At 41.8% G+C, this 62,171-nt stretch overlaps 4 protein-coding genes and 1 pseudogene across 4 annotated transcripts in view; 1 reads left to right on the top strand and 4 right to left on the bottom strand.

The window, feature by feature from the left end:
• Positions 1–3,815, bottom strand: part of LOC148341820 (uncharacterized) — a 7,547-nt gene extending 3,732 nt beyond the window's left edge. The window contains exon 1 of the mRNA XM_088287960.1: positions 2,784–3,815. Within this exon, the coding sequence (XP_088144086.1) occupies positions 2,784–3,815 (1,032 nt within the window). The remainder of the gene's footprint in view (positions 1–2,783) is intronic.
• A 27,436-nt stretch (positions 3,816–31,251) lies between these two features.
• Positions 31,252–32,726, bottom strand: LOC148341821 (uncharacterized). The gene has a single exon (XM_088288513.1). It carries the CDS (start codon positions 32,684–32,686, stop codon positions 31,304–31,306), a length of 1,383 nt encoding a protein of 460 aa, XP_088144639.1. The 5' UTR covers positions 32,687–32,726; the 3' UTR covers positions 31,252–31,303.
• A 3,746-nt stretch (positions 32,727–36,472) lies between these two features.
• On the bottom strand, positions 36,473–43,323 carry LOC148341822 (uncharacterized). Its single transcript, XM_088287961.1, has 2 exons — positions 43,313–43,323; positions 36,473–38,627 (listed from the first exon to the last, which is right to left on the bottom strand). The coding sequence occupies exons 1-2, from the start codon at positions 43,321–43,323 to the stop codon at positions 37,922–37,924; spliced, it is 717 nt and encodes a 238-aa protein (XP_088144087.1). The 3' UTR covers positions 36,473–37,921.
• Positions 43,324–44,452: 1,129 nt separating this feature from the next.
• On the top strand, positions 44,453–47,061 carry LOC148341823 (uncharacterized; annotated as a pseudogene).
• A 1,853-nt stretch (positions 47,062–48,914) lies between these two features.
• On the bottom strand, positions 48,915–60,647 carry LOC148341824 (uncharacterized). The gene is made up of 4 exons (XM_088287962.1): positions 60,623–60,647; positions 50,719–51,298; positions 50,147–50,652; positions 48,915–49,099 (listed from the first exon to the last, which is right to left on the bottom strand). Exons 1-4 carry the CDS (start codon positions 60,645–60,647, stop codon positions 48,915–48,917), a joined length of 1,296 nt encoding a protein of 431 aa, XP_088144088.1.
• Positions 60,648–62,171: the final 1,524 nt, after the last annotated feature.

The raw sequence follows: 62,171 nt of genomic DNA on the forward strand, positions 1-62,171 counted from the left end.
GACGTGTACAAACCTGCTTTGAGTGGCACAACACGAGGCTGGTTGCAAACTTCGTCCAGCAGTTGAAGATGTTGCTCGTTCTCTTCTTTTATTCCACAAAGATCCACTTTGTACATGGGTGTCGTTCTTTCACACATATTCAAATGATAATTCCCAAAAATCCGCACTTGATCTCTGCTTGGCGATGAGTCATGTGCCTCTTGGCTGCCAGGATGGCCGAGTGGTCTAAGGCGCCGCGTTCAGGACCCAGTCTCCCCAGGAGGCCTGGGTTCGAATCTCGAATTTCCCCATTGTGAGACTAATAAAGGCATTATTATTTATTATTATTATTATTTTTGTTAGCAGCTAGCTAGCTAACAAGCTAAGCTAACTACGCCGAAAAGCATCAACGCGCGAAGATGAGGTTATCGGGACACAAAGACTTAATGAATTATGTCGTAGTCCTTTAGAGTAGCACTGGACATCCTTTGAGAAAATTACAGTCAGTTCCACACTAAATCAGAAGAATTTAGCGGTGAACTGCTTTTGTTCCGGTGTGGATGTGGTCGAGGTCCTTCGGAAGCTGCGCGCTTGCTTATGACGTCATGCTTTAAGCGCGTATTTTCCATATATATTTCTTTGCCTCAGTGGGTTTTATTTACACCTGGATGTTCTATTTTAATATTTATTTTATATAATATTTTAATTCGGTTGATAAAAAAAAATTAACCAAATAATTAAATTAACGCCACATTGGCGAGTCATCTCTCGCGTCACTTCCGCTTATGCCCCGAGAAGCCGCTGCTGGAACAGCAGTGGGACGTTTACGTTTCTCCGACCGAACTTATACTCGCAGTGCTTCTCAATTATTTCACGCCCGCCCCTACCAAGAAGAAAAAGATTCGCGCCACCCCACCACCAATTGTTTTTCTATCTTTGTAGATTGATATTAGATTGTCAATAAAATATCCCTTAACTAACCTAAATTGATAAGAAATATAATTTTGAGAACTATTATAGTGAGGATCTCGAAACTCAGTACTCTGTTGTGCAAATATTGATGAGATGACAAATATTTGTCATGTCATGTCATTATCCACACGGCTTATCCTGAACAGGGTCGCGGGAGAGTGCTGGAGCCAATTCCAGCTGACAACGGGCGAAAGGCGCACTACACCCTGAACTGGTCGCCAGCCAGTCACAGGGCAGACATAGACATCGTCACTGAGTGGGAACTGAACCCACGTTGCCTGCACACAACTCAGGCGAGTGTACCACTCCACCATCAGTGACATGATAAATATTTACGAATACGTTTTTTGTCAAAAACTTTATTAACATTAACTATCACTCCCGTCAGATAATCATCACAAGTCTCGAATCTTCTTACACAGCTGACATTTATTAATTTGTCACCGTCAAACTCGATGACTGCACAATAATTCTGAGGGGAATGAGCTTCAAATGCTGGCAGAAAAGTCACTTCAGAAACTTCTTATTCAGCCAACCAAAAGACTCAGCTTGTCAATCATGTCCGACGGCACTTGCCTTGCCACGTAAAGAACGCATGAGTATGAACAGTGCAACTCTCAAACACGTCCCCGGAGCAACAAACAATATAATTACTTTCCTATTGTTCCATGTACAAACGATTCACAAATAGGAAAAGAAAACTTGCATGACAACTATACACAAATTATCAATAAAGTCAACTTGCCAATTGTTTGATGAATAATAAATTATAATAAATTAAATGACAAATAATATTTTGGCAGTTAAACTCCCACCAAATCACAACAGCTATGTGATTTACTTTTCTTTCAACACTTAACAGAGTGTTTTATGAAACAACTAATTACTCCTCTGCCTCAAGCAAAAGTACTGTCTTCTGTACAGGCCTATCTAGATAGATTGGCTTCTTAATGCGTTTGCCTTGGCTGTCTAATGAAGAGTCACTGAGCTGAAGTTTTACCTATCTGACTCTTCCATCTAAACTTGGATAAATATCTGCTACTCTGGCAATCTTCCCCTTATCCTATGATGCTAGCGTCTGAGAAGTGGTGAAGCTCGTACTTGGATCCTTCTGAGAAATGCAATGGAACGAAGCACCTTCTGATCTTTACTTGGGACAGGTTTTGTAGATCTTGTAGCCACGCTTCCCATTGTGTTCTGAGGCCTTCTGTGAGTGGCTCGTCCCAACTGATGTTCTCTCGGCACATTTGTTGTAAGATCTGTTTCCCTAACAGAATGAAAGGGGCAACGAACCCTAAGGGGTCATAGATGGATGCCACTGTGGATAAAACTCCTCTTCTAGTCAGTGGGTGTTCCTTGACTGTAACTCTGAACTGGAAATCATCAGAAAAAACACACCATTGAACTCCGAGCGCTCTTTCCATAAGCGGTTCTCCTAAAGTCATGTCCTGTTCTTTGACACTTTCTGAACGCTCTTCAACTGGTATTGTATCCATCACCTTCCTGCTATTACAGACAAACTTGTGCAGTCTGAGCTTGCCTGAGCTACAAAGCTGTCGAGCCTCCTTGATGAGCTGAACTGCCTCAGTGTCGGATGTGACACTTACCAATCCATCATCCACATAAAAATTTCGCTGGATGAATTTCACTGTCTCATGGCTAAATTCCTCCTGCCCTTCAGTGGCTAGATGTTTAAGACCAAAATTGGCGCAACCAGGGGAAGAAGCTGCACCGAACAGATGCACTCGCATACGAAAGACTGATGGTGGTGACTCTAGATCCCCATTCTCCCACCAAAAGAATCTCAGATAATCTTGGTCTTCAAGTCTTACATGGAACTGATGAAACATTCGTTCCACGTCGCACATGATAGCGACTGGACCTTTGCGAAATCTACAAAGTACTCCCACCAAAGTGTTTGTGAGTTCTGGTCCGGTGAGAAGGTGGTCATTCAACGCTGTGTTCTGGAACCTCGCTGAGCAATCGAAGACCACACGTATTTTGCCAGGTTTTTGTCGGTGATAGACTCCATGGTGGGGAATATACCACGCTGGCCGGTTTTCCAGTGCTTCTACTGGAACCTTCTCTGCATCACCACGAGTGATAATGTCTTGCATGAAATTCACATAGTCTGAGCAGTACTTCTGATCTCTCTTAAGCCTCTTCTCTAGACTCTTTAAACGCTGCACAGCATATGACTTGTTATTAGGAAGATTTGGTCTTTCTTGTTTGAACGGGAGGGGCATCTCATAATGACCATCCTGCTTATGTTTGATGCCTTCCTTTAGCTGGGTAAGAAAATTGAGATCCTCTTGAGAGACAAGTGTCTCTTCTTCTACTCTTTCACTAAAGTCGGACTCCAGTACTCTTAGGAAATCTACTGGAGTGAAAACTTCCTTGATCCGAGTATTGCAGACAAAGTGCACTTCACTTTTGAGCTTAACTGCTGGTTTGGGCTTGGGTGTCACTTGCCGTACAATGATGCGGTGACTCAATCCTATAGCATCATCTTCATACTCGCCAAGCTCACCATAACTCACTATGCTCCAGCCTAAGTCAGTCTTCTGTGCGAATGGCTGGTTCTTTTCTCCACACACAACCTCTCTGGGCATGAGTGCTTGTGGGCAGTTGTAGCCGATCAGTAGACCAATCTCACAATCCATTGGTGGAGCGATACTCTCTGTAAGATGCTCCAAATGAGACCATGCCTTCGCAGTCTCAAAGGTAGGAATGTGTTTCTTATTTGCAGGGATGAACTCACGCGTGTATGTGGTGGGAACTGTTATTCTGTCCATGGAGAATATCCCTCTGATTTGCAGGTCTCTGATTCTTTTACAGTGCACAATCTTCCTTTTCGATGACATTGTTGATAATTTAAGCTTTACTTGTTCTTTGTTGACATCTAGTGTACAAAAGACTCATATTTCCTTATTTTATGCAGGCAGTGTTCGGGCAGCTAGGCGGGGTCCTTCATCGCTCCGGCGCCGCGGTCGAGAGAGAGAGAGAGAGGGGGACAGGGCGAGAGCGCGAGAGTGCGACCAGTCGGAGCAGTTACGGCGAAGTTAAAGTGTGCCGCCGATAGAAGTTCGTGATTTGATCCGTGTGTTTTCCTCTGAGCTGAAAATGTGCCAATCTCGAGTGTGCGTCCATGTGAGAGACCACACATACACATCTCCAGGCCATATATAATCCTTATTGCCAGCCCTGTTTGACATATATCCATAACTACGGACACCCAAACACACAAGACTCATCCAACCACTCGACGTTTCACCTAGTGGCCTCCACGGCAGGAAACCAAACCAAAGGGACACATTGTAATGGACTTTAATGGACACTGTTGTGAATTTGGATGTTAATTGCCAAACTGTTGGATAAATTGCTTAAAGCAGCCACCTGCCTCTTCCTTATTCCGCCATCCTGCACCATTTGCCTTTCCAAACAACCCGGCCGCGAAGTGGCGCTCTGGCCGGCGCCCCAGGCTCCGGTAAGATAAAAAATCTGAACCACCTGATTAACAGTCAAGACTGACACACACTGCTATCGACATAGCCTCCACAACATCTAGATTATCTGCTATGTCTTCTAAAATGAAAGAAGAGTCACTTTGTGAATCTAAAAGAGCATAAACAAGCACTTCATTACTGGAGTCAGTAGGCGTTGACACATAGACTGGTATTATTGCTGATGTCTGGGTGTTATTGCCATCTTGAACAACTCTGTGGCTGTGCGCTGTCGCTTCAGCAACGTCATCAGTTTTCTGTGTTAATTGTGATTTTGTTTCTTCGCTTGCTTCCTTGTGCTCTTGCGTTGATTCTTGGTCTTCTTGAGGGTCTTGGTCTTTCTTTGAGCGATCTGCGTGTAAGCATGTAGGGTGTCGCTTAGAACAGGTTTCGCAAACCATTCGTTTTTTACAGTTCTTAGATAAATGGCCAGGTTTCAAGCAGCCAAAACATAGTTTTTCACTCTTGACATATTTTACTCTGTTTTCAACCGGTTCCTTTATGAATTTGCGACACTTGAATATACAATGTCCTGCTTTCTTACAAAACATGCATGTTAATATGATCTTTTCACTAGCGTTTGTTCTGAGCGCATTAGCACCTGCGGAACACTTCTTGTATCCTTCTTCAGTCTGACTCTTGACCTTTCCCTTTCCATGTCCGCCTTGATGTATAGCTTGGTATGATGTAATTGGATTACATGCAATGCTTGCTTCCATTGTCAGAAATGTAACAAAGTAGCTGAAGTTAGGGAACTTGTCATGCTCAAGTTGATATTGAGTAGCTTTACGATTCCACCTGGTGCATAACCAGTCCGGTAGCTTAGTGCTGAGCTTCTGATTTTCGATCCCATCGTTCAGTATACTTAGACTGTCATTTATCGTCATAGCAGAGTCGCAACTAGGGCTGGGCGATAAACCGAAAATTTACCATTACCGAAATGTATTACAGTGACCGACATAATTGTGCCCTTGTTGGTAAATTCGGTGTCTAAAAAAAAAAAAAGAAAAAGTATTTTCTGTCTGCGGCGATGTTCATGCCTCTTTAAGACGGACGGCTACAGCGCTTCTAGTCACGTGACTCATGCGCTGTAGAAGAATGGAAACAGAAGACGCGTTCGTTGCTGGCGATTCAAATCCTAAAGCGGCTGACACGGCTGCAGACGAAGTAACGTTAGTTGAAATTGTTCCTGTCGCGCTTGTCCCGAAAAGAAATTCGACATCTGTCGTTTGGAAATGTTTTGGATTCCATAAAGACGATGTCTGAGCAAAAGAACACGAACTACAAAGTGCGTCGTAAGCACCTGAAACAGCGCGTCCAACCTTTTCTTTTTCACCTCTCACAACACAACCATGCTGTTGACTTGGAGCTTGTGCTAAAAGTTCAAAGTGAGAAGCAAGGTTGGACAAGTGACAACAGCCCACTAACGGAGGTGACACCATACGAGAGAACGTCTCAGAGGTGGACGCGATAGCCGAGCACATAGCGAAAGATAGAGCTCCTCTAGTTACAGTGGAGCGCACAGGATTTAAACGCCTCATGAACATAGACGACAAAAGGTACGAAAATATTTACACACACATACAGCACTTCCCGATATGGACAAAATCGGGACGGGAGCGGAGACATGTCGAGCATTTTGCATCCACATCCGACTTGTGGTCGAGTCGCAACATGGATCCCTGTTTGAGCCTGACTGTGCGGTACATAGACGACAAGTGGCGACTGCGCACCAGACGGCACATTTTCCTGATGAAGCACACTTTATTTGGCATTGACATTCCATTGACATTTTTTTCATTCTATTTAGCATTTTGTTTACAGGCGACTAACTCCTTTGCAGATGGCATTATTTATATTGTTTACAAGATACCTTTACACAAATCTAGGCCATTGCAAATGGCATTACAGCATCTCGGCACAATATATTTGCAGAAAAAGATTTTGTGAGAGGTACCCTTTTTCTCCTGTTCTTTGTGACATTGTTCAAGTCATGCAAAGCAAGCTATTTTGAATGTTTATTCAATATGATTTTTGCACTTTTATTTTTCATTGAAAGGAATGTGTACCAGTTGGTCAATAAAAAAGCAGTTAATATGCATTTCCTGCATTTATTTTGATTTTGGTCCTCAGGGGGAATTTATCGCACATTTATCGTTATCGAGGTAAAAGTGCCCAATTTATCGCGATATTGATTTTAGGTCATATCGCCCAACCCTAGTCGCAACTACGCAAAAAGTCGACAAATTTCCTCAACTCCCCAGTCTCCTTTGAAGCAATCCTAGGCCAGGAATGTCGTTTGTCTCGGAACGCTTTGGCAATTACAAAAGGTTTACCATATCGTTCATGGAGCAAATCCCATGCTGCTTGATATGCATCATCAGAGTCACTCATGAAGTAGCCTTCTATGCCTTCTTTAGCTTCGCCTCCAACATATTTTTCAAGGAAAAAGAGTTTCTCAGTATTTGGGATATTCATCCTCTCAATGAGTGTCTGAAAGGATGACTTCCAGTGTCTAAACTTGAGTGGGTCCCCAGTGAAGACAGTGGGCTCTGGGATTGGAAGCCGGTTAGCTGATATGGCCTCAGCCAAAACCTTCACATGGTCCTTTGTGTCATCTTGTGGAGAGTTACTTTGAGATATCGCTGAAGTTATATATGGATGTTGGGTATAATAATGCACGGGGTTTGCGTGCTTGACTTCTTGCTCCACGTTGGGCGATTCAGAGTGCTTAGATTTGAATCCTTGGTCTGAAATTAACTCAGTTTCATCGTAAACTTGAAGCTTTGCTTTAGCAGCATTTAGTCGTTTTAGCTCTTCTAAACGCTCTAGTTGTCTTTTTAAGTCATCAACCGACTTCTGCCTTGATGCATTTTCTTCTTGCTGTTTCTTTAGGAGAACAGCTTCACGGTTCTGTTCTTCTAGTTTACGTTCTGCGTCTTCCTTCTCAACTTGGAGCCGGCGGGATAGTGCGTCTGCTTCTTGTGCTGCAACTATCGACTTATTTTCAGCTTCAAGTGCTAGCAATCTCTCTCGATGTTGTTCTTGCTCAGACATTATTTGTAACACAGCTTTAGTTGCTGCATACTCAGCAGCAGCTTCCTTTCTTTTGGCTTCAGACTGAGTTGAGTGAACACTATCGCCCTTTGTGAATGACTTTATAGTATCGCAGATTGTGGTTGCAAAAACAGAGGGTGCATCAGGCCACATTAGTTCTTCCTTATTTCCTGAAATTTGAGATTGCGCATTTCCTACTACTTGATTGGATATGGACACACAGTTGTCCATCCTGCGGCGTACTTCATGTGGGGGGCTGTCTAGCTTTCGGTATTCATCATACACTTGATTCAATTCAGAGAGTTCTGTTTGAATATTGCTGATATGCTTCTGAAGCACATCACTAGAATCCTGATGAATCACAGATTTTTTTGCTACCTTAATTAAAGCCTTCCAGTACTCATAACTTCTATCAAAGCGACGTAGTATATCTTCCGTTTTTACACGGTGAAGTTCTTTACCCTTCTCCGTAAGAGTACGCTCTCTTTCACTTCTACGTGGTAGATCTGCAAACGTGCTCAATAACATTCTTAGGCTGCTTTACCTCTTCTAAATCATCAAGCTCAGATTCTTCTTTTGAGTCAAGTGGCTGCTTAGACCCTTCTATATCTAAAGGCTGTTCTGTCTGTTCTACTTGTGACATTTTTACACTTGATTGGTGCTTATTCTTTAACACACAAATTACATAAACTTTATCCACGCGTATTCTTATTTCTTATGGAAAACAATAATGCACGCTACACACAGTCCCTTATTGTTATCTGCTCGTTTGTGTCACCTTTCAGAGCACAAACTAAAGTGCTTTGTCTTATGGACTCAAATTGAGCGAGCAACAGGTGAACTGATGTGTCCAGGCTTATCTGAGTTCCAAGCTTTGCTCTGTCGCCGTCCTCCTTCGTTGAGCACGTGCAAGCAGAATGCGCAGACGATCGCTTCTTCATCCAACGCAGACGAGTTTCACTTCTTCATCCAACGCAGACGAGTTGACTTCTCCATCCAACGCAGACGAGTTTGACTTTTCCATCCAACGCAGACGAGTTTGACTTTTCCATCCAACGCAGACGAGTTTGACTTTCACTCCCGTCAGAAAATCATAACAGTCTCGAATCTTCTTACACAGCTGACATTTATTAATTTGTCACCGTCAAACTATAAAACATACAAAAATATAAATATACAACTGCAATATACAATATTTACAAAGATAATGAAAAGAAAAGCACAGCAACACCATCAAGTGTAAACATATTTGCTAACAGCAAAACATACCTCGATGACTGCACAATAATCCTGAGGGGAATGAGCTTCAAATGCTGGCAGAAAAGTTACTTCAGAAACTTCCTATTGAGCCGACAACAGACTCAGCTTGTCAATAATGTCCGACGGCACTTGTCTTGCCACGTAGAGAGCGCATGAGTATGAACAGTGCAACTCTCAAACACATCCCCGGATCAACAAACAATATAATTACTTTCCTATTGTTCCATGTACAAACGATTCACAAATAGGAAAAGAAAACTTGCATGACAACTATGCACAAGTTATCAATAAGGTCAACTTGCAAATTGTTCGATGAATAATAAAATTATAATAAATTAAATGACAAATAATATTTTGGCAGTTAAACTGGGGAACATGCTTTTTTCCGCCGTAGTCCAGCTGAACGATGCAAAAAAGGCGATCTCAGACAACGCGAGTTTGAGCTCGGCAAAGCTGTTTGTGCCCCTCGTTCACGCAGTACTGATTTAAAAAAAAAAAAAAAAAGCGTTGCCCTGCCCTGTTTCTTCCGCCGCTACTTAAATGCCCTGCGCCAAGCTATCTTGCGCCGCAACAGAACAGACTTTATTTGAACTATATCTAGGTCCATGCACCGCAGCAGCAACAAGCTACGTGATGGCAAATAAACGACTCCACTAACAAGTAGCGTGCTAAACGAGGAGGCGAGCAAGGAGGTGCTAAGCGTGCTCATTGCTAAAATTAATTGCTTTGATGTGCGCTCAACTTTTAACATAAGTCTGACTTAAACTGCGTTTGGGTGGAGAGCCAGCAGCAATGAACAGAAATGTTGTATTGCAACCATTAAGTATCTAAACATAAAATAAAAGGAACACCGAAATCGTACACTGTATCGTAACCCATCCATCCATCCATCCATCCATCTGCTGTACCGCTGCTCCTCACTAGGGTCGCGGGGGGTGCTGGAGCCTATCCCAGCTATCTTTGGGCAGTAGGCGGGGGACACCCTGAACTGGTTGCCAGCCAATTGCAGGGCACACAGAGGCGAACAACCATCCGCGCTCACACTCATACCTAGGGGCAATTTAGAGTGGCCTGCCATGCATGTTTTTGGGGGAGAACATGCAAACTCCACACAGGATGGCCGGAGCCGGGGATTGAACCCACGCCCGATGCTGTTTCTCACTCTGAGGCCATCGTGCTAACCAGTCGGTCACCGTACCGCCCGTATCGTCACCATTTAAAAAAAATAAAAATAAATGAATAAATAAAAATAAAAAGTATAGTAACCATTTTTTCAAAAAAAAAAAAGAGTCGTAAACATACTCAAGCTGTTGCTTTGTTATTGAAATTGAATATTTGTTTTAAATCCCCCAGGCTCTTCTTTTTGTCTTTTCTATATTATGTTCGTATTAATGTCTGTGTTTGGTTTGTTAATGTTAATAAAGCTTTTTATACAAAAAACGTATTTGTAATATTTATCATTTTATCAATATTCGCACAACAGAGTACTGAGTTTCGAGATCCTCACTATATTTCTCAAAATTATATTTCTTATCAATTTAGCTTAGTTAAGGGATATTTTATTGACAATCTAATATCAATCTACAAAGACAGAAAAAAAATGGTGGTGGGGAGGCGCGAATCTTTTTCTTCTTGGTAGTGGTGGGTGTGAAATAATTGAGAGCCAATGCTAGTATATGCAGACATTATATTCATACAATCTTGCAGCCCGAGTGAACCACAGCATTGTTGCAAGTTCGGTCGGAGAAACGCAAACGTCCCACTGCTGTTGCAGCAGTGATTTCTCGGGGCATAGGAGGAAGTGACGTCAGAGCTGACTCGCCAATGTGGCGTTAATTTAGTCATGTCATGTCATTATCCACACCGCTTATCCGGGTCACGGGAGGGTGCTGGAGCCTATCCCAGCTGACTTCGGGCGAACGGCGCACTACACCCTGAACTGGTCGCCAGCCAATCACAGAGCAGACATAGACACCATCACTGAGTGGGAACTGAACCCACGCTGCCCCGCACACAACTCGAGCGAGTGTACCACTACACCATCAGTGACACCGTTAATTTAGTTATTTTGTTAAAAGAAATTCACAACCGAATTATAATATTATATAAAATATATATTAAAATAGAAGAGCCTGGGGTAAAAATAAACACAGAGGCAAAGAAATATATTTGAAAAATACGTGCTCAAAGCATGACGTCATTAGCAAGCGCGCAGCTTCCGAAGGACCTCGACCACATCCACCGACCTGTCCACACCGGAACAAAAACACCCACCGCTAAATTCTTCTGATTTAGTGTGGAACTGACTGTAATTTTCTCACAGAATGTCCAGTGCTACTCTAAAGGACTACGACATAATTCATTAAGTCTTCGTGTCCCGATAACCTCATCTTCGCGCGTTGATGCTTTTCGGCGTAGTTAGCTTAGCTTGTTAGCTAGCTAGCCGCTAACGAAAAGAGGCACATGACTCATCGCCAAGCAGAGATCAAGTGCGGATTTTTTGGAATTATCATTTGAAAATGTGTGCAAGAACGACACCCAAGTACGAAGAGGAACTTTGTGGAATAAAAGAAGAGAACGAGCAACATCTTCCACTGCTGGACGAAGTTTGCAACCAGTCTCGTGTTGTGCCACACAAAGCAGGTTTGTAGACGTCTTACTCTCATTTGCTTTGTATAGAACGACTTTCTATCGTTAGAAATATGCATCGCAACCTTAAGTTGTTTGGGGAAATGCGTTCAAGGTTATTGCCGTTTTATTTTTAATTTTTGCTTTTGACTTGCCGGTTTGCTGAACATTTGTTTATGCCAAATGAAATCAGTGCATAAAATAAATGCCAAAGAATAACCAGTAGTGGGGGGTCAACTCCATGTTTTTTCCAGTATAAAATTTGAACTGATTATTTAACATTTTACTGGTTTTTATATCTTTTTCAAGCAATTCCTTCCGGAAGGAATTCTGCCTGACTCTAAAAAATGTGCACACTGCGGCGAAAACATCAATGGCGGTTGATCAATTTTAGTGGATAAAACACAAAATATTATTTTTTTAAAAATCAAGTACATATTGGTCTTATTTATTGATGAACTTTGTACTGTCTTGGTCGGGTGAGAGTCAATGAACCTCGGGTGGCCCTGCACTGTTTTGTACACATGTGCGTAGTTTCACCCCATCCAAACATTTAAAATACATTTAATGCATCCATCCAAGGGTGCACGGATCTCATCGGTGAACAAGCGCATGCTGCAAGGAATGCATCTGCATCTTTAGCTTACTATGGGCTTAAAAATGGAGAACGTCACAACCCCCTTTTCTACCAACAAGCACAGGAGCATTTAGTTCCCAGAGTGAAAGCCAAAGATTTCTTAACCCATGTGGATTTTTATTGAAGCAGATTTGAAAATGCAAACTCATACAGAATGGACACACTTTGACTTTATCACACCCGTCCACACGCTTCCTTTTGTTCTAACGGTTTCAGCTTGCAAGACATGTTTGGGTCACACTTCTGTTAAATGCGAGCTAAACGGTTTCCTGTCGAACACGGTTCAAGACGCGCATCTGTTTTTGTGGCTTCCTGCTAAACTGCCAGCATAGACACTTCTGTTCCCACTGAACTAACGTTTTCCTGTTTAAGAGGTCCATGTTTTTGTGACCTTCTATTGATCTGTAAGCATAGTTTTGAAACATGACATGTAATTTCTTTAACACCGGGTCGCACGCATTGCTCCGTGTGCGGCAGGCACAAGTCATGTAGAAACAATATAAGACAAAGTCGCCGCCTGAGGTTTGACTTGACCAAACCAAATTTGTCTTTTTGTGTCCTGCAGACGTCAGTGAAAACGATCTCCGTTCTGTGAAAGAGGAGCCAGACTTGACTCACATCAAAAAGGAGGAGGAGGAGGAGATCAACAAGTCACCACTGAACGTTGTCCCTATAAAGAGTGAAGATGCAAACAAGGATGAGAGTGAGGACAACAGAGGGGCGGAGCCGACAAGCAGCAGCTCAAGTCATCACGTGACAACAGAAGGTGATGAAGACCACTGGGGGCCAGCACATAATGAGGGCACATTATCAGACGCTCATGACGATGATGATGATGACGTTGACGTTGACAGTGGGCAAGCCAAAGGTGAAAGGGCATGTCACACTGACTCATTAACTTCAAAGCTGTCTTTAAAACCGCACACAAGAACACACAGTGGAGAAAAACAGTTTTCTTGCTCAGTTTGTGGCAAAAGCTTCCTGCATAAGTCAATGTTAACAATCCACACAAGAACACACAGTGGAGATAAACCCTTTTCATGCTCAGTTTGTGGAAAATGCTTCTCTCAAAAGGGAAATTTAACAGAACACACAAGAACACACACTGGAGAAAAACCCTTTTCCTGCTCAGTTTGTGGGAAAAGCTTCTCTGGAAAGTCTAATTTAAGAAAACACACAACAACACATAGTGGAGAAAAACCTTTTTCTTGCTCAGTTTGTGGGAAAAGCTTTTCTCTAAAGTCACGATTAAAAGAACATACAAGAACACACACTGCAGAAAAACCTTTTTCTTGCTCAGTTTGTGGTAAAAGCTTCATCCAAAATTCGCATTTAACAAGCCACACAAGAACGCACAGTGGAGAAAAAACCTTCGCCTGCTCAGTTTGTGGCAAAGGATTCTTTCTGAAATCAACTTTAACAAAACATGGAAGAACACACAGTGGAGAAAAACCTTTTTCCTGCTCAGTCTGTGGAAAATGCTTCTCTGTAAAGTCAACGTTAACAAGCCACACAAGAACACACAGTGGAGACAAGCCATTCAGTTGCAGCGTTTGTGCTAAAAAATTCTCCGCTAAACGTAGTGCTGCGAGACACGATTGTGCTGGTGAGAAAAGCAGCGATCCTTGAAGCTTAAAAAAAGACAACAAAAAACTGAAGGAACTGACTCTTTGTGGTAAGATGTAAATGTGATTTTGAATGAAATATGATAAATTTAACTTTGCAAAGCTCTTTTATTGACACTAAGCCAATCTGATCCGTGCCAGAAGAAGCAACGTGTCTGAGTGATGATGATTTGTTTTGGCGTTTACATCAAACATGTAAATAAAAATAATTGCCTTTGCTTGGAACAACATTTTTTAACATTATGCTTTTCAGTTGTCTTTTTAATCGTACTTTAATGGAAAAGGTGTGAGAAGAAACGGTGCTTATGAAATCGGTGCTTTCCACAATCATCAATAAAATCACTTGTTCCACTTGCTCCACTGGCCTTCATTTAGCTGTGTGAAAAGGTGAAAAACAGAACTCGAAGTTGAACTATAAAAAGAACCAGACAGAGAAAGGCAAATCGTCTCAGTTTCTCTCAAAGGTTTTGGAATGTCAGGTGTAGGAGCTGTAAAATAAGCTGAAGACCATATTAACCTCAAGTAACCTTATGTAATCAGTTTGTATGTGTAAACCTTGCAGGTATTAATTTTTACATGTCAGTCGACCCTACACATTGTAATGAAACTATAGACATCCCAGCTTCAGACGATGCAAAAACTTTAGATGAGATCTGGTGGCGATGCGGATTAAGAGTATACACCAGACTTCCTAGAAACGCCTCCACTATTTGTACACCAGTCACAGTCTCAGACCACACGTACATTATGACCACACAACCAGCCACAGATACGAATGCTAGAAGCCTCGTGTGTTGTGCACGCACCAACCGTGCGCACACTCCACTTTCGCTGTGATTGGTGGTGTCACGGGGGGGGGCGTCTTTTCTTATTAGTAGGTGCACTCACCTGTGGGTAGTGGTTGTTTGGTTTGGATCGTGTGGTGGGGTGAGCATGGGGAAGAAACCTTTTGCTGACCGTACAATTCAGCATAAAAATCATCAACTGTGAGCGCAACGTGTACTGGACTTCAGAGTAAAACAACCGTCGAACGTCGGCCAACTCTTGTTGCGGAAAAAAAGAGAGAGAGATATGATCACCCAAAGAGAGCGACAATGAATGACAAGTAAGTGCCTGTCATTTGCTTCCGCTATGGATGCGCCTCTAAAGACAGTCATGCCAGTTGGGATGCGCATCAATGTTTCCACCCCCTTGTCTTAGCCTGCCGTGGCGTCATTTAAGTTGGACGCTACATCAGGAGTTGGTAACTTGATGGCGACTGGAGTCAGCGTTTATTTGTCACCACGAAGGAGATGATCCGCATCACGCAGTTCGTTGCTGCCGCTGTTGCTGCGCGTCTCAATACTGAAATGAAATAAATAATGAAATATTTAAGTACTTAAATAAACGCCAAGATAGTTTTTTAATAATTAATATTTAAATGACAAAATAGTGAAACATTTCAATTTGAAATTCTCAACCACATACAGAGTAAATTAAATTCATAATCATATAGAAACATTTATTCAATATTGAACAAATTTAGGAATCCTAATTTTGAAAGATAAAAAAAATTCTCATATCAAATTTTAAGTAATAAATTAATTCAATAAATATTTGGGCACATATTTAAATGAGCAAATATTTTGACAAATACTCAAGATTGAGATAAAAAGTATTTAAAAATATTGTATATTTTTTACATGTTAAAATAATTGAATAAATATTGTTGTAAACTCAATCTAAAGGATCTATATCAAGAAGAGCAAAACGTTCCGTTAAAAATAGTGTCTGGGCATTTTTGTTCGTCATGACATGCAATGATTTTTTTTTAATAACTTGAGGTCATTCATCCAACTGTTGATTTGGGGCTTCGCCTTGAGGTATTTACATCAATGGATGAAATATTCCATCCATCCATCCATCTTCTGTACCGCTTCTCCTCACTAGGGTCGCGGGGGGTGCTGGAGCCTTTCCCAGCTATCTTTGGGCAGTCGGCGGGGGACACCCTGAACTGGTTGCCAGCCAATTGCAGGGCACACAGAGACGAACATCCATCTGCGCTCACACTCATACCTAGGGGCAATTTAGAGTGTGTTTTTGGAATGTGGAAGGAAACCGGAGTACCAGGAGGAAATCCACGCAAGCACGGGGAGAACATGCAAACTCCAGACAGGCTGGCCGGAGCCGGGATTGAACCCACGCCCGATGATGTCTCTCACTGTGAGGCCATCGTGCTAACCAGTCGGGCCACCGTGCCGCCCGGATGAAATGTTTTGCAAGTGAAATTAAATTGTAACCAAAAAGTCCATGTCCTTCTCTACACTAACTATACTTCAACTTTAATGGACGACATCCTCACATTGTTTTTTCTTTTTTCTTCCTTTCCTTATTTTTGTTGTTCAACAATGCAGTTTTTGTATTCAATATGTTCCAAAGTTGTTTGCGTATCGATAAAAAAAAGTACCATGGCGCCATCTAACAACGAAGACGCAAATGTACAACTCCGAGTGGTGACGTTTGCTTATTAAAGATAAATGAATAAATAATACAAACAAAAACGTTTATAGAAGCATATAGATCTCAAGGGACAATCTTATTGAACCAAATAAAGATATTTGAAAACAAAAAAAAACATTTGAATTTTTACAAAAACAATAAGAGCAGCATGTTAGAATGCAGAAGACCCTTCTATCGACTGTGTTTGAGTCTTCCCGGATGTCGTACTGTTGTAAAACGCGATTGGACAGTAAACAGCCAATCAGAATTAGCCCGAGTGTCCGACTCCTGATTGGTAAATAATTGTGGCACAGTTTGCATCCTAAGCGTAAAACTGTGTTTCGTACCCAAGAGGAGAGAGACGCCGGAAGAGTTGCTCTTTTTGTGGAACCCACGCAGAGACAGTTCAACACTCGTTTTGGATCGGCTCATACTCAAGGACATTTTGGAAGGACTTCAATAAATTTGTCAGTTTATTTCTTTATAAAGACTTTTCTTTAAAGTGGGAAAATGTTGTTTTCTGTTTCTTTTAGAAAAGTGGTGCTGAAGATTTTTTTTTTCATAATTTATTTGCTAATACTAATACTGTACTTTCAGCCAATGGTGTACTTAAATATTGACCAATGATGTATTTTGTTTACCATTACAGTATTCTTATTACAGTACTTCTATCACTGCAGCATTTCTACCATTGCAGGACGTTCACTATTACAGTACTTTTATCATTGCAGTACTTTTATCATTGCAGTATTTTTCAATCGTTGCAGTACTTTTTACCATTACAGTACTTTTATCATTGCAGTATTTTTATGATTGCAGTATTTTCAATCATTCAGTAGTTTTTATCATTACAGCGTTTCCCCCTCTGTATAATAGACAGGCATTAGGAGTGTTTCCTTACACTTAGATACGTTTATACTGTGTATATTTGCATGCTTTTTATGAATGTCTGCTGCTAATGTTATACATTAACGGCTACATTACGCCGCCGACTCTGTGTGATCTATATCCTTGCTGCTGTAACACCTCAAATTTCCCCATTGTGGGACTAATAAAGGATATCTTATCTTATCTTATCTTAATACATAGGGCTAGGTTTTTATTCATGAATGTAAGTTTTGCAATCAGAAACCAACATTTTCACACTGACACTGTTTTCGATATTAGACTTTGAATTGACTCCACGAACACAAAGGCTCAGAAAAAAGGCCAGTTGAGCAAGTGATTTTATTGATGACTGTGGAAGGTACCGATTTCATCAGCACCATTTCTTCTCACACATTTTCCATTAGGTGCGATTAAAAAGACAACTGAAAAGCATAACGTTAACAAATGTTGTTCCAGGCAAAGGCAATTGATTTCATTTACATGTTTGATGTAAACACAAAAAAATCATCATCACTTAGACACATTGGTTATTCTGGCAATGATCACATTGGCTTAATATCAATAAAAAAGCTTTGCAAAATTAAATTGATCACATTTTATTCAAAATCACATTTACATCTTACCACAAAGTGTCAGTTCCTTCAGTTTTTTGTTTTCTTTTTTTTAAGCTTCAAGGATCGCTGCTATTCTCACCAGCACAATTGTGACTCCGCATGCTGTTGAGTGGAGAATGTTTTAGCACAAACGCTGCAACTAAATGGCTTGTCTCCACTGTGTGTTCTTGAGTGGATTCGTAAATTTGACTTTCCAGAGAAGCCTTTGCCACAAACTGAGCAGGAAAATGTTTTTTCTCCACTGTGTGTTCTTGTGTGGATCCGTAAATGCGACTTTCGAGAGAAACTCTTGCCACAAATTGAGCAGGAAAAAGGGTTTTCTCTACTGTGCGTTCTTGTGTGGATTCGTAAATTAGACTTTCCAGAGAAGCTTTTGCCACAAACTGAGCAGGAAAAAGGGTTTTCTCCACTGTGTGTTCTTGTATGTTTTGTTAAATTTGCCTTTTGAGAAAAGCATTTTCCACCAAAAAGGGTTTTTTACCACTGTGTGTTCTTGTGTGCCTTACTAAATGAGACATTACAGAGAAGCATTTTCCGCAAACTGAGCAGGAAAATGTTTTTTCTCCACTATGTGTTCTTCTTTGTTTTGTTAAAGTAGACTTATCAGAGAAGCTTTTGCCACAAATTGAGCAAGCAAAAGGTTTTTCACCACTTTGTGTTCTGTTCAATGTGCCTTTTGAGAGAAGCATTTTCCACAAACTGTGCAGAAAAAAGTTTTTCTTCACTGTGTGTTCCTGTGTGCCGTTTTAAACTTGACTTTTGAGATAAACTTTTGCCAAAAACTGAGCAAGAAAAGGGTTTTTCTCCACTGTGTGTTCTTGTGTGCCATTTTAAAGCTGACTTAAAAGAGAAACTCTTGCCACAAACTGAGCAGGAAAGAGGTTTTTCTTTACCATGGGTTCTTGTGTGCCGTTTTAAAGAGAACTTTGAAGTTAATGATTTCCCACTGTGAGAACATACCCAAAAGTCAGTATGACATGCCCTTTCACCTTTAGCTTGCTCATCATCATCATCATCATCATCATCCTCATCATCGTCGTCATGAGCGTCTGATAATGTGACCTCATTATGTGCTTGTGATGGCCCCCAGTGGTTCGCATCACCTTCTGTTGTCATGTGATGAGTTGAACTGTTGCTTGTAGGCTCCGCCCCTCTGTTGTCCTCACTCTCATCCTTGTTTTCATCTTTAGTCTTTATAGGGACAAAGTTCAGTGGTGACTTGTTGATCTCCTCCCCCTCCTTTTTGATGTGAGTCAAGTCTGGCTCCTCTTTCAAAGAACGGAGATCGTTTTCACTGACGTCTGTCGGTCACAAAAAGACAAACACACATTTGATTCAATCAAGTCAAACCTCATGCGGCGACTTTCTCTTATATTGTTCCTACCGTGCTACCTTGACTTGTGCCTGCCGCACACGGAGCAATGCGTGCGGCCCCGACTTGGACCGGACCATGGGGTCATTTCACAAAATTACGTCCTACGATGTAAACCTCCCTTTAGCAGCACAGCTGTGATAAACAAGCAATTAATAAGGAACCACGTTGCGGGAGATGCCCGATTTCATTCCGGACATAGCTGAAGTTAGTACACACAGGCTATTGTGTGCGTCTGATGGAACACCTGTTGTGGGACCCTAACATATTGATACAGACCACTGGGGGCCATCGCAACATAATGTCATTGATAGAATAGGAATCGTTCAAGTGAAATATGTTTACAAGTACAGTGAACCCCCGGTTATCGCGGTTAATGGGGACCGAGACCACCCGCGAAAACTGAAAATCCGCGAAGTAGCGTCGCACCTTCAAAAAAAAAAAAAAAAAAAAGACAAAAGAAAACACCGTGTACATATATACTTCGCACCTATATATATATATATATATATATATATATATATATATATATATATATATATATAAATATATATAGGTGCGAAGTAGCGGCACACCTTCAAAAATGCTTAAAAAAAATAATAAAATATATATATATATATATATATACTGGTAGAGAGAGAGAGAGTGAAATTCATGTTATAACAAAAAAAAATTATTATTAAAACTTATTTTTTTATTCCCCAGCCATTATTTTTGTATTTATTCAATTACTTCTTTTTGTATTTATTTAATTACTTCGACTTTTACCTGCTGGTACGCCGTCCGGTGTGCCCTGTGAATGTTATGATCCTCCAGCAGAGCTGGAGGATTGAACAGGACTCTCCAAACGCAGACACGGGAAAAAAGGTGGTGAGACAAAGATATTTATTATAATCACAATATAGTCAGTGTAATCAGCGCGTCTCGCAGCAGCTGACGAGACGATCGCTGGAGGAACGCCCACACAGCTGAAAAAACAAAAACACACGCGGCATGACAGGCACGGATCATGACAGGCACGGATCATGACTGTGAAATGAAAGGTGGCATTCTTCATTTATTTATTTATTCATTCATAACTGACAGCCTCGCGCTCCGCCGGTGCCCGGGGAAGGTGCTCCTCTTCGGCTTACTGTGACGCGAGCATGCCCTCCTCCTCGGGAGCTTCCATTCGGTTAAACTTAGGGCCCGCTTGGCACCGCCCGTGCCCGGGGAAGATGCTCATCTACGGCTTAACTGCCACGCACGCCGGCCGGAGCTCTGATACGGTCCGAACCGCGCGAAACGTCGCCACAAATCGTGTCCGGGGGAACCTGCTCTTCTTCGTCTACTCTCTTCTTCGTCCACTCTCCTCTTCGGCGCACGCCGGCCGTCTAACCGCTTCAGCGCCCCCTTGTGCCGCTCGGCGAAACTACAATGCCCCCGAATATTTTTTAGACCCGCGAAGCACTGAACCCGCGAAAGGTGAACCGCGAAGTAGCGGGGTTTCACTGTATTTCATTTTGCATTTAGAGATACTTTCATCATGGGTAACGTATTTTCGCGACCATAAGGCGCACTTTAAAGTCCTAAATTTTCCCCAAAACAAATGAGGCGCCTTGTAATGTGACATGCCTATCATATAGACTGAGCAACTCGCTCGACCATCGGGCATGTTCCCCTTGAGGTATTTCAGAGTGCATGGTAGCACACCCTGCTGGCCAAAATCTGAGACATCTGTGCTTCGATTTGACTTTGACATATACATTATGTGAATACGTTCGTTGGGTGATGGTGCAGGAGAAAGCTGGACAAAAGGGCAGCTGTCCCCGATGTTGTAGTCTGTCTTATCATTCATGTTATTGCAAGCAAGAAACATCACGGGTTTAGACAACAGACAAAAATAAAAACACACTGCCCAAAGCACACCACTCACAACCAGCCATCTGATTGGCAGATGCTCCCAGAATGCCTCAGTATTGTTTTTGTGTTGTTTTTATTTCTTTTGGGGATATGAATGGCATGAGAGATACATGTTTTGTGTAAATTTTATTTCTTTGTTTCATTGTTTGCTTGTAAGCTGTTCAGAGATATTTTTGGTTTTGATTTGAAACCGTGACTCAAAGGTGTGGTGACCAGTGAAATCCCTCCCCTCACGTCGTCGATTAGCTATGTTGCCATGACATCTCTCATTGGTTTGTCGAGCCGCTACTGGAAGAAATCCCTTATTCGCATCTATTCTGGAGCCAGAAATTAGAAGAGATGTGACGTCAGTGACATTTAGTGGTGAAGGTTGTCGAAGCATTTATTTTTAACACGGGCGCCATTTTGAACAGACACACGTCAATGAAGGCGGCTTTATTTTCTTTCATACTGCATCCTCCTTGATTGAGCACATTTTTGGCACAATCTGTGAGTACATATATAATTAAGCACATTTTTATGCAGTATGATTATTAGTTCAGCGGACATTCTTATTTTACAAGCTTTTTTGCTACCTTTAAGCTGCCAGTATTTTGTGTTTCCTTTTGTTGTGGTTGAATGTATCTTTAAATATTATTTCATCCAATAACAGTCAAGGTTAGCACATGTTTTGTGTGTTTGCATATATATATATATATATATATATATATATATATATATATATATATATTTAGATCTGTTTCCTTATCCACATATTTTCCTTGTCATTCTCTGTATTTGTTTGCAGTTCCACAAAAAGGACTTCCATAAAAACGTGACGTAAGACACTCACTCCTCTTTGTGTTTTTATTGGAAAATTGTTGAGCTCGTTGTTGTCAGATTCCGCTTACCCGGGGTCGGGGACCACATCGGGATCGTTGGTTCCCAAGTGCCGGCTCTCCGTCCAACGGGTCCGAGAGGGGTGGGGGTGGAAGCAGGTGAAGGGCGGCGGGGAAGAGGAAAAGAACGAGTCCCTTCGCCGCCGCGCACCCTTCCTCCGCCTCAAGCCCCACTATTTACTTTTTAAGCCGGTGTCGAGGCGAACTCGCCTAGGTTCGCTAACTGCCCTGTAATTATTATTGTTCTTTTTACATCTACGCGCGTAGATTTATAATCTTTTACGGAGCCAATCCGGTCTTCCGTCGCTCGCGGGGCCACCGAATCGGGAGCTCCGCGATCCGACCACTCCGTTTTTACGGCAGCTTCGCCTCAGTGAATTTGTTTGCATTTGTTATTGACCGAGTGGATTTTCGTTGCCCTTGTGAGGACCGCACGGATTTGTTTCTCAAAGCCGGAGTAAACTTTATTACTTTATTTTTATTTTTAGGTTGTCGGTACTTAGCCGTTCGCTCACGTATGTAAAGGGTCGAGTGGTGAGAATGAATCAAATCATAAGAATGACAGAGATAGTTTTTTAGAATCGAAAATCTTACAAGATTTATTTAGGAACACAAGGGATCGTGTGACATACATCCAGGAAGTGTTTTAACATCCGAACCCGCCAGTTGCGGGATACAGAAAGGACAAACCCGACGGCATCACAGAGTCCCCGCAGTCACAATCGGTGCGAGAAATAAGAAAGATTCCATCGAAGACGAGGAACAGATAGAAAAGAGGGTTAAAAGATTTTTAAATCATCATATGTCAAGTCTGAATTTAAATAGTGAGCCTCCTGAGAGTGATCAGTTCCCGAAGAGCCCCAGGGTTCGAATTCTAGCGATAAGGCGAAATAAGAGGGGAAAAAACAGAAATAACTTTGGACAAAGTTATTTCTTCGGTTTCGTTACCTTATCGGGGTTAAGCCTTTTTAGTGGTGTCCAATCGATAGAGGAAAGGTAAAACCCATCCCGCCGAGGGACCAGAGTCCGGCCGGGGCGAGAGAAGGTGGAAAAAAGCCTAAGTCCCGAAAAAGGGGAAAAATGCACAAAAATAGAATCCTCCGTCAAAGTGTCCCCATGAAATGCGAAAAGAGAGCCCTTAGTGCCTCTCGGGCGAGGCTTACATAGTCCTGCTTTGCCTCAAAGTTTCCATGATTCATAGTCACGAGTGGATAGTCCCACTGACTCACAGCTAGTTTTTTTCCATTCCCTTACCACTAACCAGGGCGTTGACTTGTTTTTCTCTGATCCTCTCAGCTCACTAGTTAAACCCAACCAATGTAATACAATGCAGCTCAATACATTGGATACATAATACACATGTTGTTACATTCTCTCTTTGTAATCAACAGGTTATACACTTTTCCATTTCTTCTTCATCATGTGTCATCATCGGAAAGTAATAATGTACACAAGTGTTAGAATAATATGAAGAGGTTATTATACATTTGCCGTGATGCAGCTTATTTTAATATGTAGTGCATATAACATGTTGCAGTTTAATAGAGTGAACTATGCTGAGTGTTTACAGTCAGAGTGGAGGTACAGGAGGACACCTCTACTGCAGGGAGGTGTCTGCAATTGGCAGGGCGGCGGCACTTCTTCAGAAGTGAGGATGAAGTAAACAACATTGTGATGAGGCCTGATAGAAGAAGTTGGCATCAAAGTCTGAAGTAATCAACATCGTGCTGGGTCCTGATAGAGGAAGTTGACGTCAAAGTCAGCTGCGACTCACAGCGGCACGCCAACGATAAACCGGACTAAACCAGTTTTTAGTAGACGAACTGTACCACCCTCGAGTGTAATCTGATTTCTTGAAGTGTAATCTGATTCCCCGATGTTATAAAAGGGAATGTGTGAAAAGCATCAGGGAACAGAAGGAAGATGAAGTTGCCAAATAAACTTTGTTAACCTCTCTGTTTCCACTTGAGCTGAATGCCTCTCTTCTTTTAGCTACGACCCCTATATGTCAAATTGGCGAACCTGACAACAAGTAATGTTCATACACAAAGCAGTTTCAAAGCAAAACCATTTTATACATTATGGCTAAATATGTAACTTGATCATTCTTTCAAAAGTTGCATGTTTCTTATACAATACATGGTAAAAGCAATAATCATTCCAACATTAGAACAACTAGTCATCCTGACTAACTGTCTAACTATGCAGCGAGTCATCCGGCCCAACTAGGGTTTTCCCCTGTGAGTCACTCTGACTGGCTGTCTAAGTTAACTAGGGGTTTTCCCCCAATCCATTCGTGTTATGTGATTCATCGTAAGTCATGTGTTGAACATAGCAAGAGCATTTTGAGGCATTGACTTTGATATGTGTATGTTTTAACTATTTTTTATTAACAATAAGACCCCCATCTGAGCTGGCGTGCCGTCGGCACTGTCGCCATCTCGTGTCTATTCTTGAGAATTGTTTGTTAAGGCTAAATTTAGTGACCTTTCTACTCGGTCTTAGCCCAATTCATACTATATTACCTCCTATATGTTCTATCACTTTGCCTGACAACGCGCGTCACTCGACACTGTCTACACCATATTTTCAGTTCTACACATGGTCAGGGCAGAAGATTGAAAAGGTTTCCATATCAAGAGCGCAAGTGTGGATGTCCTACACACTACTCCAGCAGTATGTCCGACCGACATGAAATATCTAACTTGGAAAATAGGTCAGAATGTGGAGCTTCAAATGGGTCATCTTCACGTTATTCCAAGTCAAATGCAAAAAGAGCATCATCCTCGCATCGCTCTGCCAAATCAAATTCAAGCCAGATCGCAGCAGAAGCACGAGCAAAGGTGGAAGCTGGACGGAAAAAAAGCTGAATATGCAAAACTCCAAAATGACATGATGGTTCAACGCACGCAAATTGATGCAACACTGAACGCTCTTAAAGAAGAAGGCGAAGCTGAAGATGCACTGGCGACTGCAAAGGTGCTCGAAGCTGCTGCAGAAAACCAAAACGCTGAGAGTGATGCAGCTATTGGTCTCCTTTATCACCAGCGGATTTTAAGTAACGTACAAATGGCTCTATTAATGCGCACTTCAGCCATCGAATAAAAGATTAATATAATGATAAAAGAGAGACGGGAAATACTTTACAACCCCAACACGAAGACACCTTTGATGCCAATCGGCACGTGTTGCGGCACGTATTGCCACTTACCACACAAAGTTTCAAGCATCCTCAAACCACGCTCCAACAAATGTCTCCTTATGCCAACGACGATGATTTCACTCCCTACTTACCACAGGACATCAGCACAGCGAGTTCACCACACAAGGTCAGTGACAAGCACGCACTCAAGTCTACAGACGTCTCTGACCTAGTCGCTTTCCTCGCTCGACGCGACCTCCTCAACGCAGGGTTCACAGTGTTTGACAATCGTCCAGAGAACTATATGTCATGGAAATCTTCTTTCCACAATGCCCTTGAAGGCTTGAACCTCAAACCTAGCGAGCAGCTGGATTTACTCACCAGGTGGCTTGGCGGGGAGTCCCTTGAACACGGTCTGAGGATCAGAGCGGTCCATGTCAGCGATCCAACAGCCGGACTCAACAAGCTATGGCAACGTTTGGATAAGGCTTATGGCTCTCCAGAGGTGATTGAGGCTTCATTGTTTCAACATCTGAAGGATTTACCAAAAAACACTACCAAAAATAACTAACATCTTCAGGAGCTTGCAGACCTTCTCCTTGAGATAGAAGCCGCAAAGAATGAAGGTTACCTACCAGGTCTCAGTTTCCTTGACTCAGCTAGAGGCATAAACTCAATTGTGGAGAAACTTCCACATCATCTCCAATACACATGGGTTAGCCGAGGGACGGCATACAAGAAAGAGCAACTCGTCCTATATCCCCCTTTTTCATTTTTTGTTGATTTCGTGAATAGTCAAGCAGACATGAGAATGGATCCGAGTTTTTCCCTCCAAGGTTTCAGCACAGCGCCCTGCAAGGATGAGAAGCCTTCACCTAAGCAGTGGAAAGCTAAACTTCCTGTCTCAGCAAAAAAAAAAAAAACAGAGGTTGAGGCCTCCAACTCCTCAGATGAAGACAACTCCCTCATAGACCCAGAGAAGAACGGCCCCCTTCACAAGAAACCACACTCTCTCAGGAAATGTAGGGGTTTCAGAATGAAGAGTTTGGAAGAAAGGAAGAGTTTCCTGAAAGAGCCTTATATATTTGCTTCAGATGTTGTATGTCAACAAGCCATAAAGCCAGGGACTGTAAGATTGACATTTGCTGCGCTGAGTGCAACAGTGACCACCACATCTCAGCCCTACATGACGGTCCACCTCCTTGGATGCCAAGAGAACTCATCACTTCAGCAGGGGGCAATTGCGGGGAGGAAAATGAGAACTCGCCTGTAACTGCCTCCAGCTGCTCAGAGGTCTGCGGGGAGGGTTTCAGCGGAAGGTCATGCTCCAAAATGTGTCTGGTCATGGTGTATCCTAAAGGACATCCTGAACAGAAGAAGAGAATGTATGTGGTATTGGACAACCAGAGTAACAAGTCACTGGCCAAAGCCGCGATCTTTGACATGTTTAGCGTTCAAGGAATGGTCTGCCCCTACACGCTGAAAACATGCTCTGGCGTAACAGAGACCAGTGGAAAGAAGAGCCCCAGATTTTATGATAGAGTCTATGGACGGCGCAGTTTCCCTAGCACTGCCAACACTCATTGAGTGTAATCTGATACCAAATAACAGAGAGGAAATTCCAACTCACGAGGCTGTCATACATCATCACCATCTGAGAACAATTGCTTCCAAGATACCCCCTCTTGACCTTTCGACTGAAATCCTTCTGCTGCTGGGACGGGATATCATTTGAGTCCACAAAGTCCGCAGTCAATGCAATGGGCCACATTATGCACCATACGCCCAACGCCTCGATTTGGGATGGGTAATTATCGGAGATGTGTGCCTCAAGGGAGCCCACAAACCCATTGTGAACACTTTCAGGACCAGTATCCTGGAGAATGGTCGAGCCAGCTTCTTTACACCCTACGTGAACAGCATCTGTGCTAAAGAGAGGTTTGTCGGTGAACATCCCAAACAACTTCACAGAAGGTCAGCCCACGACAAGCTCAACAAGCAGATTTTTTGCCATCCCGTAGATGACCATAGACTGGCACTATCAGTTGAGGAGGAAATCTTCCTTCGCATCATGAGTGAACATTTCTCTAAGGATGAATGAAACAGCTGGGTGGCGCCACTTCCTTTCCGGTTTCCAAGACAGCGCTTGCCGAACAACAGGGAACAAGCACTCAACCGTCTTCTTTCACTTCGGCGTACCTTGAAGAAGAAACCAGAAATGAAGGGCCACTATGTGGAATTCATGAAACAGATGTTCTGTAATGGACATGCAGAAGTAGCCCCTCCTCTGAAATATGATGAAGAATGCAGGTATCTGCCAAGCTTTAGCATCTACCATCCCCAGAAGCCAGGCCAAATCAGAGTAGTCTTTGACTCGAGTGCTCAGTACAACAACACAATCCTTAACGATGTGCTACTTAGCGGCCCAGATCTGAACAACAGTTTGGTTGGTGTGCTTGTGCGCTTCAGATCAGAACCCATTTTGATAATCGCTTATGTACAACAAATGTTCCACAGCTTTTTAGTTGAAGATACGCATTGTAATTATTTGCGCTTCCTGTGGTTTCACAACCAACAGATTGACGGGGACATTGTGGAGTTCCGTCACCAGCCGTTGCCATATATGGGCTGAAGAAGACGGCCGTGGAAGGAGAAGAGGAGTACGCAGCCGACGTGAGACTCTTCGTTGAACGCCACTTTTACGTCGATGATGGACTCAAGTCATTCTCCAGTGTGATGGAAGCAGTTGACGTGTTGGAGAGAGCCCAACACATGCTAGCTCAATCCAATCTACATCTAATGTGATGAGAGCATTTCCAAATAAAGACCTTGCCAAGGAGCTGCAAGGGATCGAACTTGGGCAGGATTTCACACCTATGCAACGCAGCCTGGGCCTTGGCTGGGACCTGTCCACGGACACAGTTTCGAGTGGACACCTGTGAGACTGCAGCTCAGAGACAAGTAATGTGTATTTTTTGTGACGCTTCCACAAAAGCTATAGGTGCAGTCGCTTATCTGAAAGTGACAGATGTCAAGTGTCACAGCGAAGTAGGGTTCAACTTCGGGAAAGCAAAGCTTTCCCCCAAATCTGAGATCACAGTTCCACGACTCGAGCTCTGTGCCACTGTATTGGCTGTGGAGATAGCAGATCTGCTCCAAGAGGAGTTGGACGTGGCTTTGGATGATGTCAAGTTATTCACCGATAGCAAGGTGGTGCTTGGCTACATCTACAATGAGGCAAGTCGCTTCTACGTTTATGTCCACAATCGTGTGCAGCGCATCAGACGTTCCACTAAGGCAAATCAGTGGTGCTATGTGCACACCACCGACAACCCAGCTGATCATGCCATTCTTTCATTGCCGGCAGAGCAGCTGGACTTTTCTACATGGCTAACGGGACCTGCTTTCCTCACGACCAGAACAAAGAATCGATCCCCAGAAAAGACTTTTAGTCTTGTTAATCATGGGTCAGATGTAGATGTACGGACAGAAGCCACCACTTGTGTCACCAATTTGTTACACAGCAAACTTGGAAGTACACGCTTCGAACGGTTCTCTGCTTGGAATCGCCTCCTAAAGGCTGTTGCACGACTTGGACACATCGCTAAGTCCTTTACCAAGGGGTCCAAGGACAACAATTGTCACGGCTTTCACATGTGCTGTGAACACATCAACAAAGAGGAGGTCAAACAGGCCAAAGCCACAATCATTCGTACCATACAGGGTGAAATATATGCAGAGGATATCAAATGTCTACAAAAGGGGCGACCAATCCCTAAGGCAAGCCCACTCAGCAAGCTCTGTCCTTTCATTGATCCTGATCAAATCCTCAGGGTTGGAGGTCAGCTAGCGAGAGCCCAGATCACATCCGATGAGTTGCACCATTCCTAGCATTCCTAGCAGACGTCACGTTACTCAGCTGCTGATCTGACGCTTCCACGAGAGAGTTTGTCACCAGGGCAGACATTTCACGGAAGGAGCCATCAGGGCAGCCGGATTCTGGATCGTTGGGGGAAAGAGAGCGATCAGTAGCTTCATCTTCAACTGTGTGACCTGCTGCGAGCGGCGAGGGAAACAGGAAGAACAGATCATGGCTGACTTGACTACCGACCGACTATGTACAGATCCACCCTTTACATATGTCGGCCTGGACGTGTTTGGCCCCGGGTTGGTGATGTTGCGAAAAACTAGAGGTGGTCAAGCCAATGCCAAAAGATGGGCAGTCATTTTTACCTGCATGTGTACGCGGGCGGTCCACATTGAGGTGATCGAGTATATGGATACGTCATGCTTCATAAATTCGCTCAGGCGTTTTTTTTCGCCATTAGAAGCTCTGTGAAGCGGTTCCGATCGGACTATGGCACGAACTTTGTGAGTGCCGGCAGAGAGCTGCAGACCGACAAAAGCGGTTGCCACAACTCACAAATCGATAACTATCATGCAGAACAGGAGTGCAAATGGAAGTTTAATCCCCCGCATGGCTCTCGCATGGGTGGAACATGGTTGGTGTTGTACGCCGTATCCTGCATGCCATGCTCCTTCAGCATGGCCATGCTAGGCTCACACACGAAGTTTTGGTGACTTTCATGGTTACTGCAATTATCAATGCAAGGCCCCTCACTTCTGTCTCCACGGATCCAGATCAGCCTGTAATACTCACTCCTGCTATGCTGCTGACCCAGAAGGTTGGCACACCGCATGTACCACCTGGCCAATTCAATGACGGCGATCTCTTGAGGAGTCAATGGCAGCGAGTCCAGATCCTCGCTAACATGTTCTGGGATCGCTGGGAAAATGAGTATATGAGTATATGAGTTTCGTTGTATAGGGAGGACCAAGAAGCCGAAGCTGCAGGAGGGAGATGTTCTTTTGAAGGTTGCTCAAATGAAGAGGAATGACTTGCCGGTCGGGCTACATAGAAAATGAGAAGTCAATGTCTCGACTTAACATACAATTGTTTGATGTGTTTCGCCTTAACTGACAATCGTATGTTATTTGTGTGAGTTGTGTTTACTTGTTAAATATTTGTGTCACTATTTTGTTCAATCTTAATGTTATGGAAAATTATTTTGCAAGTAAGGTTTTTGTTATTTATTGTGGCCACCTGCTTTTGAAGAAAGTGCCTTTCGCTTCTTGTACGAGAGGATTCTTTGTGAAGCCAAAACAACACGACCTTGACTGATAAGTAGGCTCAACGCAGAAAAAGTATCTTTTTGTTTTAAGATTCCACAGTTCCTGTCAAATAAATCTTCATCTTCCTGTGTGCATCAGTATCTTCCCACGCACTTCTCCCACTGAGATCACTCTGCAGACTGACCCAAAAGACAATTTATTTTCCAGACTATCTCATTGATCTTCCCTGACCGCTGAAAATTCCACAACAATCTGGGATGAGACGTGGGATAGCTGAAGATCCGCCGGTGAAATTCAGGAACGCTGGCGGGTGACCTCCGGGGTTCAATTCAGACAGCAGCAGCAACGAACTGCGTGATGCGAATCATCTCGTCCGTGGTGACAAACGCTGACTCCAGTCGCCATCAAGTTGCCAACTCCTGCCAAACCAAAACCTTTGAGAGAAACTGAGACTACTTGCATTTCTCTCTCTTGTTCTTTTCATAGTTCAACTTCTTGTTCAGTTTTTCACCTATTCACTCAGCGTAATGAAGGCCAGTTGAGCAAGTGGAACAAGTCATTTTATTGATGATTGTGGAAGGCACCAATTTCAAAAGCACCATTTCTTCTCACACCTTTCCCATTAGGTACGATTAAAAAGACAACTGAAAAGCATAACGTTAACAAATGTTCCAGGCAAAGGCAATTAATTTTATTTACATGTTTGATATAAAACACACACAAAAAAAATCATCATCACTCAGACACATTGGTTATTCTGGCAATGATCACATTGGCTTAATGTCAATAAAAACTTTGCAAAATTTAATTTAGCATATTTTGTTCAAAATCACATTTGCATCTTTCCACAAAGAGTCGGTTCCTTCAGTTTTTTTTGTCCTTTTTTTAAGCTTCAAGGATCGCTGCTATTCTCATAGGGCTGGGCGATAAACGGAAAATTTACTGTGACCGAAATTTAATACAATCATTTTGCCCATGTCGGTAAATTCGGTGTTTAAAAAAAAAAGAAGTCCTTTCTGTCTGCAGCTATGTTCATGCCCCTTTAAGACGGCTTGAGCGGCTGTAGTCACGTGACTCCACCCAGCTGAACGAGAAAGAAAACTGACAATGCGGTCGTTGCGGGCGATTCAAATCCAGAAGCGACTGACACGGCTGAAGACGAAGTAACGTTAGTTGTTCCTGTTGTGCTTGTCCCGAAAAGAAATTTGACATCTGTCGACAAGAGTCGGGTTTCTTCAGGGTTTTTTTTGTCCTTTTTTTAAGCTTGAAGGATCGCTGCAACTCTCACCAGAACAATCGTGTCTCTCAGCCTGCTGTTTAGTGAAGAATTTTTTAGCACAAACGCTGCAACTAAATGGCTTGTCTCCATTGTGTGTTCTTGTGTGGATTCGTAAATTTGACTTTACAGAGAAGCGTCTCCCACAAACTGAGCAGGAAAAAGGTTTTCCCACACTGTGTGTTCTTCTATGTTTTGTTAAAGTTGACTTATCAGAGAAGCTTTTGCCACAAAGTGAGCAGGAAAAGGGGTTTTCTCCACTGTGTGTTCTTATATGTTCTGTTAAACTTGACTTTCGAGAGAAACTTTTACCGCAAACTGAGCAGGAAAAAGGTTTTTCTCCACTGTGCGTTCTTGTGTGCATTGTGAAATGGTATTTCACTGAGAAGCTTTTGCCACAAACTGAGCAGGAAAAAGGTTTTTCTCCACTGTGTGTTCTTGTGTGGATTGTTAAATTAGACTTTTGAGAGAAACTTTTGCTACAAACTGAGCAGGAAAAGGGTTTTTCTCCACTGTGTGTTCTTGTATGTTTTGTTAATCGTGACTTAAGAGAAAAACTTTTACCACAAACTGAGCAAGAAAAAGGTTTTTCTCCACTGTGTGTTCTTGTGTGGATTGTTAAATTAGACTTTCGAGAGAAGCTTTTACCACAAATTGAGCAAGAAAAGGGTTTTTCCCCACTGTGTGTTCTTGTGTGGCTCGTTAAATGAGACTTTTGAGAGAAACTTTTGCTACAAACTGAGCAGGAAAATGGGTTTCCTCCACTGTGTGTTCTAATATGCTCTGTTAAACTTGACTTTCGAGAGAAACTCTTGCCACAAACTGAGCAGGAAAAAGGTTTTTCTCCACTGTTTGTTCTTGTGTGCATTCTTAAACTTGACATTCGAGAGAAACTCTTGCCACAAACTGAGCAGGAAAAATGTTTTTCTCCAGTGTGTGTTCTTATGTGTTTCATTGAACTTGACTTGAGAGAGAAATTCTTGCCACAAACTGAGCATGAAAAAGGTTTTTCTCCACTATGTGTTCTTGTGTGGATCGTTAAATTAGACTTCCGAGAGAAGGTTTTGCCACAAACTGAACAGGAAAAGGGTTTTTCTCCACTGTGTGTTCTTGTGTGCCGTTTTAAAGACGACTTTGAAGTTAATGATTTCCCACAGTGAGGACATACCCAACAGTCAGTGTGACATGCCCTTTCACCTTTGGCTTGCCCATCAACATTGTCATGGTCATGGTCAACATCATCATCAGAATCGTCATCATCATCATGAAAACAGCGTGATGATGTCTCCTCACTATGTGCTTGTGTTGGCCCCCAGTGATTAGCATCACCTTCTGTTGTCATGTGATGACTTGAACTGATGCTTGTAGGCTCCGCCCCTTTGTTGTCCTCACCCTTGTTTTCATCTTCAGTCTTTATAGGGACATCGTTCACCGGTGACTTGTTGATCTCCTCCTCCTCCTCCTCCTCCTCCTCCTCCTCCTCCTCCTTGTTTTTGATGCGAGTCAAGTCTGGCTCCTCTTTCACAGAACGGAGATCGTTTTCACTGACGTCTGCAAGACACAAAAAGACAAACACACATTTGGTCTGGTCAAGTCAAACCTCATGCGGCGACTTTGTCTTATATTGTTTCGACAGTGCTACCTTGAATTGTGCCTGCCGCACACGGAGCAATGCGTGCGACCCCGATTTGGACCAGACCATGGGGGCATTTCACAAAATTACGTCCTACGATGTAAACCTCCCTTTCGCAGCACAACAACAGTGATAAACGAGCAATTAAAAAGGAACCACTTGGTGGCTGATGCCCGAATTCATTCCTGACATAGTCACAGACGTTTCTGGAAGGGAGCTGAAGTTAGCACACACAGGCTATCGTGTGCGTCTGATGGAACACCTGTTGTGGGACCCTAACTTATTGATGGGGACCACTGGGGGCCATCGCAACATAATGTCATTGATAAAATAGGAATCGTTCAAGTGAAATATGTTTACAAGTATTTCATTTTGCATTAAGAGATAGTGGGTACCGTGTTTTCATGACCATAAGGCGCACTTTAAAGTCCTAAATCAGAGTTCCTCAATCCTGTTCCTCGAGGGCCGGTGTCCCTGCAGGTTTTCCATCTCCCCCTGCTGCAACACAGCTGATTCAAATGATCCGATAATCAACAAGGTCTGCAGAAGCTAGAAAATGATCGTTCAGGTGTGTTGCACCAGGGAGAGGTGGAAAATGGACAGGACACTGGCCCTCGAGGAACAGGATTGAAGACCCCTGTCCTAAATCTTCCCCAAAACAAACTAGGCTTCTTGTAATGCAACACGCCTATTGTATGGACTGAGCAACTCGCTCGACCATCGGGCATGTTCCCCTTGAGGTATTTCAGAGTGCATGTTAGCACACCCTTCCGGCCAAAATCTGAGACATCTTTGCTTCAAATTGACTGTGACATATATATATTTGGTGAATACGGTGTTTGGAGATGGTGCAGGAGAAAGCTGGACAAAATGGCAGCTGTACACGATGTTGTAGTCTGTCTTATCATTAATGTTATTGCAAGCAAGATACATCACAGGTTTAAACAACAGACTGCAAAAAAATAAATAAAAACACATGGCCCAAAGCACACCACTCACATCTCTCTAACCAGCCATCTGATTGGCTGAGGCTCCCAGAATGCATCAGTACTGTTTTTGTATTGTTTTTATTTCTTTTGGGGATACATGTTTTGTGTTAAATTATATATATATATATATCCACTTGTTTTCCTTGTCATTCTCTGTATTTGTTTGCAGTTTCACAAAAAGGACTTCCAGAAAAACATGAAGGAAGACCTCTTTACGCTTTGTGTTTTTTTTTTGGAAAATTGTTTAGCTCACTACACCATATTTTCAGTTCTACACATGGTCAGGGCAGAAGAGTGTCAGTGCTAGCATGCCCGAGTTAGTATGCGCGATGCATTAAATGTATTTTAAATGTTTGGATGAGGTGAAGTACGCACATGTGCACACAACTGTGCAAGGCCACCAGAGGTTCATTGACTCTCACCGACCAAGCCAGTACAAAGTGAAAAAATAAATAATACCAATCCGTAATTTTTTTTTTCTTATTAGTGTTTTATCCACTAGAATTGATCAACCACCATTAATAATTTCGCCACAGTGTATACATTTTTTTAGAGTCAGGTAGAATTCCTTCAATAAGGAATTGCTTTAACGAGATATAAAAACTAGAAAATGTAAAATGTTAAATAATCAGTTCGAATTTTAAACTGGGGGGAAAAACACAGTTTACCCCCCACTATTGCTTTTTCTTTGGCATTTATTTTCTGCACTGATTTCATTTGGCATCAACAAATGTTCAGCAAACCGGCAAGTAAAAGGCAATATTTAAAAACAAAACGGCAATGACCTTGAACGATTTCCACAAACAAATTGATATTGTGATGCATGTTGCTTACGATAGAAAGTCGTTCTTTACAAAGCAAATGAGAGTAAAACGTAGACAAACCTGCTTTGTGTAGCACAACACGAGGCTGCTTGCAAACTTCGCCCAGCAGTTGAAGATGTTGCTCGTTCTCTTCTTTTATTCCACAAAGTTCCTCTTTGTACTTGGGTGTCGTTCTAGCACACATTTTCAAACGTCAATCTCAACAAATCCGCACTTGGTCTTTGCTTGGCGATAACTCGTGAGCTTCTCTTTGTTCGACGAGACAAATGAAAGATGGCGTCGTTTCTTTTCCATCGAGAAAATGGCTGAATGGATCTCCTTCGTGAAAACCGCAGTTTGTTCAGCACGAAAGCGGAAGAACAACACACCCCGCTGTGATATGATTGGCTGCTGGCTGTGTGGAGCACTGTCACCAACTCACCGACAGATGTCGCCATTTGCGATGCAAATCATTGTTATCTTCTTCTCAACATAGAAAAAAAAACGTACGATTTAAACCGTATGCATATGACCAAACATTTTAGTTCCCAAATATGAACTTGACAGATGTATTGAATTTTACTTTTGTTGCTGGTTTTGTTAAAACATCTGACACCATGTTGTTGGTTGGATAGTATTCCAAATGTATTTCCCTATTATTAACAGTTGGGATGATAAAGTGAAACTTTATGACATGTTTGCACCTTTGCCTTTTTTCAAGGTTTTTCGCCAGCGACGTGGTTGCGTATTTTAAAATCACTGTTTTATTCTCTAAATGTTAGTGTTAAAGAATGATTTCAGTGTTTATAACTTAAATAACTTAAATATGTCATTATTCATTTCAGTATTCATTAAACTACGGTGATTATTTATTTCAAGATTCATTGAACTGTTTTAGTAATAATTTAGTATTCAATGTTTAATCGTGACTGTATTTACTTTTTCAATATTTGTGTCACTATTTTTTTCAATCTTAATGTTCTGGAAAATTATTTTGCATTAAGGTTTTTGTTATTTATTGTGGCCACCTGCTTTTGAAGAAAGTGCCTTTCGCTTCTTGTACTCGAGGATTCTTTGTGAAGCCAAAACAACACGAACTTGACTGATAAGTAGGCTCAACGCAGAAAAAGTATCTTTTTGTTTTAAGATTACACAGTTCCTGTCAAATAAATCTTCATCTTCCTGTGTGCATCAGTATCTTCCCATGCACTTCTCCCACTGAGATCACTCTGCAGACTGACCCAAAAGACAATTTATTTTCCAGACTATCTCATTGATCTTCCCTAACTGCTGAAAATTCCACAACAATTTGGGGTCAGACGTGGGATAGCTGAATATCCGCCGGTGAAATTCAGGGATGCTGGCAGGTGACCTCCAGGGTTCAATTTAGACAGCAGCAGCAACGAACTGCGTGATGCGAATCATCTCGTCCATGGTGACAAATAAACGCTGACTCCAGTCGCCATCAAGTTGCCAACTCGTGACATTCCAAAACCTTTGAGAGAAACGGAGACCACTTGCGTTTCTCTGTCTTGTTCTTTTTATAGTTCAACTTCTAGTTCTGTTTTTCACCTTTTCACAGCGTAATGAAGGCCAGTTGAGCAAGTGGAACAAGTGTTTTTATTGATGATAGTGGAAGGCACCGATTGCATAAGCACTGTTTCTTCTCACACCTTTTCCATTAGGTGCGATTAAAAAGACAACTGAAAAGCATAACGTTAACAAATGTTGTTCTAGGCAAAGGCAAATAATTTTATTTACATCTTGATGTAAAATCACCAAAAAAATAATCATCACTCAGACATATAGGTTATTCTGGCACTGATCACATTGGCTTAATGTCAATAAAAAAGCTTTGCAAAATTAAATTTATCATATTTTATTCAAAATCACATTTACATCTTACCACAAAGAGTCGGTTCCTTCAGTTTTTTTTGTCCTGTTTTTTAAGCTTCAAGGATCGCTGCTATTCTCGTAGGGCTGGACGATAAACCGAAACTTTACTGTTACCGAAATTTAATACAATCATTTTGCCCATGTCGGAAAATTCAGTGTTTAAAAAAAAAAAAGAAAAGTCTTTTTAGTCATGTGACTCCACCCAGCTGAACGAGAAAGAAAACGTGACGACGCGGTCGTTGCTGGCGATTCAAATCCAGAAGCGGCTGACACGGAAGACGAAGTAACGTTAGTTGAAGTTGTTCCTGTTGTGCTTGTCCCGAAAAGAAATTCGACATCTGTCGTTTGGAAATGTTTTGGGTTCCATAAAGACGATGTTTGAGCAAAAGAACACGAACTACAAAGTGCGTCGTAAGCACCCGAAACAGCGCGCCCAACCTTTTCTTTTTCACCACCCACAACACAACCATGCTGTTGACTTGGAGCTTGTGCTAAAAGTTCAAAGTGAGAAGCAAGGTTGGACAAGTGACAACAGCCCACTAACGGAGGCGACACCATACGAGAGAACGTCTCAGAAGTGGACGCGATAGCCTAGCACATAGCTAAAGATAAAGCTCCTCTAGTTACAGAGGAGCGCACAGGATTTAAACGCCTCATAAAAGTAGTCGACAAGAGGTACGAAAATATTTGTTGCAAACCCTACTTCCCTTGGACAACATCGGGACGGGAGCGCAGACATGTCAAGCATTTTGCATCCACATCCGACTTGTGGTCGAGTTGCAACATGGATCCCTGTTTGAGCCCGAATGCGCATTACATAGACGACAAGTGGCAACCGCGCACCGGAATACTCAAGATGGCATTTTCCTGATGAACCACACGCGTTTATTTGGCATTGGGATTACATTGACATTTTTTTCATTCTATTTAGCATTTTGTTTACAGGCGACTAGCTCCTTTGCACATGGCATTACAGCATCTCGGCACAATCGATTTGCAGAAAAAGATTTTGTGAGAGTTACCCTTTTTCTCCTGTTCTTTGTGACATTGTTCAAATCATGCAAAGCAAGATATTTGGAATGTTTATACAAATGGTTTTTGTACTATTATTTTTCATTGAAAGTAATGTGTACCAGTTGGTTAAAAAAAAAAAACAGTTAATATGCATTTCCTGCATTTATTTTGATTTTGGGGGGAATTTATCGTGCATCGATCATTACCAAGGTGAAATTGCTCAATTTACCGCAATATTGATTTCAGGTCATATCGCCCAGCCCTATATTCTCACCATCACAATCGTGTCTCGCAGCATGCTGTTTAGTGGCGAATTTTTTAGCACAAACGCTGCAACTGAATGGCTTGTCTCTATTGTGTGTTCTTGTGTGGCTTTGTAAATGTGACTTTTCAGAGAAGCATTTTCCACAAACTGAGCAGGAAAAAGGTTTTTCTCCACTGTGTGTTCTTGTGTGATTTCTTAAATAAGACTTTTGAGAGAAGCATTTTCCACAAAATGAGCAGGAAAAAGGTTTTTCTCCACTGTGAGTTCTTGTGTGCCTTGTTAAAGTTGACTTATGAGAGAAGCTTCTGCCACAAACTGAGCAGGAAAAAGATTTTTCCCCACTGTGTGTTCTTGTGTGGCTTGTTAAATGAGCCTTTTGGGAGAAGCTTTTACCACAAACTAAGCAAGAAGGAGGTTCTGCAGTGTGTGTTCTTGTATGTTCTGTGAATCGGGACTTTAGAGAAAATCTTTTACCACAAACTGAGCAAGAAAAAGGTTTTTCTCCACTATGTGTTGTTGCGTGTTTTCTTAAATTAGACTTTCCAGAGAAGCTTTTGCCACAAACTGAGCAGGAAAAGGGTTTTTCTCCAGTGTGTGTTCTTGTGTGTTCTGTTAAATTTCCCCTTTCAGAGAAGCATTTTCCACAAACTGAGCAGGAAAAAGGTTTTTCTCCAGTGTGTGTTCTTGTGTGGATTGTAAACGTTGACTTATGCAGGAAGCTTTTGCCACAAACCGAGCAAGAAAACTGTTTTTCACCACTGTGTGTTTTTCTGTGCCCTTTTAAAGACAGCTTTGAAGTGAATGAGTCAGTGTGACATGCCCTTTCACTTTTAGCTTGCCCATCATCATCATCATCATCATTAGTATCATCATCATCATGAGCATCTGATAATGTGTCCTCATTATGTGCTTGTGATGGCCCCCAGTGGTCTTCATCACCTTCTGTTGTCACGTGATGACTTGAGCTGCTGCTTGTCGGCTCCGCCCCTTTGTTGTCCTCACTCTCATCCTTGTTTACATCTTCGGTCTTTGTTGGGACAACTTTCACTGGTGACTTGTTGATCTCCTCCTCCTCTTCCTCCTTTTTGATGTGAGTCAAGTCTGGCTCCTCTTTCACAGAACGGAGATCATTTTGTCTGACGTCTGCAGGACACAAAAAGACAAACATACATTTGGTTTGGTCAAGTCAAACCTCGTGCATCGACTTTGTCTTCTTTTGTTTCTACCGTGCTACCTTGACTTGTGCCTGCCGCATTAATGTTGTGATGCATGCAATGCGTGTGACCCCGATTTGGACCAGACCATGGGGGCATTTCACAAAATTACGGCCAACGATGTAAACCTCCCTTTCCTAGCAGCACAACAGTGATAAACGAGCATTTAAAAAGGAAGCACGTTGCGGCTGAGGCCCGATTTCATTCCTGACATAGTCACAGACGTTTCTGGAAGCGAACTGAAGTTAGCACACACAGGCTATTGTGTGCGTCTGATGGAACACCTGTTGTGGGACCCAAAATTATTAATGGGGGCCACCGCAACATAATGTCATTGATAGAATAGGAATCCTTCAAGTGAAATATGTTTACAAGTATTTCTTTTTGCAGTTAGAGATAGTTTCATCGTGGGTACTTTTTGCTTCCATTATAATCTGGATCCCTAAAAGAATTAAAGGGGCCCTGGCATCAGAGTCGCTATTTATTGCATGATTTACGTTTGGGTTTTTTTTTTTGCCCAAAATGACATTTAGCCTGCGAGTACGTTCCGACATTACCCTTTTTATTTTTTATAAAATTTCTGTTTTTAAATAAATTTTAAAACAACATTATGTTTGAAGAGTCAAAATCCCTACACATAAGCATTAAGCAACAACACTTTCACTCTGACTTTCATGTTGACATATTTGAATAATGACTGTATATTTTAAAGTTATCCAATATGTATTAAAATTAGACTAAGATACACCATAATATTATTAGAGTTCACTGAATTATTTTGTAACTGCAATGATGCTTAACAACCATAGGGTGTCAGTAATGAGTAACAAAGTAACACAACACCTCCCATTGTTCCGTCATCATTTTCATTTGCATAAATTATCAAGAACTTTGAGTTGTGGGGGAGATGCAAACCTCCTGGGCCACAGGAACTTTATTATCAGGAACTAAATGTTCCTGGGCTTGTTGGTAGAAAAGGGGGTTGTGACGGTATCCCTTTTTAAGCTCATAGATAAGATAAGATAAGATTCCCTTTATTAGTCCCACAATGGGGAAATTCGAGATTCGAACCAAGGCCTCCTGGGGAGACTGGGACCGAAACGCGGCGCCTTAGACCACTCGGCCATCCTGGCAGTAAGCCAAAGATGCAGATGCATTCCTTGCAGCATGCGCTTGTTCACTGATTAGATCCGTGCAACCTTGGATGGATGCATTCAATGTATTTTAAATGTTTGGATGAGGTGAAACTATGCACACGTGCACAAAACTGTGCAGGGCCACCCGAGGTTCATTGACTCTCACCCGACCAAGCCAGTACAAAGTTCATAAATAAATAAGACCAATACGTACTTGATTTTAAAAAAAAAAACTTAATATTTTGTGTTTTATCCACTAAAATTGATCAACCGCCATTGATGTTTTCGCCGCAGTGTGCACATTTTGTAAGTTAGGCAGAATTCCTTCCGTAAGGAATTGCTTAAACCAGATATAAAAACCAGAAAATTGAAAATGTAAAATAATCTGTTCAAATTTTATACTGGGAAAACATGGAGTTCACCCCCCACTATTGGTTATTCTTTGGCATTTATTTTCTGCACTGATTTTATTTGGCATAAACAAATGTTTAGCAAACCGACAAGCAATATTTAAAACTAAAACGGCAATAACATTGAACGCATTTCCCCAAACAACTTAATGTTGTGATGCATGCAATGTCGTTCTTTACAAAGCAAATGAGAGTAAAACGTGTACAAACCTGCTTTGAGTGGCACAACACGAGGCTGGTTGCAAACTTCGTCCAGCAGTTGAAGATGTTGCTCGTTCTCTTCTTTTATTCCACAAAGTTCCTCTTTGTACTTGGGTGTCGTTCTTTCACACATTTTCAAATGATAACTCAAAAAAATCTGCACTTGATCTCTGCTTGGCGATGAGTCGTTAGCGGCTAGCTAGCTAACAAGCTAAGCTAACTACACCGAAAAGCATCAACGCGCGAAGATGAGGTTATCGGACACAAAGACTTAATGAATTATGTCGTAGTCCTTTAGAGTAGCACTGGACATCCTGTGAGAAAATTACAGCCAGTTCCACACTAAATCAGAAGAATTTAGCGGTGTTTGTTTTTATTTCGGTGTGGACGGGTCGGTGCATGTGGTCGAGGTCCTTCGGAAGCTGCGCGCTTTCTAATGACGTCATGCTTTAAGCACGTATTTTTCAAATATATTTCTTTGCCTCTGCGTTTGTTTTTTAACCCTGACTGTTCTATTTTAATATGTATTTTATATAATATTTTAAATCGGTTGATAAAAAAAAAACTAAATTAACACCCCATTGGCGAGTCAGCTTCTACGTCACTTCCGCCTATGCCCCGAGCAGCCGCTGCTGGAACAGCAGTGGGACGTTCAAGTTTCTCCTACCGAACTTGCAACAATGCTGTGGTTCAATCGGGCTGCAAGATTCTATGAATATAATGTCTGCATATACGAGCAGTGCTTCTCAATTATTTCACGTTTTGGTAAAAAAAAAAAAAACTATTGACATTAGCAAACCAAACACAGTTATTAATACGTACATAATATAGAAATGACAAAAAGAAGAGCGAGGGGGATTTTAAACACCAATTCTTTGTAAATAACATAAAGCAACAGCTTTAGTATGTTTACGATACGTTTTTTCTTTAATTTTATGGTGACTATACGTTTTTTTTTATGGTTACTGTAAAGTTTTGTCTTCTATCTTAAGAAGTCACGCAGGTAACGTGATGCTGCAAGCTTGTGCCTCTTTATTTATTGACTTCTCGTCTATGTGCGTAGACACTTGTTCGTCTGGTAACCAAACACACGTCAGGCAATACTGCCAATTAGTGACGAATGACATAACTGCTATCATTACATCTCCCTTTCAAACGTTAAACAATGCCTATGACTTTTTTAATTAATTTTTTTAAATATTATTATTATAATAATAATGATTTTGTTTTGTTATCAATTATTTTCACTTCTTATCAATATCTATCCATTTTTTGATGACAACAAGCAGCTCTACAACAATTTTAGGAACAATAACACAACATTAAACATTTTCAATCAGCCTGTCCGGTTGTCGTCTAACTCTTGTTGATCTTCGAAGAGGTTCAGTAATCCCAGAAATTGCTGGTGGTTGAGGTCTGTGCTCCTTCGATGTATCCGCCTGCTTTGCAGCCTCAGCCTTATCAGAAGATTTCTTGCAGTCCTCGGTAGTGATGGGTAGATGAGGCATCTTGTATCGTTTTGACACAGTGACACACTGTATTGACACTGTGTTGACACTGTGTTGCTGAATACTGACACCTGGTGGACTTGCAGGAAAAATTTGACCGGGTCATCAGACTCTGATCTGTCAAACTAATTTTATCCAATTCCATTGATTAGGCATTTGCATTCACATTATTTTTACATATACGTACTTTCATAAAAAAATCGTTGATATTCGAGACGCAGTTGATAAATTAAGTGAACATCTGTCTGAATGCCTAAGTAAAAGTGTTGTGAATGACAATGGACTCATTGTAATTAAAGATTTTTATAAAAAAAAATAGTTTCTCCAGCGTTTTGTTATTCAGTCTATTTATATCTTTTTTTTTTAGGCAATTTCCCCCGCCTTTGAGAAGATCCTCCCACAAGGCACTGAAGAGGCCGGTGTGCACAACGCCTGTGTGGCTAATAGAAATAGATGAGGGAACGTTGCCTCCATGGACTTCCAGTATAAGAGCGGGTCTTCCGTACGTGCAACGTGTCCTGCTGACATATAGCGCTGCACCTCTGAGTGCGCACAAGGCAGAAAACTTGCGTTTACCAGTGACGTCTTCCATCTTGCGGATATTTAACGCAGAGTAATGCGCCAATAACTCGATGCTTGTTTTGAGCGTGCATCCTGTTGACAGATGTGCATCCTTATAAACACAGTTTGGTGCGCGACCGCTGTGTCGACACGGTTCTGGTAGTGGTCACGTGACTTTCTTGCCCTGGAAGCTCGGCGCACGCAACGGCGCCTCAGTGTCGCTGGACCCATCACTAGTCCTCGGGAACCTTCAGAAGACTCCTCCAGTTCCCCCTCACTCTTTGTCCATCCTTTGTTTCCACAATCTAAGATCTCGGACACGAGACAGTTTTCCGCACCGAGATAACATGTTTCTAAACGAGTTACGACCTAATACCATTTATATAACTCCTTGAATAACACGATTCGGTTTTAGAGGGACCGCAGAACCCTTAATTTACACTACCGTGCTATCCGCAGGGGAAACCCAGTTTCCCGAGAAACCCAGTTTCTCAATGAGTTATGGCCTAATTCCATTGATATAACTCTTTAGACTAGCACGATCCAGTTTATCACACCGTACTGGTCAACGGCGCGCGCCTAGTCCATCAGCGTGAAGTTGGCGCTCCATTTCTTGCAAAAATAGGGTGAAATAGTTAAGAGTGCATCTGTGCTCGTTTGTGCTGTTAAAATTTCCGTTTGTGCTGCTTCGGTTCCAGAGATATTACACTTTTTTATTTCGAGTGGTGACGTCACCCAGCCCCCCACTTTCATCCAAATGGGTCGGGAATGGTGCCATTCGTTTGTGCTTCGTTTGTGCTTGTTTGTGCTGTTAAAAGTTTCGTTTGTGTTGCTCCGGTTCGATAGATATTACACGTTTTAATTCACGCGGTGACGTCACAAACACTAACGCTCCGGCGTCAGTCTATTTTGTTTTGGATGCTGTCGAACAAGGAGCTAGGTATCGCGCTACCGCGTTCAGCTAATCACTTGAATCACTCGTATTTGTTATTAATTCCAGGTTATAAACTAGTTCCTGGAATGAACCGATGTTTTGCATGTTTCTGCGCATTTTACATTCTTCATGATCCTGGAAAGCAACTGTTGCCGGACGAACTTCAGGTAAACATGTCACACTCACTGTTGTAGCTTTTTTTTGCTAGCATGCAATAATCTTAAAATCTTCCTGTTTTCACTGCTGTCCATTACTTTAAATTCGATCTTATTTCTTTTAATATGTTGTTCTGCTGCTCACGTGTTTATTTCATCAGTAGTCATTAAAGCTATGTGATTATTTCTTAAATTATAGCAGACGTGAGGCCGAAACATATCCGTTGATCTATTTTGAAATAAAAACAACATAAACACACCCCTCGATGTAGCATTCCCTCATTTGAGAACAACTGAATTAATGTAAAAACAGTACATGTGTAATTGATGAGAGCCTGCAGAGAAAGCTTGGGTTGAAACAATAGCTTTATGTGTAAAAAAAACAGCAACAAACAAAACACCAAACTATTTACATTGCAACAATTAAGCAATCACTGCTTTGTGAAGAACAAAGCATGTGGGAAGATCTTTGTCTTTTCTGATGCTGCTTTCACTCCACTTTCCAGGTCATTGTACATCTCCCAGGCAAAAGCAGCCCTCCTGCAGTATGCCACATAATGTCCAAGAGAATCCTGGGTCAAGGCTCTTTGAAATCCTATGACTGCTCTCAAAGTAAACATATTCTCTTGCAGCACCAGACTGGAGGGAATTTCAAGCAGGGCAACTTCTGTCCAACTCGTACCGAGGTCGGTGTCAATCCACAAACATTCTCCCAGACTGTAGCTGTGGGAAACATTTGCCGAACACAGAGCCTTTCCTGTACTGTTGTCTTGCTTTTTAAATGTAGATGGACACTGAGATGCATTTTGGATTGGTCGGAGGCAAGTAGAGTCAGGAAGGCTCAGTCCTTCTTCAGCAGCAGTCTGAAGATAAGTCATGCCACAAGTCTGCAGGACAGCAATGTTGGTACACACAAGCGGAACTTCCCTTATTACTTGAGTGCTTAGGCTGCAGTACGGTGAGGAACATTGTTTTTTCAAGTATACACTTGGAAGATTCCTCGTGGCTCTCTCAATCACTGTCGAGATGTGGCATTGTGCATCTATTTGGAGAGCACCAGAGGTTAGGTGGACAGGCTTGAATATTTCTTTCAGGAGTTCTGCCCTCTTGGAATACACGTGTTGTGTCACACCTCGTGTTGCGATTGTTTTTACCAAGTGGAGGAATGGATTGTCACAGGTCTTGCTGCTTACAGCCTTTTCAAATGAAAAGCTGTCACCATAAGAGCAAGAAAGACTGAAACACGGCATCAAATGCACAAATGTTGAGCACAGCGACTTTCAATTTGGAAAGTTTAACAGGCTGTTGTTGGTTTCCATTTTTCAACAATTGCACCTTGACTTTTTTACGTTCCACGGATGAATCCACATGCAGCCACTCAGGACAAGGAGAGAGATATGAACTCATCTTCCTTTTTTGGGTGGAACTTCTAAGCCTCTCCAGTTCTCAACTTCGGTTGTTTGCAGCAGCATCAGATTCATCACCAAGGTCAGCATCCTTTTTTACATTTTTTTCCCCCACTCTGGGTAGTAGAGACATCGTCAGGTCGTAAGACAGTCGTAGCATCACCTACATCAGCCTTTTCTCTTTTTTGTTTTGCAGCAGAAATCCGCATGTTTCCGTCAATGAAGGCAAGATGACGAGCAACAAACCGGTCGACACGAATGGGAAGGCTTTCATGCTTGAAAAGCCCATTTTTTATGTTTTTAAACTCTGCTTCAACAGCTGCCGAACTTGCAGTGATGGTGGTGCTTCGGAAGAGAGGGACCATTACTCCTGTCCAGAGTGGTAAGTAACTTCCCAGTCTGATGATGTGGGGAATAATCTCAGGGAGGAAGTGGATGTTATCTCTGTCTCCCTCAGCCATGGCAAGTGACCTGCTCTCCTCGCATAATTCTGTCACCCACTGTCGAGCATTAGTGTGGATCTGTTGATGCGCCTCGACGGGTTCCTGTGCCTGAACCTCTGTGTCTGGCATGCTGATACAGTCTTCTTGTGCAATTTGAGCTTTTAGGTATTTCTTCCGCTTTTCTGATGGGAGAGGGGTTCCAGAACTGTCATTACCTTCGGACTCACTCAGTGCCACAATAGTGAGGGCACCTAGAAGTTCTGTTGAATGTTCCACACATTGTGACTTGAGTAGTTGTGATAATGATCTCACATAAAACTCTTTAACACGATGTCTTTTATTTTTCAGGCAGTCCCATTGGCAGATCATTTTGATGCAATGTGCAACATCTACCCTGACAAAGCATGGCGGCAGGTTTGCATGCTGATTCCCAAGCAAGACATTAAAGCACTCATTAATGTAGCTCTTCAAATCGGGATGTGGGGTAAAAGCTTTGATCAGAGAGAGAGAAATCACTTACAGCTTCTTTTGGGACCGGTGCACTTGCATGGATCCATTCTTTTAGCCACCCTGTGATAGCGCCAACATCATGCTTCTCTGATAACATCTGCACCACTGGGACACTGCAGCTGTTATTTCCCGTCAGAACACCCTGATAAAGGAAGATGTGGCCGGACGAGCCATTCGGTCTCACCAGTTTCTTAACTACTGAGCCAGTAGCATCAAAGCATACAGTTGGATGAGGTTTTTTTTGACAATGTCTTGTACACATGCATTTGTGTTTGACTCCAGTAATGACAGAAGAATTTGTCAAGTCCAATGTCTTTGATGCTCCCACTGTGAGGTGTACTGTACTTTAACAGCTGCAACGACAAAATTGGATTTTTATCTCCTAATGCCAAGTCATTTCTCTCTTGTTTTGCCTTGCGCAGGGTGGCCAAATTTGGGAGGTGGCTTGGCTCAGGATCTCCGAAGTTCATTAGTGTTGTTGCTTGCGGTGCCCGCCATACATGTGGTTCCATCCTGCCCTCAACAAGTTCCTTGGCTATCTTCACATGCAACTGCCCAGACAGGAATCGCTTTGAGCTGCCAGTGTGCTGGGAGTCATCAATGTTCTTGATGTAACAGTTAAGCATCATTGGACCATAGAGTTCAGGCTCTCTGTCGCAATTTATGTCAAGATGGCCATGACATTCCCTGCAGTGTCCTCTAATTTCAATATAATTATTTGTGACTAATGGATAGACCTTGGCTCTTTTAAAACAAGTGTGCAAGGAATTTTTACTGCTTTCCAGATTTCCTCATTTATAATGTGGCTCCAGGTGCCAGGCTTCAAAATTGTATAGCTTCTCTTTTGGGTTTGGCAATACTTGTCGTTATATATATATATATATATATATATATATATATATATATGTAGTATATATATATATATATATATATATATATATATATATATAGTATATGTATATATATATATATATATATATACACATATATATATATATACATATATATACATACACATATATATGTATATATACATATATATACATACACATATATATATATGTATATATACATATATATACATACACATATATATATATGTATATATACATATATATACATACACATATATATGTATATATATATATATATATATATACATACACATATATATGTATATATATATATATATATATATATATATACATACACATATATATGTATATATATATGTATATATATATATATATATATATATATATATACACATATATATGTATATATATATGTATATATATATATATATATATATATATACACATATATATGTATATATATACACATATATATATATATATATATATATATACACATATATATGTATATATATACACATATATATATATATATATATACACATATATATGTATATATATACACATATATATATATATATATATATATATATATATATATATATATTTATATATTATTTGAAAACGGACCAAAAAGAGTAGACTAATACCAGTCGCGTGAATGTTGTTGTATTGCTGTTGTATTTTGTGCACGTGCCCCAGTAGGCTGGACTGGAGTAGCAATGCCGAAAACCAGCCTTTCCGTAAGTTTGAATAATACACAAATGTTCTCATGTGTGACATAAACCTGAATCTCTCTCTGCAGTGATGCAGTATTTCAGCAACCTTAACGTGCAAGGTCAACAGTTATGCCCGTTTGGAGGAGCGGCTGGGACTTAAAAATATTTTCGAATAAAAAAAGTAGCCGCACGAATACAAGTTCTTACGACACAAAACAGCACAAACGAAAATCGACTATTTCATCCAAAATGCGGACGTTTTTACAGCAAAAATGATCGGTAAAATTTCAGATCAACAAGGCATTAAATCCAACTCATGAAACAGGCGTCGACAAAGATGACTATGCCCGTCCTTATTTTAAAACTATTTTGATGCAAAACTTTTGAGGCAATCACTGGACACATTATGGTAACTTTAATGGACTTCTGCGCTTCTCATTAGGTATAATGGGCCACTCTTCATCAGCAAACAGCTTGAGTTGTCTCAGCTTTGAAGGGTGCTATCTCCAGACCGTATATAACCAGGAATTAATAAATACGAGTGATTCATGTGAGTCACTGATCACGGTTGCACAATACCAGCCTCCTAATTCGATGGCATCCAAAACGAAGGTAGACTGACGCCACAGCGCACCTGTGTTCGTGGTCGTGACGTCACCACTAGAAATTAAAAAGTGTAATATCTCTGGACCCGAAGCAGCACAAACAAAACTTTTAACAGCACAATCGAAACAAACTATTTCCCCCTATTTTTGCAAGAAATGGGGGGCCAACTTCACGCAGGTGGCTAGTCCCACTTCACAAACTTTCACTTCCCCTGCCAATTGTTTTAGTCATTTAACATTTTAAAATGGTGGTACGAAATAATTTGAAACACAATACCTGGTGGCCTTCCGGGTCAGCCTGGTCCGATAGGGAATCGTCTCCGGGCAGGTGGCCGAAGCAGGAGTTCGGAGACCCGCTTCCTCAACGGGGAAGCGCTGATGTCAGATTCTGTGGCGTCCGAGGGTCCCACGGCGGTCACATCCGTCCGGACGAGATTCACGGTTTTCGGGCACCAGATAAATGTCAGGTTTAAATGTCCTGACGCCTTTTGGGAGAGCTTATTGAAATGGCCAAGGAGAGAAAGGAACCAAGCAAGGTTGTTTGTTTTTACCGGTCGCAAGCGGGAGAGAGACCAGGAGCAGACAGGCGACTCGCTCAGTTCAGCTCTGCGCACCCTCTCGACTCTCTTCCGTTCCGCCTCCTCTTTTATTAGAGCTTGAAGGAGAGTCATAACGAAACTGAAACTAGCACATCATGGCTTACAATGAAAGCAAGGAAATAAAAACTTCACTCATAACGAAAGTTTAGATTAGACAACAAAACTTAACTCTGAAGCAAAAATGTAAGTGTGTGTGCGTGTGCAATTATTAATACAATTAGTGTATAAAAACATGATTAGAAATACACAAACGGATTACAGAAGGTTACTTGAGGTGATTGTGGTCTTCATCTTATCTTACAGATATAAAAACAAAAAAAAGATCATCATCACTCACACACAAAGGTTCTTCTGGCAATGATCACATTGGCTTAGTGTCAATAAAAGAGCTTTGCAAAATTAAATTTATCATATTTTATTCAAAATCACATTTACATCTTACCACAAAGAGTCAGTTCCTTCAGTTTTTTGGTTTCTTTTTTTTAAGCTTCAAGGATCGCTGCAATTCTCGCCAGCACAATTGTGTCTCTCAGCACTCTGTTTAGTGGAGAATTTTTTAGCACAAACGCTGCAACTGAATGGCTTGTCTCCACTGTGCGTTCTTGTGTGGCTTTTTAACTGTGACTTTCGAGAGAAACGCTTGCCACAAACTGGGCATGAAAAAGTTTTTTCTCCACAGTGTGTTCTTGTGTGCCATGTTAAATGAGAATTTTGGGAGAAGCTTTTACCACAAACTGAGCATGAAAAAGGTTTTTCTCCACTGTGTGTTCTTCTGTGCCTTTTTAAATTTGACTTATTAACGAAACTCATGCCACAAACTGAGCACGAAAATTGTTTTTCACCACTGTGTGTTCTTGTGTGGCCTGTGAAATGCGACTTTCGAGAGAAACTCTTGCCACAAATTGAGAAAGCAAAAGGTTTTTCACCACTGTGTGTTTTTGTGTGATATGTTAAAAGTGACTTTACATGAAAGCTTTTGCCACAAACTGAGCAGGAAAAAGGTTTTTCTCCAGTGTGTGTTCTTGTGTGGCTTGTGAAATGCGACTTTCGAGAGAAACTCTTGCCACAAATTGAGCAAGCAAAAGGTTTTTCACCACTGTGTGTTTTTGTGTGATATGTTAAAAGTGACTTTACAGAAAAGCTTTTTCCACAAACTGAGCAGGAAAAGGGTTTTTCTCCACTGTGTGTTCTTGTGTGTTCTGTTACATGTGCCTTTTGAGAGAAGCTTTTACCACAAACAGAGCAGACAAAAGGTTTTACACCACTGTGCATTCTTCTATGTTTTGTTAAATTTGCCTTTTGAGAGAAACTCTTGCCACAAACTGGGCATGAAAAAGTTTTTTCTCCACAGTGTGTTCTTGTGTGCCATGTTAAATGAGAATTTTGGGAGAAGCTTTTACCACAAACTGAGCATGAAAAAGGTTTTTCTCCACTGTGTGTTCTTCTGTGCCTTTTTAAATTTGACTTATTAACGAAACTCATGCCACAAACTGAGCACGAAAATTGTTTTTCACCACTGTGTGTTCTTGTGTGGCCTGTGAAATGCGACTTTCGAGAGAAACTCTTGCCACAAATTGAGAAAGCAAAAGGTTTTTCACCACTGTGTGTTTTTGTGTGATATGTTAAAAGTGACTTTACATGAAAGCTTTTGCCACAAACTGAGCAGGAAAAAGGTTTTTCTCCAGTGTGTGTTCTTGTGTGGCTTGTGAAATGCGACTTTCGAGAGAAACTCTTGCCACAAATTGAGCAAGCAAAAGGTTTTTCACCACTGTGTGTTTTTGTGTGATATGTTAAAAGTGACTTTACAGAAAAGCTTTTTCCACAAACTGAGCAGGAAAAGGGTTTTTCTCCACTGTGTGTTCTTGTGTGTTCTGTTACATGTGCCTTTTGAGAGAAGCTTTTACCACAAACAGAGCAGACAAAAGGTTTTACACCACTGTGCATTCTTCTATGTTTTGTTAAATTTGCCTTTTGAGAGAAACTCTTGCCACAAACTGAGCAGGAAAAAGGTTTTTCACCACTGTGTGTTCTTCTATGTTTTGTTAAAGTTGACTTATCAAAGAAGCTTCTGCCACAAACTGAGCAGGAAAATGTTTCTCCACTGTGTGTTTTTTTGTGCCCTTTTAAAGACAACTTTGCAGTGAATGAGTCAGTGTGACATGCCCTTTCACCTTTAGCTTGCCCATTAGTATCATCATCATTGTCATGAGCGTCTGATAATGTGTCCTCATTATGTACTTGTGATGGTCCCCAGTGGTCTTCATCACCTTCTGTTGTCACGTGATGACTTGAGCTGCTGCTTGTAGGCTCCGCCCCTCTGTTGTCCTCACTCTCATCCTTGTTTTCAACTTCAGTCTTTATAGGGACAACGTTCACTGGTGACTTGTTGATCTCCTCCTCCTCCTCCTTTTTGATGTGAGTCAAGTCTGGCTCCTCTTTCACAGAACGGAGATCGTTTTCACTGACGTCTGTAGGACACAAAAACACAAATTTGGTTTGGTCAAGTCAAACCTCAGGCGGCGACTTTGTCTTATATTGTTTCTACCGTGCTACCTTGACTTGTGCCTGCCGCAGACGAAGCAATGCGTGCGACCCCGATTTGGACCGGACCATGGGGGCATTTCACAAAATTACGTCCTACGATGTAAAACTCCTTTTTCTACCAGCACAACAGTGATAAACGAGCATTTAAAAAGGAAGCATGTTGCGGCTGATGCCCAATTTCATTTCTGACATAGTCACAGACGTATCTGGAAGTGAACTGAAGTTAGCACACACAGGCTATTGTGTGCGTCTGATGGAACACCTGTTGTGGGACCCTAACATATTGATGCAGACCACTGGGGGCCATCGCAACATAATGTCATTGATAAAATAGGAATCCTACAAGTGAAATATGTTTACAAGTATTTGTTTTTGCATTTAGAGATAGTTTCATCGTGGGTACTTTTTGCTTCCATTATAATCTGAATACCAAAAAGATTAAAGGGGCCCTGGCAACATTGTCGCTATTTATTGCATGATTTACGTTTGTTTTTGTTTTTTTTCCTCAAAATGACTTTTAGCCTGCTGGTACGTTCCAACATTCCCCTTTTTACTTTTTTTTTTTTATAAAATTTCTGTTTCTAAATAAAATTTAAAACAAAATTACATTTGAAGAGACAAAATTCCTACACACAAATTAAGCAACAACACTTTCACTTTGACTTTCATGTTGACATATTTGAATAAAGACTGTATATTTTAAACTTATCCAATATGTATTAAAATTAGACTAAGACACACCATAATATTATTGGAGTTCACTGAATTATTTTGTAACCGCAATGACGTATAACAGCCATAGGGTGTAAGTAATGAGTAACAAAGTAACACAACATTGTCATTCGGATAAATTACCAGGAACTATGAGTTGCGGGGGAGATGCAAACCACCAGAGCCACAGGAACTTTATTACCAGGAACTAAATGTTCCTGGACTAGTTGGTAGAAAAGGGGGTTGTGACGTTCTCTCTTTTTAAGCCCATAGCAAGCCAAAGATGCAGATGCATTCCTTGCAGCATGCGCTTGTTCACCGATGAGATCCGTGCAACCTTGGATGGATGCATGAAATGTATTTTAAATGTTTGGATGAGGTGAAACTATGCACACGTGCACAAAACAGTGCAGAGCCACTGGAGGTTCATTGACCGAGCCAGTAAAAGTTTAAAAAATAAGACCAATACGTACTTGATTTATTTAAAAAAACTTAATCCGTTGTGCTTTATCCACTAAAATACATCAACCGCCATTGATCTTTTTGCCGTAGCGTGCACATTTTTTAGAGTCAGGTCGAATCATTCCATATGGAATTGCTTGAACTAGATATGTCAGAGAAGTTATTGTCAAAAACGAGACACGTCTGCACAAATGAATCACCCAGCCAAGGTTGTCTTTGTCACTTGCGAGGAGAAGTCCGCCAAAGAGAAAAGCTTTACCACTCCTGTGCGGCGTTTTATTGAAGCACAGCAAAGCAATTTGTATATGCAAACTCATAAAGAATGGAAAAACATGAACACTTTGACTTTATCACACTCGTCCACACGCTTCCTGTTGTTCGAACGGTTTCAGCTTACAAGACATGTTTGGGTCACACATCTGCTAAACGGTTTCCTGTCAAACACGGTTCAAGACGCGCATCTGTTTTTTGTGGCTTCCTGCTAAACTGCCAGCATAGACACAACTCTGTTACCACTGAACTCACGTTTTCCTGTTTAAGAGGTCCATGTTTTTGTGACCTTCTATTAAACCGTAAGCATAGTTTTGAAACATGATGACATGACAAACTTAATTTCTTTCACAATAATATAAAAACTTTCGAAGATATAGCAAAAACAAATTGGAGAAGCTGTGGAGCAGAGCACAACATCAGTCAGACCCCGGGTCCACCATAGTGTCGAAATTCGGAAAATGTTCCATAACAGAGGAATTCGCAATGGGTGCTGAAACACCACACCCTGCAAGTCACATGGAGTATTCTACATCTGAAATTAACTCTGCCAACCGTCTTCACCAATGGGCCTAAATCTTTAGTATGATGATGCGCACCGATAGTGAATGTGATTTGTGGCTGAGTGAACAGAGACAATTCAGAGACCGGAGCAGGAACAGGACGTACCACCCGCGGGAGGATGGAGACCCTGGTCTCAGAGCTGCCCAGTCTACTGGAACGGAGGACAACATATGCTTCCCCCGGCGGAAGCGCACAGTCATATTCAGTCCCTTCTGGAAATTCAGTCCCACTCGAATTCCAGTGTTTGTTTCACAGGTGCGGGTTCGGTCCATGGCAGTGACTCGGCCAATCTCAAGTGTCCCACAAGCGTAACAGTGTTGTTGCTCACTGGGATATGCAGAAGGAGCTTGCAAAGCGTGGAATATCTTGTTCCACCATCAAAAACTGTTGTCCATCAATCGTCACCGGAATGCCAAGACCTGCCGGTCCTTGAATGCTGAGGCTCCGCGGGCACCCCTATCGTGGAATGGGGTCCCAATCGGGTTGAGGCGTCAAGTGTGCATTTGGAAGCCATCGAAGCGTTGTCGGAGGGGGTAGCGGTGGCGCCCCCGTGCTAGTGGACCTCTTTGTGACAGGCATGGCGCTGGACCACAGGCTGACACATTTCAGGAAGTGGCTCGGTTTGGACCGCTCATCACCCAGTGACCCCACACCCCACATCAAAAGCACGTCCCACTCACAACCCATCTCTATAACCACCCCTACTTCTGTTACGTGACCTTGTTGACCAGCCGGTGCGGACAACAAGCCTGCTGTGGCACTGCGTCACCAGAACCTGGCCCAGGAGCAGCGGAAATGGAAAGAGCAGACGCAATGGGAGCTGCATGCGTCGGCTGCTGCATTAGCTGCTTCGCCCCGGTTTATTTAATTTTTTTCCCCCCATATTCTTTTTTCCTGTCCCGGTGAATTAGCACTCTTGGCCCTCTGAACCCGCAGGTGTAACAATTCTTTTTCTCCATCCAATACAATATTTTCTTTCATCGATGCAGAAACGGGGGTTCTACTCATACTGATTAGCAGTTTCTCATTGACGGACTGTTTCGCATGATGTCAGTAACTGGGAGGCGCACGCCCTCGAGGACGTGAGTGGTGAGTGGTGGTGACACTATTGGACGGGTCACTGGCGGAAGCTTCAATCCATTCGCGTCTCGCCCCGTCTCCCATAAGAGCTCACCAACTTAATCCCTCATCATATTTTACAAATGCCAATGCCAATTGGTTTTGTCTTCTGTTTATGATTCATATTCAATCCCCATGAACACGTCAACTATAATTTAGCTATTCTTTTTTCACTAACTAATGTAACCCCGTTTTCCTCAACCAATGAGTCAGTATTCTTTGAAGTGGAATATCCGCAGACTAAAAATTTGTAATTTAATTTAAATCAATTTACTGTATCTCAAAAGTCCCCTCATAACATGATAATTCATCATATTCCTGTCATTTCCATCTCAAAATGTCGTTCCATTAATTGAATTACCCTTGTACATCCGTCGCCAAACTGAAGTATGGAACATAAAATGTTTTGTTTTTTTTCGTTTTGCATGACCTTTTACCTTGCATGTTCTGTTTCAACAAAATTGCATCTCTTTTCAGTATCCCTGTTTCATGAGTTGCTGCCGGGGGCAAAAAGGAGGAGTTCAGAGAGGAATTTCACCCTCAGGGGCAATCCCAAACTTTTGTTTCCAGGACATTGTAACACTCTGGGCTGGTTTATTGTTCTTCTTATTGCAATTTTACTGCATTCAGTCTTCCTCGAGACTGAATACGTTCTAGTGTTTGCCAAATAGTTAATCCTAGTTTCTCACTTTAGCTTTTCACAGTCAAGATATGAACTTTTTCAACTGCCCAATCACTTCATTGAGGTCTAATTATCAATTGTTTACCATAGTCAGACTTTTGCCGTCAAACAGACCTGTTCCTTAACCATATGTTAACGTTTTCATCACTCAGGGCGTTTCCGTGTTGACAAATCACATTCCACGGAACATGCATTCATCCTTTTATGATCTTAGATTTCTCTATTTAAATCACCGCTTCTTGCAGTGAAGAATAATTTCACCCCAATGATTATGTAGCCAATTATCTTTCTCATTCTAATTTTGCTTTAGTTATTATCCAAATTTTTAAACATTTTTTATGCTGCATCTTTCAATGCACACTAGGACGCACACGCGTTAGTTGAACTGATAAAACTGAATATTAATGCAATAACATTTGGGTTATAGAAGGGGCAATTCTTTCTACAAAGGCGGGACTGGCACTGGTTTATAACTATCACCCCTTATCTCCTGCGTGGGGGCTGCCTGACTTCTTGGTCCCACAGTAGATGGTAGCCAGGTTTTTGATTTTGTGTGGTCTTTACCAGAACACGAGTAATCACAGGGTACGTATCTGAAGAGCGGAGTCGAACTGGCCCAGACTTAATTCATTACTATTGCTACGCACCAGCGAAACCGTCGGCTCAGCCCCAGGCCCTCCACACAACGGTACGCCTCGATCCTTACTGTGTTCCATGCCACAAAGTGCCCAATACGATACGTGGAAGCGCGCTGCTCTTCATTATTTCTATTTTCAGCTCATCATTTTCCTGCTAAAATTTACACCCTGGCCAGGGTCTGTGCTCAAACTGAGCTTATTCACGACTATGTTGTCTATAGCTATAGTTTTACACTTCTTATTTCTCATCTCTTTAAGCACTAGACCTTTCTTTTCTTTATCTTCTGCACATTTCTCCCGCACTAGTCCCCATTTACTTAGTTCCTATCATCATTTTTTTACTTTGACATCTTTTAATGTCTTAATCATTTATAGAGGCCTCTTGTTTAAACAATAATTGAAACTAACACAGGGACATTTTCCATGACCAATCAGCCAGCAGACCCACACGCACAAGCTTTCTTTAACGACCCCAAAAGCCCCGACCGCTTGGACACAGGCGCACAACACCCATTGTGAGTAAAAGCATCTCACCTAAAGTTCAGCCGGCCGGCTGTTGAACGCCTGCGCCCCCGCACCCTGAGACCCTCAATGGAGCAAAATGCCAAAAATGTGGTATATTTTGTTGTTGATGTGTGGGTCTGGCTCAGCTTCCCTCCGGACAGGTCGCCGAGCATGGCAGAATTGGTGATGGAAAAAAATTCTCTGAAACAGTCATTTTGGTTAGAAAGAGATTTTATCCTCGTCACATGCTGATGTCAAAAGAAGTCTCCCCAAAAAGAAAAAAGGGAAAGGTGTCCCCTCTCTCCGGCCTTCCCTTCTTATAGGGAATGGCCACACCGGACATGAATATTGAAGGTTTGTACAGTGAAACCCCGCTACTTCGCGGTTCACCTTTCGCGGGTTCAGTGCTTCGCGGGTCTAAAAAATATTCGGGGGCATTGTAGTTTCGCCGAGCGGCACGACGGGGCGCTGGAGCGGTTAGACGGCCGGCGTGCGCCGAAGAAGAGCGTGGGAGAAGAAGAGAGTGGACAGAGAAGAGCGACATTTCGCCTCGCTCGGGGCCTTGCGAGAGTTCCGGAGGAGACAGGCCGGCGTGCGTGCGTGGCAGTCAAGCCGTAGAGGAACAACCTCCGCCCGTTTCGTTCGGGACCGGTGTCGTGCCAAAGTACTTATTACCCCTGCCAAAATCTGCATCCCCTGTCGCGGGAGCGCGCATGCATTGACTGAAGGCGGCGCGATGTTACTACGTTTGTTTTCATTGAAAGGCAGGAAGAATGTATGAGTTTGTGTTTTTGATTTGCTTTCATTTAAACTAGGGTTTCCATCAGTGGTAGTCTTAGTCGGTGCGGTTTTCAGCACACCATTCGCTACAATTCAACTTGTCAAGTAAGCGTTTGACTGCGCCGAAATCGGGTGGGGTGGCGGGGGGGATTCCCTCCATTTGCATTCGTTAGACCAAAGAAATTTCGCAATCAATTAAGCTACCATACGGGAATTTCAGTGATTAAAACACGATGAAAAGGGGAGAGGGTTAGTGACGTGGGCTATATCGTGTTTCCAGCAAGATCAAATTAAGTGGCATCATACACATAGGTGGTATCCTGTTAGAGAACACGTAATTGTACTCCAATTGACTGATTTGTTTATTTTTTATAACCACCGATAGCTGCGTCAAGAGTAGCAAAAGAATAAAAAAATAAAGTCACTCGCGTTCTGCGTCGGACTCGAGGTGCATTCACTGACCACTTACGCAGTAGGAAAGTTACCAGGGGTGACTGATTCTGGCAGCCCCCCCCCCTGATAACTTTGCCTAGAAAAGAGGGATCCTGCTCAAATTTGCCACACATACTCAAAATGACCCAATAGGTACACCGAATAAGTCACTTGATGGTTGGGGTCAATTTTTGTGATTAGAGGGGGGGTACTTATTGTGGCAGAGGCTGCCAGAATCAGTCCCCCCCCTGGTAACTTTCCTACTGCGTAAGTGGTCAGTGAATGCACCTCGAGTCCGACGCAGAACGCGAGTGACTTTATTTATTTTTTTATTCTTTTGCTACTCTTGACGCGGCTATCGGTGGTTATAAAAAATAAACAAATCAGTCAATTGGAATACAATTACGTGTTCTCGAACAGGATACCATCTATGTGTATGTTGACACTTAATTTGATCTCGCTGGAAACACGATCGCCCACTTAACTCATCCTCTCCCCTTTTCATCGTGTTTTGATCACTGAAATTCCTTTATGGTAGCTTCATTGATTGCGAAATTTCTTTGGTCTAACGAATACAAATGGAGGGAATATATATATATATATATATATATATATATATATATATATATATATATATATATAACCGGGGGTTCACTGTATTTCGATTGCTGGCATTATTTTAAACACTTACGGGACCGAAGGTCAATTATTTAATTTAGCAGGTTCATATTTACTGAATATGTTCAACATTGATTGTTAAAGATGTGCTCTCAAAGTCCTTACTTTGTTACGTATGTTTATGATGTATTACTTTGTCACATGCATGCTTATGATGTGCCGCCCCTTTCATCCCTTTTATCCTTTGTAGCCTCAGAATAAAATCACTTCTTCCACACTGTCAGACGAGACAGGTTGTGTGCAGTTATTCCTCTGTCAATACAGAAATTCTGGTTTGCTGATCCTGAAAATAGTTGGACGCGATACTACTGCTGCGTAGTACCACTCTACCAACATTGATTAAACAAAAAGCATTTATCAAATGAAAGTAGAAGTACAGTGCATCGATAAGATTGACTGGGATTGTAGTCATGGTGTTTACTGATGCATTCATATGCTAAATTTAGATGACTTAGTTTAAATGTAAGACCTCAAAATTGCACACATTGTATTTTCATGATCCACTCTCATTCAGAAGAAACAGATTCAGTCGGCTCAGGTCAAACTGATTACAAACCAGATAGCACTTCATGGACAAATACGACAAAACACATTCTCCACATAGGCCATCGAAGATTCAAACATATCAAGTTGGGCAGGGGAGGACGTCACAGGGACGCGATCAAGAACACCAAAAACACAACAATTTGATCTGGGAAAACATACACCACACAATCTGTACACTAACGAGATTACAGGGGAATGTGAGCAGCAGAGACCGAGAGACTGCCGCCTGCCTGAGAAGGTCAGCCTTGGACGTGGACAGGGGAAGGAGCAAGGACGACCGATTCAACCTACATGACCCTTGACATAGAAAACCTCCTATAAAATGTGAGGCTGGGCTGAGATCAGCGCGCCATTTTTCGATTGTACTCGTCTGAGTACAGTTTCTCCTCAGATTAAGAAAAAGCCGCCCAGATATCTGTATTTGTACTATTTCCTGAACTCCAGAAATCAAAGAAACTAAAATATCGGAACTCTAATCAGTTGTTGTTGAGTCTTTATTTGACCCTATTCTTCTTGAGTACAAAAAACGAACACGTATTGGAGTAAGTTTGGCTTTGAAGATTCATTTACTAAATGTTTCTCATTTTCTCAGTGGCTCAACTCCAACAGTGGATATAAAAATACACTTCATCTGTCAGCATAGTTTTGAAACTTGATGACATGACAAACTTAATTTCTTTAGCAACATATAAAAACCGGAATATGTAAAATTTTAAATAATCAGTTCAAATTTTAAACCGGGAAAAAAACACGGAGTTTACCCCCCACTAATGGTTATTCTTTGGCATTTATTTTCTGCACTGATTTCATTTGGCATAAACAAATGTTCAGCAAACTGGCAAGTAAAGGGCAATATTTAAAAATAAAACGGCAATAACCTTGAACGATTTCCCCAAACAACTTAATGTTGTGATGCATATTTTTAACGATAGAAAGTCGTTCTTTACAAAGCAAATGAGAGTAAAACGTGTACAAACCTGCTTCGTTCTCTTCTTTTATTCCACAAAGTTCCACTTTGTACTTGGGTGTCATTCCTGCACTCATTTTCAAACGCCAATCTCAACAAATCCGCACTTGATCTGTGCTTGGCGATAACTCGTGTGCTTCTCTTTGTTCGACGAGATGAAAGAAAGATGGCATCGTTTTTCAAAGTCGCACTGAAAGGATTTCCTTCGAGAAAACCGCAGTCTGTTCTACACTAAAGCGGAAGAGCAGGCCACACCCCGCTGTGATATGATTGGCTGCTGGCTTTGTGGAGCACTGTCACCAACTCACCGACAGATGTCACCATTTGCGATGCAAATCATTGTTATCTTCTTCTCAACATTGGAAAAACGTACGATTTGAACCGTATGCACATGAAGAAACATTTTAGTTCCCAAATATGAACTTGAGAGATGTATTGAATTTTACTTTTGTTGCTGGTTTTGTTTTCACATCTGATGTGGTGTATTGTATTGTTTGGGACTGACGGTGCTGTGCATGAGACAGGTTCATCTGGGCTGCAGCTGATCCTTGATTACGGCCTGCAGCTGATCCTGATTACGGGGATGGTATATATTGGGGAGGCACTGTTACTTTAGGTTGATGTGTAAGCAGAGACAAATAAAGCCACCGACAAGCCTGCAGTTGTTCCCCCGTCTACTTTGTTCCGTTGAAGAACACGACATCTGACACCATGTTGTTGGTTGGATAGTGTTGGAGCAGTTTTCTTTTGAGTAATGCAGTATGGCAACACCACCACTAGGGCAATTGATGACGTCAGCGCCAGTTGGGCTCATCCATCAATAACGAATGCAGGGGGGAAAAAAATAAAAAAATAAAAAAAATAACGAATGCAGGGAGAGAGCCAAGATGGCTGCGACGTAAGAGAACGTATGTTGTTCAGATAGTCAAGGGGTTTTGTGATTAACACCAAGTTATGTAAGTACAAGTTGATTTTTTTAAGCTTTCACGCATCCAACCTTGTATTTTGAAGTGAGACACGTTTTCTTTGGATGGGAAAGGGAGTTAAAGGGAAGAAAAGGAAGAAAAGCAATAACTTGTCGACAGCGGAGTCCTCAGTCATGCCCAGCGACGACACAACTGCCGCGGTAATAATGGAAGAAGTTGATGGAAATATGGAACTTTCAAGCTTTAAAATGCCCCAGAACGGTACTCCAAAAAAAACCGGCACCGAAAAGAGCAAAGCGAAGATGAAGGTGGTATACTAGCGGCAATTAAGGCTCTATCTGCTAAACACGATGAGACCTTTCAGAAAATTTCAACCATTGAGAAAACAACGGAGGCCACTTCACAAGAGGTTGCAAAACTAACTGCGACAGTCCAACAACTAACGTTAGATGTTAGACAACAAAAAGAAAAAGGAGTACAAATGGAGAAGGAAATTAAGAAACTCCAGGCTGAAAATAAACTCCTGAAAGCAAGTATTGCAGAGAGCCATCGCTACAGCCGTCGCTGGTCATTGAAGATTCACGGAATGAAGGAAGAAGACAACGAGAATATCAGGTCCAAAGTTATCACCATCCTGGAGGGAACTGCACCATCCACCCGAGGTTGCTTGAAGGAGGGGATTGACATCGTTCACCGCATTGGACAGAGACGTCCAGACGGCTCGACTCGCTCAACTATAGTCCTGTTTGCTTTGCGACGACACCGGGATGCTGTTTGGAAGGAGGCGAGAGGTTCCAAGTTTCTTCTTGACAACAAGCTGAGGATCACCGAAGCTTTGTCCCCAGAGGATAAAGCTTTGGCCTTTGGTTCAGAAAGCAAGAGAAAGAGGGGAAAAAGCTGTTTTCCGTGGTCCTTTCGTCTTCATAAATGGGAAGAAGATGGACTTTCCACAGGTAACTTAAAATAAATTGGTCTTTTTGACTAAAGTGGGCTAATCCGGAACAAAACTGTAGAATGTTTGAGACTGTGCAGACTTTCATGGGACCCCTTTTGGAGACAATTATTATTTAATGTGAACTTGATTTTAAATAATTTGTTATTTTAATTATTTGGTTGTTTTATAGTTTA

Source organism: Idiotropiscis lumnitzeri, chromosome 2 (assembly GCF_059441095.1).
Source record: "Idiotropiscis lumnitzeri isolate Australia: NSW breed Sydney's pygmy pipehorse chromosome 2, RoL_Ilum_1.0, whole genome shotgun sequence".
Classification (NCBI taxonomy): Eukaryota; Metazoa; Chordata; class Actinopteri; order Syngnathiformes; family Syngnathidae; genus Idiotropiscis; species Idiotropiscis lumnitzeri.

Bases quoted from the DNA above. Each gene is read 5' to 3' on its own strand.
- LOC148341824 (XM_088287962.1), bottom strand. From the start codon at position 60,647: ATGAACCTGTCTCATGCACAGCACC. The intron at 50,653-50,718 runs GTGCTCAGTTTG...AAGAACACACAG, and splicing joins AGTGGTGAAAAACAATTTTC to TGGAGAAAAACCTTTTTCAT. The intron at 49,100-50,146 runs GTGAAAAACCTT...AAAAGGCGTCAG, and splicing joins TCACACAAAAACACACAGTG to GACATTTAAACCTGACATTT.
- LOC148341821 (XM_088288513.1), bottom strand. From the start codon at position 32,686: ATGACAACAGAAGGTGATGCTAATCACTGGGGGCCAACACAAGCACAT.